Here is a 54110-nt window from a genome sequence, read left to right as displayed (position 1 = left end):
CAAGGGATTTGTTCATTTCATCTGGGTTATCAAATTTATGGGCATAAAATTGTTCATAGTATTTCTTTATTATCCTTTTGATGTATATGGGATCTGTAGTGATGTCCCTAGTCTGATAATTAAATTTCTGGTCTGCTAATGTCAACATTCCTGCCATATCTGACTCTGGGCCTGATGGCTTGATTAGTCTCTTCAAATTGTATGTTTTGCCTTTTAGCATGCTTTGAATTTTTTTAAAATGGCAGACATGATGTACTAGGTAAAAGAAACTTCAGTAAATAGGCCTTTAGTAATGTTGTAGTAAGGTGTTGGGGGGTGAGGAAGTGTGCCACAGTCTTATGATTGGGTCTCAGTTTTTGTTGAGCCCATGCCCCTGGACCGTGAATTTCACCAATGCTTCTCAGTTTTTTTCTCCTTAGATGGGAGAGAATGGCTAGAAGGGGCTGGAGCTGTGTATTTCCTTTCTCCTAGTGGAAGAGACTAGAGTTATGTATTTTCCTTACCACAGGTAGGTTAGGCTCTGGTCAAATAGTTTCTCCTGAGGACAGACCCTGTTAAGAAGAACAGAACTCTCTGGCATATATCAAAATGGTTCCTCTCCTCCCTTCCCCTGTTGGAAGTCTGAGGGGATTTTTCTCTGATATTCACTCTGAGGACATGGTAAGAGCTCCTGGAGGTAAAACTCATAAGTGAGGAACCCCACATGACTGAGCCCCCTTGGAGTTTTTATTTCTCAAGCTTGTCCACATTGAGCCTCCAGCAATTAATCAACTACATTTGAGGGTTTCCTAACCCAGTACTGGTTCCTGAGGAGATTTCTGCTCATGGATTTCTTTTCCACTAAGCTGTGATCCTCTGTAGCTGCCTGTCTGTCTCTCCAATTTTGGGGGCAGTGGCTTGCCCTGTGATGTCACTTCTCTTATGGATTAAGAAGAGTTGGTTTTTCAGTTTATTCAGCTTTATATTCTTGTTAGGAAGGAGTGATAATTTATTTCTAAACACCTATATACTGTCCTGCAATCCAGAAGTCTAGTTTTATTATTATTATTACATCCAAATTAATCATTATTATCACTGTTTTATGCACTCAATGTTTATTTATACTTATTCACATATTTGCCAGTATATTTACACATTCCTTCCTGTGTATTAAGACCTTCCTTCTGGTTCATTTTCCTTCTTTCTTCACTGACTTGAAAATTCTTTTATTGATGTTCTGTTTATGATAAATATTGCAATTTTTTCTTTCTATCTATTCTCTTCATGCTACCTCTAGTTATTGAATTTCAGATAAAAAAATGTCTGCAGACAACTGTAGTTCTGCTTTGGCTAATCTTTCTGGTCATTATTTTCTCTCATGCTTTTGAAGTTATTATGTCAATGTCTTCTGGTTTCTATTGTTACTGATGAAGAGTCTGCTGTTAGTCTCAATGTTCATGATTTCATAGGTTATTATCTATTATCATTGGCTAATTTAAATATTTTTTCATTGCTATTTTTTAGTTTTACTATGTGAGCATTTCTTTTTATTTTACTTGTCAGAAGTTGTGCTTGCTAAATATGAGAATTCATATTTTTCATCATTATCAAAAATGATTTTCAGTCATTGTCTATGTAAAAAACTACCTCTCTCTTATTCCTTCGAAGTTTTTCTTCTGGAACTTTCATTGAATGTAAAAATGAGCCCTCTCATTCTATCTTCTCAAGTAATTTCTCTTTTATTTATTCAATTTTATTTTTGGTCTCTCTGTTTCTCAACAAAACCTTAACATCTATTTCTAGGTTACATATCTTCTTTTAAGCTGTGTCTTATCTATTTAAACTATTTATTGAGTTTTAATTAAATGACAATATTTTTCATTTCTAGTAGTTCTTTTTTATTCTTTTATAAAATTTGCTTTCTCATATAGTACCTTGAATCTTTCTGATTTTTAATAATGTATTTTATTTCTTTAAACATTTAAGATAATTATTTTGTATTCTGTTTTAGATAATTCTATTATCTGAAATCTTAGGGTATAATTATTTATTTATTTGTGCTAACTCTTATTCATGGTGGCTTATTTCTTCTTGTGTGGGGTAATTTTGAATTATTCATTTATCTCTGGTGCAGCTTTATCAGTGTGGGATCCTTTGGGACTTTGATGAAGATATGCCTCTTCAGACAGTATTGGCATTTTGCTCTTTTAGGCAATGTTTAGTTATCCATTGCTGATAAACTACACCAAAATATGGTTTACAGGAACCATTTTATTTTTCCTCACAATTTTATGGGTCAGGAATTGGGAAGGGTTCATCTAGGTGGTTTAGCTATGATCCATGTGGCATCACTTGGGACAGCTGAGGCTACAAGATCCAATTCCCAGCTGGGGCCTTCATTCACATGCTTGGACTGGACTGGCTAGTTGTTGATGTTAGCCATCTGCTGGGAGGGCAGCTGTAACTGTCAACTGGAACAACTACACATTGTTACTCCAGGTGGGTGACTTAGGCTTCTCACAACATGGCAGCTGGGGTCCCAGAGGGATGGTTCCAAGGATGAACATTCCAAGAATCCTAAAAGGAAACTGCAAGGCTTCTTGTGACCTAGCTTCAGAAGTCCCAGAACTTCAGCCTGTCAAACAAGTTACTAACTCCTGATTAAATTTAATTGATAGAGAATTAGACTCCTTCCTCAGTGGGAGTAGTAGAACAAAATTTGCATTCATCTTTAATCTACCACAGATACACCTTTGATATAACACATCTTTTTTTTTTTTTTTTTTTTTTTTTTTGCGGTACGTGGGCCTCTCACTGTTGTGGCCTCTCCCGTTGCGGAGCACAGGCCCCGGATGCGCAGGCTCAGCGGCCATGGCTCACGGGCCCAGCTGCTCCGCGGCATATGGGATCCTCCCGGACCGGGGCACGAACCCGTATCCCCTGCATCGGCAGGCGGACTCTCAACCACTGCGCCACCAGGGAGGCCCAATATAACACATCTTTAATGAATTACAGTAATCTGTTGTACATTACTGCCCATGTATGACTACTTTATGATAATTCAGTTTGGGGTTTTACACTAAACAAAGAAAGTAAAGTCAAATCCCAAACCTGTATCAGGATAAACCAATTACAGTTACTTCTGAAGATACAAGATTATTGTTGTTGTTGTTTTATTTCTCCAAGGGACTAAGCAGAGATGGAAAATTCTCATCTCCCTTGACTAGTAAGAGGATATTTTAAAGACTATCATTACACTGAGGCTGAAGGAAAGGACTCTTGAATTATGAGTAGAAATGTGGGGAAGGGCATGAAGGTCTCAGTTTAAACTCTCCAACTTGCACAGTACCACCAAACCCTTATTTCCAATGCCTGCACAGCTATTAAAGCACCAGGTCATTACTCGTGGAGACTGGCAAATAAGTCTAGACAGTCGCACTTCGGGTTCAGCTTATTTTGCTGATTATCAATTCTCACATCATTTTTGGTTGGTGGAGATTTCCCTTATCACATGAAAGCTCACTTTTGTATTCTGAACATTTAAAAATTTTATTTAATAGTTTACCCAAGTATTCTGTTGAAAACATTTTCAGATATTTCATGTACACAGTATGGCTTAAAATGAAAATCTGATTTAATTTTAATTTTTGCTTTTTTTTTTTTTTTTTTTGCGGTACACGGGCCCCTCACTGTTGTGGCCTCTCTCATTGCAGAGCACAGGCTCCGGACGCGCAGGCTCAGCGGCCATGGCTCACGGGCCCAGCCGCTCCACGGCATGTGGGATCTTCCCGAACCAGGGCATGAACCCGTGTCCCATGCATCGGCAGGCGGACTCTCAACCACTGCGCCACCAGGCCCCAGTTTTTGCATTTTTATGATTAAACCTATTCATTAATATTTTGTTAGGTGAAAAGACTTCTTGATATTTTTAACATTTGTGTATTACTCTTTTGCTCTCGTGTGGCTGGTATAATATACACATGTAGGCATTTTGTCAACATATTCTAATATATACCTTACTCATGTATGACTATGAAATGTATTCTTTTGTTAGGTCTATACAGTACCTAAAGTATAATTAATAATACAATTGCTGTAAGTGTTCATTCAACAACCTGAATTGATCAAATGATACAAACGTGAGTGCTGTGTTCTGATCTGAGTCATTGGTCCCTTTGTATCTTTGGCCTTAAGGTAATGGACATTAATATTCTCAAATCATGCATAATGTAAATACATTTGGAAACATTTTGTAAAGTGAAAGCATTAGACAAAAGTGAGGTCGACGTTTTGATTTTCTGATAGGTTGGCTGGTAAATATATTAATTATGAGATCACTCAATTCATTTTAATATCCACTGGGTTTTATTTCAACAGGCATCATTCCAAATAAGATGGAGCTTGGAAACCACACAATGATGACAGAATTCATTATTTTGGGGTTAACAGAGAATCCTATACTTTGTTCCATCTTCTTTGTGGTTTTTCTAGGAATCTATGTTGCTACCATGTTGGGCAATACCAGCATAATCATGTTAATCCAAAGAAGCCCTCAGCTTCACACCTCAACGTACCTTTTCCTCACCCATTTGGTCTCTGTGGACCTTGGGTACTCCTCATCAGTCACACCTATTATGATTGTGAGTTTCCTAAAAGAAAGAACTACTATCCCTGTCACTGGCTGCATAGCTCAGCTTGGCTCTGATGTTATCTCTGGAACAGCTGAGTGCTTCCTGTTGGCTGCCATGGCCTATGATCGTTATGTGGCCATCTGCTTCCCACTTCCCTACTCTACACACACGTCTCCCAGGGTCTGTGTCATCTTACTGATTGCTTCCTATTTGGGAGGATGTGTGAATGCTTCATCATTTATCAGATGTTTATTGAGTCTGAGTTTCTGTGGACCAAATAAAATCAACCATTTCTTCTGTGACCTGCCACCACTAGTGAAGCTTTCTTGTACCCGTGTTTATGTTGCTGAAATATCTCCTGCCATCTCAGCTGGGTCAATCACTGTAATCACACTGTTTACCAAAATAGTTTCATATCTGTACATCCTCCACACAATCCTGAAGATACACTCTACAGAGGGAAGGCACAAGTCCTTCTCTACTTGCACTTCCCACCTCACTGCAGTTACTTTGTTTTATGGGACAGTCACATTTGTTTACATCATACGGAAGTCGAGCCACTCACCTGAACATATTAAAGTGGTGTCTGTCTTCTACACAGTGGTGATCCCTCATGTTGAACCCTCTGATCTACAGTCTGAGGAACAAAGAGGTGAAAGAGGCCATGAGAAAATTGATAGCTAGAATACATCAGTCATTTTGAAATGAATACAATGTGAATCCAGAAACTACAAAACAATAATTTCAGGAACATATGTGATGGGCGTTTATGTTGTCCATTAGTCTTATTTTATGTGAAGAACTATCTTAAATATAAAATACCTGAATGTCGATTAATGCCAACTTTAATTTATAATTTTCTAGAGTCACAAAGTATAGCATTTTCACAAAAATCTGCTGGGTTCAAATTAAGTGTGTATATTTCAGGATGAAGATACCTGAGGAAATATAGTTTCACTTTTTCCTCTCCTCTGTTCATTATTTCGGGAGTCTGATTAGAGGGTGTTTTCTTTTTCTTCTGTTAAATTATACATTTAAAAAAATATCACCTTGTAAATTAACATCTCAGAAGGTATCATGAACTCAACTGGAAATGCAATTGATGGTGGTATTGACAGGCCAGGTTACTTTCTATGGAAGACTTGGTGTCTCTTATACAGGGTTATCATTATCTTTGGAAATAGTGATGCTGGGATCTAGAAAAGCTTCATTCCCACCTAATGTAAGCCAGACCAAAATAATTCCACAGTATTGCCACCAGGAGACTAGGTCCAGATAACAAAGAAGGAACTCTGAAGGCTTAGCCTTTGAGAGTTCCCTTAAGTTTTTCCTACTACTCAAAGGTTTGTTTTCAAAGGTTGGTTTGCTAAGGTTTGTCTTTGAACTTTTGCAGACAAGCCTTTGAGTAGTAGGAAAAACTACTGGGGAGTGGTGGTGTGGAGGGGGCTGAGGCACAGTGGAGCTTTCTTTCAGCAAGCTAGTTGGTATTTCCAGGGCATAAAATTACAGATTAAGATGCTTAGGCTGATGCAGGCATGAAATATGCATGCCATCCTTCTTTGTAATATCTCTCAAGAAGGTGTTTATTGCTACCACTTCTGCCACTGCCTTATTCTAGGTGTGTAGCATAAGCCCTGACAGTTGGTTTTGTTTGTTTGTTTGTTTTGGTAAGGCAAGTGTCAGATTTAAGCTTTACTGACTGAGGCAGCCACTTCAGATATTTTGAATAAACACTGCCAGCCACACAACTAAAGAACCAGGCTGATCCCCACTCCCAAGCTCCTTAGATAACTGACGACTTGTATTTTCTCTTCACTTGCTTTAAATTCCTGCTCTTATGTTTCAAAGCCACCAATAAAGAGTGAGCCCATTAAACCCTAAGCTCCCATTCTCTACCCCAATAAAAGCAGAACCCTAAGATCTCTCTCTCTCTCAGTCTATCCCATGACCCTGTGCGACCCCAGGTGTGCTACATGATTTCCAGGACTTGTAACAAGCTTTGTCTCTTTCAAAGTTTCCTGATGGTTATTGCTGAGGGCATCTTGCAATAAGAACCACAAGGTCATCACAGAGCACCGAGCTGAGCTCCCTGTGCTATACAGCAGGTTCCCACTAGCTATACATTTTACACTTTAGTGTATTTATGTCAAACCTAATCTCCCAATTCGTGACGACCTAGATGGGTGGGGTGGGAAGGATGGGAGGGAAGTTCAAGAGGGAGGGGATATAGGTATACATATAGCTGATTCACTTCATTGTACAGCAGAAACTAACACAACATTGTAAAGCAATTTTACTCCACAAGGGTCGGGGATATGAAGACAATCTATGGAAAGAGCTGGCTTAAAGGAGTCCCGGTAACTCAGCACTTCAGTAGACAAAAAGTTATGTATCCACAGTTGTTAAAAAGGATAACATCGGGACTTCCCCTGTGGCACAGTGGTGAAGATTCCACGCTCCCAATGCAGGGGGCCCGGGTCCAATCCCTGGTCAGGGAACTAGATCCCACATGCATGCTGCAACTAGGAGCCCACCTGCCGCAACTAAGGAGTCAGCGAGCTGCGACTAAGGAGCCCTAGAGCCATGACTAAGGAGCCCACCTGCTGCAACAAAGACCCAGCACAACCAAGTAAATAAATAAATTTTTTTTTAAAAAAAGGATATCACCATAAAATCCAGGGATAGACACAATTTTTCACAAACAAGTAGGCAGTGTCCACTCTCATCTCCCTGGGCCTTTTATGTTAAGCATTTAAAAATATATATATTTATCAGTTATTTGTATGTCCTTTTTTGTATAATGTATCATCAGGCCTTTTACCAATTTTATTCTCAGATTGAACTTTTGTTATTTATTTGTTCTTATAATCTGTCTACAAATCCTTTTGTCAGATTTATACATAAAAGGTGTATACCCTTATTTTGAAGTATGCCTTGTCACTCTCTTAGCTGTATGTTTTGATGAACAAAATTTTTAATTTTAATGGTCTAATTTATCAATATTTTCTTTAATGTTTAATGTTTTAGTGACAAGTTCAAGAAATCTTTGCCTAATCCAAAGTCATAAAGATAGTCTCTCATGTTATCTTCTAGAGGCTTTATACTTCTGAAACTAAGCATTGAACAGCAATTTTAGATTTTTTTTTTCATCTATGAATGCAATAACATCTATTTGCTGTGAGGCTGTGTGGGACTATATGATTTCTCTCTTATTATCAGCTCCTCCTCTGTTGTTGCTTTCTAGGTAAAACCCTTGGAGCATAAGGGAAGGGAATTTTGGGGTGAAATGATTTGTCTTTGCATTTGGCTTTCTTCTAAATTTCTATCTGTCCAGACAGTTTACACTGTCACCCAAGAATTGGCTGATGCCTTCTCATCCCTTCAAATTGTCTCTGTATGGCAGACAAGACTATGCACCTGTCCTTAGGTGTGCAACCTGCTCACCTATATGGATGTCAGTTCATCAAGGCTTTCTTGAATCCTCTACTCCTGGTTCATCGAATATATGGGTATGATTTTCATTTCATTAAGGTTTATCTTGTTACCATATGATCAAATGTTTTTCACATCCTTGTACATCCTAATTCAGAGATGCAAGTACAACTTTGATTGATTTATGAATACTAAATCAATCTAGAATTCCTGGAATAAACCCAACTTTGTTTGCTTTTTTATCCATTTTATTATCATTGGATTTGATTGGCTAATACTTGGTTTAGGATGTTTGCATCTATGTTCATGAGAGAATTTGGCTTATCATTTTCCATTCTTGAAATGAAATTTTCAGGTGGGGATATCAAAATATAAAAATGATTTGGAAAGGGTTTCTTTGTTGTCTATTCTCAAAAGAACTTTTACAGGATCAGTGATATTTATTCCTGTAATATTTGTAAGACTTCAATGGTGAAGCCATCTGGGCTTTCCATTTTTGTGGAAAAGTTTTTCACTGTAAGGCTCATTTTCATTAATGAATAAAGAAATATTTAGTTTCTCAGTTTATTTCTTTGTCATTTTTGTTAACATATTCTTCAAATTAGTTTTCCAATTCCTTTATATTTTAAAATTATATCTTATTTTTATTTTCTGTAAGATTTGTAATGTTGTTCCCTTTTCTTCCCAATATTGTGTTTTCTATATATATTAATAAATCTTGTTAGTGGTTTATCAATTTTATTAGCATTTTCAAAGGATAAACTTTTAATTTGTGCCTTTCTGTATTGTACATTAATTTTATATTTCATAAATTTATATTCATCTTTATTATTTTCTTCTTTACTTCTTTGGGTTTAATTTAAAGTTCTTTATTTAAATTCTTGAGAAGGCTTGAGAAAGACATTTTGGTAATAGTTTTCAGTCTTTTTTTTTTGCAATATAGCATTGATGGTTATAAATTTCCTTATAGTTGTTGTTTTAGTGGTGTCCAGTAAGATTTAATGTGTTGTATTTTAGTTATCTAACTGAACACATCTAATTTTTACCATGATTTCTTTCTTAAATTTTGTATTATTTACAAATATATTGTTTATTTTCCAAAATTTTGGCAATATTCATCCAAGTTATATATATTATTGACAAAGGATGTATAATGAAAGATTTAAATACCTGAAAAAAAAATTGAGACTAGATTTGTGATCAACTTTTGTAGTAAAGTTGTTATCAGCTTAAAATAGATCATTATAACTGTAAGATATTTTATGTAAACTCCTTAGTTACCACAAAGAAAATATGTACAGAAGTTACACAAAAGAAAAAGGAATCAAAACATGTCAATTTAAAAACACACACACAATGAGATGAAGAAAGACAGCAAGAGAGAAAAAGTGGGACAAAATAACTATCAGATAAACTGAAAATAGTTAACAAATGGCAACAGTAAATCCTCCATCAATAATCACTTTAAATGTAAATGGACTAAACTCCCCAATAAAAAGACACAGAATAGCTGAATGAATAAAAAATCAAGATCCATATAGAAATTTAAAAATTCACTTTAGTGGCTCTGCTAATATCAAAGTAGACTTTAGGTCAAAAAGACTTTTGTCTCTAGAAACAAAGAGGATGATTACATAATGATAGAAGGATCACTTCAACAGGAAAATATAACAAGTATAAATATATATGAACTCAACATCAAAACACCTAATTATATGAAACAAATATTGATAAATCTGAAAGAAGAAATTAACAACAATACAATCATAGTATTTTTAAATACTTCAATTTCAATAATGGATAGAACATCTTGACAGAAAATCAATAAGAAACAGTGTATTTGAACAATACTATAGACCAAATGGGCCTAACAGACATATACAGGACTTTTCACCCAACAGCAGAAGAAAACACATTCTTCTCAAGCAGACATGGAATATGCTTCAGGAATGATCACGTATTAGGTCACAAAAAGTTTTAACAAATTTAAGAAAATCGAAATTATACTAAGTATATTTTCCAACCACAGTAGAAAGAAACTTGAAATCAATGACAGCAAGAAAAGGGGGAAAACTCACAAATACATGGAAACGAAATAACACACTGTTGAACAACCACTGAGTCCAAGAGGATATCAAAAGAAAATATAAAAATATCTTGAGTCAAGATGGTGGACTAGGAGGACACAGAATTCACGTCTCCACACAAACTAGGGCACCTACCAGGCACCAGTGAGGAACCATGGACACCTAAGGGGACAGGAGTTAATGCCAGCGATGGGGTAGGACGTGGGGTGTGTGGGGGAGGAGGGAGGAAAAGTGGAGGTGGGAGGAGACTGGTGCCCGAGGGGCAGTTGGAGGAGGGGAAGGGATCCCACACCTGAAGGGGGAAATTGGGGGACCACCTGGAGGGCAGAGGATCAAAAGGGAGTGTGGCCAAGTTTCCCCTGACCACTTGGGCCCCCAGGAGCCTGCTGAGATCCCAGGTCTGATCCTCTGCCCACCAAGGCCCACTCCAGCCATGTGGGTCCTGAGGGAGTGGGAGGGAGGGAAGTGGGAGCAAAAGTAAAGGCTAGACCTCTGGGACCAGCACCCCTGAGGGGCACTGGGGGAGGGGAGGAGTTCCTACACCCAGTGGGACACACCTATGGTTAGGGGTCCAGCAGGGATGGGGGAGACCCAGGGGTGGGGCACAGAGGAATGCGAGGGAAAGTGGCCAGCGCTTTCCCTGTCCACTTAGGCACCCGGGAGCCTGTTGGGCTCCCAGGCCTAATCCTCTGCCCTTGGAGCCTCCCTCCTACTGTGCAGAGCCCAAGCTCCACCCCTAAACCCCCACCGAGGGCCCTACATCTACACACAGAGACCCCATCTGGGACCCCCTCCAACCTTCCTGGGCCTAAACCCCACCCACACATCCTCACCCAGGACCTTACCTCCAAACACCACATTCCGGAGGCCACCCTTTGGACGTGCTGCCTCTCCCCTTCCACGCAGGTCCTAAGCAGAGGTCCCACCCCACCCTAAACCCCGCCTCTGCCTAAGTTCTACCTCCTGCCTAAACTCTGCCCCCATAGCCAAGGCTTTTTTTTTTTCTTTTTTCCTCTTAGATTGGGGTTCTGTCTTACCTTGCTGTTGATTCATTTATATTTTTATTTATTCTAATAAATCTTTTATTTTTCTAATTTTATTTTATTATTTACACTTTGTTACTGTTCTGCTCCTTTTGACTTGTTCCCTTTTTTTCCCTCTTTTTTCTGTTGAGGTTTTGTGTTACCTTGTTACAGTTGTTTCAATTATGTATTTTTTCCTAATATATTTTTTATCTTTCTAATTTTATTTTTATTTTTTATCCTTTATTATTGTACTGCTTTTTTTCTTTTTATCTTTTTTTTTTTTTGCCACAACACATGGCTTGCAGGATCTTGGTTCCCAGGTTGGAGGTCAGGCCCGAGCTCCTGTGGTGGGAGTGCTGAGTCCAAACCGCTGGACTAAAAGAGAACCTCAGACCCCAGGGAATATTAATCAGAGTGAAGCCTCCTGGAGGTCCTCATCTTGGTACCAAGACCTGGCTCTACGCAACTGCTTGCAAACTCCAGTGCTGCACACCTCAGGCCAAGTAAACAGTAAGACAGGAAAACAGCCACACCCATAAAAAAAAAAAAGAAACTACAAAAAAACATGTTACAGATGAAGGAGGAAGGTAAAAACCTACAAGACCAAATAAATGAAGATGAAATAGACAACTTACCTGAAAAAGAATTCAGATAATGATAGTAAAGATAATCCAAAATCACGGAAACAGAATGGAGAAAATACAAGAAACGTTTAACAAGGACCTAGAAGAACTAAAGAGCAAATAAACAATGATGAACAACACAATAATTGAAATTAAAAATACTCTAGAAGGAATCAATAGCACAATAATTTAGGCAGAAGAATGGATAAGTGAGCTGGAAGACAAAATGGTGGAAATAACTGCTAGGGAGCAGAATAAAGAAAAAAGAATGAAAAGAATTGAGGACAGTCTCAGAGACCTGTGGACAACATTAAAGGCACCAACATTTGAATTATAGGGGTCCCAGAAGAAGAACAGAAAAAGAAAGGGTCTGAGAAAATATTTGAAGAGATTATAGTCAAAAACTTCCCTAATATGGGAAAGGAAATAGCCACACAAGTCCAGGAAGCGCAGTGAGTCCCAGACAGGATAAACCCAAGGAGAAACATGCTGAAACACATATTAATCACACTATCAAAAATTAAATACAAAGAAAAAATATTAAAAGCAGCAAGGGAAAAGCAACAAACAACATACAAGAGAATCCCCATAAGGTTAACAGCTGATCTTTCAGCAGAAACGCTGCAAGACACAGGAAGCAGCAGAACATATTTAAAGTGATGAAAGGGAAAAACCTACAACTAAGACTACTCTACCTGGCAAGGATCTTATTCAGATTTGATGGAGAAATCAAAAGCTTTACAGACAAGCAAAAGCTAAGAGAATTCAGTGTCACCAAACCAGCTCTACAAAAAATGCTAGAGGGGGCCTCCCTGGTGGCGCAGTGGTTGAGAGTCCGCCTGCCGATGCAGGGGATACGGGTTCGTGCCCCGGTCTGGGAGGATCCCATATGCCGCGGAGCGGCTGGGCCCGTGAGCCATGGCCGCTGGGCCTGCGCATCTGGAGCCTGTGCTCCGCAACGGGAGAGGCCACAACAGTGAGAGGCCCGCGTACCACAAAAAAAAAAAAAAAAAATGCTAGAGGAACTTCTCTAAGCAGGAAACACAAGAGAAGAAAAGGACCTACAAAAACAAACCCAAAACAATTAAGAAAATGGTCACAGGAACATGCATATTGATAATCACCTTGAATGTAAATGTATTAAACCAAAAGAAAGAGACTGGCTGAATGGATACAAAAATAAGACCTATATATATGCTGTCTACATGAGACCCACTTCAGACTTAGGGACACATACAGACTGAAAGTGAGGGGATGGAAAAAGAAATTCCATGCAAATGGAAATCAAAAGAAAGCTGGAGTAGCAATACTCATATATCAGATAAAATAGACTTTAAAATAAAGACTGTTACAAGAGACAAGGAAGGACACTACATAATGATCAAGGGATCAATCCAAGAAGAAAACATAACAATTATAAATATTTATGCACCCAAAATAGGAGCATATCAATACATAAGGCAAATACTAACAGCTATAAAAAAGGAAATTGGGGGCTTCCCTGATGGCGCAGTGGTTGAGAGTCCGGCTGCTAATGTGGGGGACGCAGGTTCATGCCCCGGTCCGGGAGGATCCCACATGCCGCGGAGCAGCTGGGCCCGTGGGCCATGGCCGCTGGGCCTGCGCATCTGGAGCCAGTGCTCCACGATGGGAGAGGCCACGGCAGTGAGAGGCCCACGTACTGCAAAAAAAAAAAAAAAGAAAAGAAAAGAGGAAATCGACAGTAACACAATAATAGTGGGGGACTTTAACACCTCATTTACACCAATGGACAGATCATCCAAACAGAAAATTAATAAGGAAACACAAGTTTTAAATGACACAACAGACCAGATAGATTTAATTGATATTTATAGGAAATTCCATCCCAAAACAGCAGATTACACTTTCTTCTCAAGTGCGCACAGAACATTCTCCAGGAGAGATAACATCCTGGGTCACAAATCAAGCCTCAGTAAATTTAAGAAAATTGAAATCATATCAAGCATCTTTTCTGACCACAATGCTATGAGATTAGAAATGAATTACATGGGAAAAAATGTAAAAAACACAAACACATGGAGGCTACACAATACGTTACTAAATAACCAAGAGATCACTGAAGAAATCAAAGAGGAAATCAAAAAATACCAAGAGACAAATGACAATGAAAACATGATGATCCAAAACCTATGGAATGCAGCAAAAGCAGTTCTAAGAGGGAAGTTTATAGCAATACAAGCCTACCTCAAGAAACAAGAAAAATCTCAAATAAACAATCTAACCTTACACCTAAAGGAACTAGAGAAAGAACAACAAACAAAACTCAAAGTTAGCAGAAAGAAAGAAACCATAAAGATCAGAGCAGAAATAAATGAAATAGAAACACAGAAAACAATAGCAAAGATCAATAAAACTAAAAGTTCGTTCTTTGAGAAGAAAAACAAAATTGATAAACCATTAGCCAAACTCATCAAGAGAAAGAGAGAGAGGACTCAAATCAATAAAATTAGAAATGAAAAAGGAGAAGTTACAACAGACACTGCAGAGATACAAAGCATCCTAAGAGACTACTACAAGCAACTCTATGCCAATAAAATGGACAATGTGGAAGAAATGGACAAATTCTTAGAGAGGTATAACCTCCTAAGACTCAACCAGGAAGAAATAGAAAATATGAACAGACCAATCACAAGTAATGAAATGGAAAGTGTGATTTAAAATCTTTCAACAAACAAAAGTCCAGGACCAGATGGCTTCACAGGTGAATTCTATCAAACATTTAGAGAAGAGCTAACACCCATCCTTCTCAAACTCTTCCAAAAAACTGCAGAGGAAGGAACACTCCCAAACTCATTCTATGAGGCCACCATCACCCTGATACCAAAATCAGACAGAGATACTACAAAAAAAGAAAATTACAGACCAATATCACTCATGAATATAGATGCAAAAATCCTCAACAGAATACTAACAAAGAGAATCCAACAACACATTAAAAGGATCATACACCATGATCAAGTAGGATTTATCCCAGGGATGCAATGATTCTTCAATATATGTAAAACAATCAATGTGATACACCATATTAACAAATTAAAGAATAAAAACCATATGATCATCTCAACAGATGCAGAAAAAGCTTCTGTCAAAATTCAACACTCATTTATGATAAAAACTCTCCAGAAAGTGAGCATAGAGGGAAACTACTTCAACATAATAAAAGCAATATATGACAAACCCACAGCAAACATCATTCTCAATGGTGAAAAACTGAAAGCATTTCCTCTAAGACAAGGAAAAAGACAAGGATGTCCACTCTTGCCACTATTATTCAACATAGTATTGGAAGTCTTAGCCATGGCAATCAGAGAAGAAAAAGAAATAAAAGGAATACAAATAGGAAAACAAGTAAAACTGTCACTGTTTGACGATGACATTATACTATACATAGAAAATCCTAAAGATGCCACCAGAAAACTACTAGAACTAATCAATGAATTTAGTAAGGTTGCAGGATACAAAATTAATGCACAGAAATCTCTTGCATTCTTATACACTAACAATGAAAGATCAGAAAGAGAAATGAAGGAAAGAATCCCATTTACCCTCACAACAAAAAGAATAAATACTTAGGAATAAATCTACCTAAGGAGGGAAAAGACCTGTACTCAGAAAACTATAAAATACTGGTGAAAGAAATCAAAGATAACATGAACAGATGGAGAGATATACCATGCTCCTGGATTGGAAGAATCAGTATTGTGAGAATGACTATACTACCCAAAGCAATCAACAGGTTCAATGCAATCCCTGTCAAATTACCCATGGCATTTTTCACAGAACTAGAACAAGAAATTTTGCCATTTGTATGGAAACACAAAAGACCCCGAATAGCCAAAGCACTCTTAAAAAAGAAAAACAGAGATGGATGAATCAGGCTCCCTGACTTCAGACTAAACTACAAAGCTATAGTAATCAAGACAGTATGGTACTGGCACAAAAATATAGATCAATGGAACAGGATAGAAAGCCCTGAGATAAACCCAGGCACATATGGTCATCTTTGATAAAGGAGGCAAGAGTATACAATGGAGAAAAGACAGCCTCTTCAATAAGTGGTGCTGGGAAAACTGGACAGCTACATGTAAAAGAATGAAATTAGAACACACCCTAACACCATACACAAAAATAAACTCAAAATGGATTTAAGACCTAAATGTAAGGCCAGACACTATAAAACTCTTAGAGGAAAACATAGGCAGAACACTCTATGACATAAAACACAGCAAGATCCTTTTTGACCCACCTCCTAGAGTAAGGGAAACAGAAACAAAAATAAACAAATGGGACCTAATGTAATTTAAAAGCTTTTGCACAGCAAAGGAAACCATGAACAAGACGAAAAGACAACCCTCAGAATGGGAGAAAATATTTGCAAATGAAGCAACGTCAGTTGCTTCTGCTATGCAGAAGCTTCTGCATAGCACAGGATTAATCTCCAAAATACACAAGCAGTTCATGCAGCTCAATATCAAAAAAACAAACAATCCAATCCAAAAATGGTAGGAAGACCTAAATAGACATTTCTCCAAAGGAGACATACAGATGGCCAAGAGACACATGAAAAGATGCTCAACATCACTAATCATTAGAGAAATGCATATCAAATCCACAATGAGGTATCACCTCACACCAGTCAGAATGGCTATCATCAAAAAATCTACAAATAAGTGCTGAGGAGGGTGTGGAGAAAAGGGAACCCTCCTGCACTGTTGGTGGGAATGTAAATTGATATGGCCACTGTGGAGAACAGTATGGAGGTTCCTTAAAAAACTAAAAATAGAACTACCATACGACCCATCAATCCCACTACTGGGCATATACCCTGAGAAAACCATAACTCAAAAAAATACATGCACCCCAATGTTCATTGCAGCACTATTTATAATAGCCAGGACATAAAAGCAACCTAAATGTCCACTGACCGATGAATGGGTAAAGAAGATGTGGCACATATATGCAATGGAATATTACTCAACCATAAAAAGGCACGAAATTGAGTTATTTGTAGTGAGGTGGATGGACCTAGAATTTGTCATACAGAGTGAAGTAAGTCAGAAAGAGAAAAACAAATACTGTATGCTAACACATATATATGGAATTAAAAAAAAAACGGTACTGACAAACCTAGTGGCTGGGCAGGAATAAAGATGCAGACATAGAGAATGGACTTGAGGGCACAGCAGGGGAAGGGGAAGCTGGGATGAAGTGAGAGAGCAGCATTGACATATATACACTACCCAATGTAAAACAGATGGCTGGGGGAAGCTGCTGCATAGCACAAGGAGATCAACTTGATGCTTTCTGACAACCTAGAGGGATGGGATAGGGGGGGTGGGAGGACGCTCAAGAGGGAGGGGATATGGGGATATATATATAGCTGATTCACTTTGTTGTACAGCAGAAACTAACAGAACATTGTAAAGCATTTATACTCCAATAAAGATGTGAAAAAAAAACCTTGAGACAAATGAAAAGGGAAATGCAACTTAGGATATGCAGCTAAAGCAGTACCAAAAATGAAGTTTATAGTGATAAATATCACATTAAAAAAGAAGAAAAATTTAAAATAAACAACCTGACTTTACATCCCATGGAACTAGAAAAAGAAGAAAAAACTAAGCCCAAGCAGAAGGCAGGAAAAAATAAAGATCATAGCAGATGACTTTCAATACTCCCTGAAAGGAGTTCAGGGTGGAGAGGAGAAATGAGGCACTCTGTGCTCTGGAAAAGACTGGGTGAACAGGTCTTCAGATAGTTAGATATTTTCAGGAGTCGATTTTATGAGCCCAATTCTTATACCTCCTCATAACTAGAAAAGCACTAAAATCCTTCATGGTGACGTCTGCTCCTCATGACTAGCAGAAACCTGCTGCAAAAAAATGTGTGCTTGATTGCATGTACTCTCCCTTCACCAAATTCACATATATACTGACTTTTCCCCCCAGTCTCTTTGGAGCAGTTTCTCAGAGCTATCTGAAATGCTGTCTTCTGGGCTATAGTCCTCATTTTGCCCTAAATAAAACATAACTCATAACTCAAAAAAATAAATTAATTAAATAAAGATATAGCAGAAATAGAAAATCGAAAAATAATTTTAAAAATCTACAAATTAAGAGTTGTATTTTAAAAAATAAACAAAATAGAGAAATCTGTAGCTAGACTAGGGAAAAAAGAGGGCTCAATAAATAAAATCATAAATGAAAGAAGAAACTTCCCTGGTGGTGGTTAAGAATCTGCCTGCTGATGCAGGGGACATGGGTTTGATCCCTGGTCCAGGAAGATCCCACATGCAGCGGAGCAACTAAGCCCATGTGCCACAACTACTGAGCCTGTGCTCTAGAGCCCACAAGCCACAACTACTAAAGCCCACACACCTAGAGCCCCTGCTCCACAACAAGAGAAGCCACTGCAATGAGAAGCCCGCACACTGCAACGAAGAGTAGCCCTGCTCACCGAACTAGAGAAAGCCCATGCACAGCAACGAAGACCCAACGCAGCCAAAAATAAATAAATTTATTTAAAAAAAAGGACGCCTCAGAAATAAAAAGTATCATAAGGGATTACACAAACAATTATGTGTGAACAAATTGGATAACCTAGAAAAAATACATAAATGCTAGAAACATATAACTTATCAAGACTGAATCAAGAATAAAGTTAAAATAGAACTATCATATGATCTAGCAATCCCATTTCTGGATATATACCTGAAGGAAATGAAAACATCATCTCAAAGAGATACATGCACTCCCATGTTTATTGCAGCATTATTCATAATATCCAAGACATGGAAATAACCTAAGTGTCCATCAACAGATGAATGGATAAAGAAAATATGATATATATATATATACACACACACACATATATATCATAATGTACACACACACACACACACAAACACAATGGAATATTATTCAGCCATAAAAAAGCTATCCTGCCTTATGTGACAACATGGACGGACTTTGAGGGCATTAAGCTAACTGAAATAAGTCAGACAGAGAAAGGCAAGTACTGTATGTTCTCACTTATATGTGGAATCTTAAAAAACCAAAATCATAGAAATAGAGGGTACAATAGAGGCTGTCAGGCTCTGCAGGTGGGGAAACAGTGAGATGTTTGTCAAAGGTACGAACTTCCACCTATAAGATGAATAAGGTCTGGGGATCTAATGTGGAGCATAGTGACTTTAGTAAACAATACTGTATTATATACTTGAAAGTTGTCAAGAAAGCAGATCTTAAATGTTCTCATCACATACACACACAAAAAGATAATTATGTAAGGGGGGGAGGTGTTAATTAACCATACTGTGGTAATCATTTTGCAATATATATGTGCATCAAATCATCACGTTGTATTCCTTAAACTTAATTATGTTACAGGTCAATAATATCTCAATAAATTTGGGGAAAAAAAGAGAAAAAGAAAGCCTGAACAGATCAATGACATATAAAGAGATTAAATCAGTAATCAAGAACCTTCCAACAAAGAAAAGCCAAAGATAATTTGGCTTCATGGGTGAATTCTACAACACATTCAAAGAAAAATTATACTAATTCTTCTTAAAGTCTTCCAAAAATAGAAGCAGTGAGACCATCTTCAAACTCATTTTATGAGTTCAGCATCACCTCAATAGCAAAGCCATACAAAGACACTACAAGAGTCATCTTCTTCACGATCATCCTAATGACCATATCTGGAAATCTGAGTAAGGTTGTCCTTAGCCAGGGTAATTAGGCAAGAAAAAAAAAGTGTACAAATCAGGAAAAATTGTCCCTGTTTGCAGACAACATAATTTTATACAGAGAAAACTGGAAAGTCCATCAAAAAATTGTTTGAACTAATAAACAAATTCAATAAAGTTGCAAGATACAAAATCAACATACAAAAATCATTTTCATAACTCTACAATAACAGTGAACTATCTGAAAAGGAAATGAGGAAACAATCTCATTAACTATATAATACCAAAAAGAAGAAAATACCTAGGAATAAACTTAACTAAGGAAATGAAAGACTTGTATACTGAAAACTACAAAATATTGATAAAAGAAACTAAACAAGACTCAAACATTACAACATCCTGTGTTCTTGGGTTGGAAGACTTAATATTGCTAAAATATCTATTCTACCCAAAGCAGATTCAATACATCCATATCAAAGTCCCAATAGAATTTTTTACAGAAATAGAAAAAACAATTGTAAAATTCATATGGAACCACAAAGAACCCCAAATAGCCAAAATAATCTTGAGAAAAAAGGACAAAGCTGTAGGCCTCACACTTCCTGATTCCAAAATATATTACAAAGTTACAGTAATTAAAACAGTATGATACTGTCATAAAGACACAATACAGACCAATGAATAGAATAGTGAACCAAAAATAAACGCATGCGTATACAGTCAACTAATTTTTGACAAGGGCTTCAAGAATACACAGTGGGCAAAGGATAGTCTCTTCAATAAATAGTGCTCGGGGGCTTCCCTGGTGGCACGGTGGTTGAGAGTCCACCTGCCGATGTGGGGGACACGGGTTCGTGCCCCGGTCCGGGAGGATCCCACATGCCGCAGAGCGGCTGGGCCCGTGAGCCGTGGCCACTGAGCCTGCGCGTCCAGAGCCTGTGCTCCGCAGTGGGAGAGGCCACAGCGGTGAGAGGCCCGTGTACCACAAAATAAATAAGTAAATAAATAAGTAAGTAAGTAAATAAATAAATAAATAGTGCTGGGAATACTGGATATCCCTAGAGAATAAAATTAAAAATTATCTTACACTATACAAAAAAATCAAGTCAAAATGGTTAAAGACAAATGTAAGACCTAAAACTGTAAGAGTAAAACTCCTGGAAGAAAACATAGGGAAAAGGATTCATGTCATTGGTTTTGGCAATGATTTCTTTGATACCAAACCAAAAGCACAGGCAACAAAAACAAAAATAGACTCGTGAGACTGCATTGAACTAAAAAGCTTCTGCACAGCATGGAAATAATCAACAGAGTGAAAAGGCAACTACACACTAGGAGAGAATATTTGCAAACTGTATATCTGATAAGGGGTTAATTTCCAAAATATATAAGGAACTCATAAAACTCTACAGCATAAAAACTAATAACTTGATTAAAAAATTAGCTAAAGACTTAAATAGACTTTTCCCCAAAGAATACATAGAAATGGCCAACAGGGATATGAAAAGGTGCTCAACATCACTAATCATCAAGTAAATGCAAATCAAAACCACAATGAGGTATCACCTCACATGTGTCTGGATGGCTATTACCAAAAAAAAAAAAAAAAAAAAAAAAAAAAAAAAGACAAGTGTGGGCCAGGATGTAGAGAAAGAGGAAACTCTTGTACAGTTTTGCTGGGAAGGCAAAATGGTGCAGTTGTTATGGGAAACTGTAGGGAGGTCCTTCAAATAATTAAAAATAGAACTGCCATATAATCCACTAATCCCATCTCTAGATATTTACCTAAAAGAACTGAAATTAGTATCTCAAAGAGATATTAGGACTCCCTTGTTCATTGCAGCATTATTCATACTAGCCAAGATATGAAAGCAATGTAAATGTCCATCAACAAAGAAATGGATAAACAAATTTTGGTAAACACATACAATGTAATATTATAGTCTTAAAAAAAGAAAGAAATTCTGTAATATGTGATAATATAGATGAACCTGGAGAACACTATGCTAAGTGAAATAAGCTGGTCACAGAAGGACAGTACTGCATGATTCTACTTTATAAGATATCTAAAAGAGTCAAGTTCATAGAATCAAGAGTGGAATGATGGTTGCCAGGGGCTGAGGTTAGAGTGAAATGAGGAGGCTAATCAATACACATAAAGTTTGAGTTAAGCAAGATGAGTAAGTTCTAGAGATCTGCTGTAGAACATTGTACCTATAGTTAACAATACTGTATTGTACACTTAAAAACCTACTAAGAGGATAAGTCTCATGCTAAATTTTTTTTTAAAGCAAAGGCTTTTTTTTTTCCTTTAAACATTTTATTTATTTTATTTTTGCGCTGCGCTGTGTGTTAGTTGCAGCACGCGGGCTCTAGTTGAGGCATGTGAGCTCAGTAGTTTTGGCTCACGGGCTTAGTTGCCCCATGGCATGTGAGATCTTAGTTCCCCGACCAGGGATTAAACCTGCATCCCCTGCACTGGAAGGCAGATTCTTTACCACTGGACCACCAGCGAAGTCCCTTATGCTAAGTATTCTTACTACAACAGAATAAACATTAAAAAGATCATTCATTTATTCACTCACCCATTCATTCATTTAGTACTGCTATGTACCAGGCACTCTGAAATGTTCTAAGAATAAACTGTTGAACAAGGCAGACATGACCCCCTCCCTCATGGGAGTTGTAGGATAGTAGATAAAAAAGACAAATGCAATTATTTGCTCCAGTACCTACATAATTAAAAGTGTGTAAGTGCAAAACATATTTCAGGATTCTTTGAAATTGTTCGCCAGGAGAATATGACAGTCTAATATCAGAGGAGGTTTCAACACTGAAATTTAAACCTGAGACCATAAAGGTGACTAGAAGTTAGTCTTCCATTAGAAGGGGTTGTTGAGTGATGAATACAATTATAAAATGGTTTGTACTTGGGTAAAGATAGAGATGTGGGAGTATCTATTTATCTTTAGGTCATAACACAGTGTCTTATACATAGAAAGACTTTTCAAAAATTGTTTAACACTAATTTAACAAACATCTATTATTGCCATCTATATTCCCAATATTGCACCATTTAAAAAGGGATACAAAATAATTCGTCATGGACACTACATCTTCACTCCCGGGAAAGAGCAAGATCTTCAACTATAATGGGTAATAATTAAATGGTGTGAACAAAACGTTAGGAGGAGGGCAGGGGTGGGGTGAAGGGAATTTAATTCTCCCAGATGTCATCTGGAATGTTTGTTGTATCACTCATCAGCCACAGTTGGGTTTCCTTAAAGCCTAAAGGAGCTGTGTCTTTCCAGGAGAGATGGAACCTCGCAGCATATCCACTTCCTAACTTGTTGGAGTTGAGGTCTTTGAGCTATCAGAGTCTCATTATGTGGATTAGCAGGCTTAACTTTGTTCTGAAGGTTATTGATCTATAGGCTCCTTCAAGCCCAGAATCAAAGGAGCCTGACCTTCAACCTAGAGAGTGTTCTGCTATGAGGCCATGGTCTAAGAACACAGCCAGAATCAACTGTGGCCATGTATCTTGGACAACCTGCTAGCCAATGTGGCAGCTGTGTATGGCAGGGTGATAAGAAAAATGTTAGTGTGAGCTTCATGGTTTTATTAGAACGCATACATGTTGGTAGGTCACTGGGGAGAGGGAAGGCCATGTATGTGAGAAATGTCTACAGCCAACAAGCCCGGTGTGTATCTCAAGTGTCCTAGTACAATTCTATAATACATATGGAAATTTTATACAATTTTTAAAAATGTATGTCACTTAGAATGTTGATAATAACACTGCAATTCCATTAGATGCATATTTGTAAACTAAATTGTACTAGCGAACCCAAATCTAAACACACGTAATATGAAAACCTGGACCACTGACTACAGCCACATTTCAGAAATGCCACAAATTTTCACAACCATATTAGTCATGTTGATCTAATAATCAACTTCAAGGATAGTAAAATGTTATGTTTTACAATTTAATTAAACCAAAATTTTCACTTTTTTCTATTTAACTAAAAAAAGTAATGGAACCTGAGGGTATTTAGAAAATATTTTATTTATACACTTTTACATAATCATGTTTACATGTTATTTCTCTGTCCCAGTGGATGTATACATGTAATTTCTCTATCCCAATAGATTCTCAATGAAGTTTTCCAAAACAAGTGAAATAATTCATTTGTAATTACAAGTGAAATAGGTGACTTGGGCCTTATCCTAAATGACACCAACCTCACTTAAATATGCCTTTGCTGTACAGCAACAATTCCTTGGAGACTATCACTAGTGTTGCAGTGGATGTATCACTAGTTCATACTTGTTCATTTTTAAGGATACAGACATAGTTGATTCTCTTCTATGTACCAGAAATTACAAGTTGATTATTTCAAGCTAACTATTAGTAATTGAGCATTTATTTGTTGTGTTAACAGTGCTTGGAGTTATCACCCACATCATGCAATTTAACCCAAGAATCACATGAGGTATGTATTTTCTCCTTTTTACAGGTAAGGAAAAAGAAGAGCAAACATTTCTTGTAACTTGCCTATGATTTCATGGACAGCAAGAAGCAGAGCTAGAAACTGATCCTAGGTCTGCATGGCTCCAAAGTCCATGGTATTCTACATGTCACTTTGCCTTCCACGCTGGTACTCATATCCAACTTTGAAAACATTTGTGTGTTTCATACATCTATTTTCTTTAAAGATATAAAATTCGTTTCATGTTTGGGTCTTTGTCTAGTTAAAAAAGCCAGAACTTGATAATTCATATACATAATCCTAGTACCATTCATACTATAACACACCATTGTCATGATTCACATGTAACACCGAGTAGAATGTGTGTGGTCGCTGATAGTATGTATGTATGTTTTCTTAATTCTTCTTAAGATAGAGTTTCTTGAAAAAACAAATTATTCATAAGAATATGTTGATCTTTAAATTAGAGGAGTCATGGGAATGACTGAAGGTAATTAACACATTCTCACCTGCCCCTGATCGTGTGATCTCTTTTGAAGTAAGGCAACATTATTCTGAAATACTAATCTTTCTTTCAGTCTAATTTCCTAGCTTTCCTTGCTAGCTACCTCTATTCCTACCTCCACAACTACCCCTTCCTCCCATTCTCATCATATGCCCCTACTTCTTATTTCTATATAGTTGCTTAATAAAACTGAAGAAACCAAAACTTAACTAACCCAAGCCCCAAAATATTTCAGTTCACTTTGCATTTAATCCTCACCCATAAAAATATCCAGACTCTCCTTATTGTTTCATACAATCCCATAAATATGAAAAGGTATGGTATAGAAGATAAGTCCTGGAAGATTTTGCAAAATATCCAGGATGTTTATCTCATAAAAACAGTAAAAATTCTATTTCCCTTCCATCCTGAACATGGACACCTTCTTGCCCTCACTATCAAATATTATAACTAAGGATGTGATATTTTTTATTCCAGGAAAAAGATCAGGTAAGAAAGAGATGTCCAAGTCAACATCATATGTTTTGGCCCAATCAGTTGCATAAATGGAGATAGCATTTACTAAGGCAGAGATTACTGAATAGAGGCACAGTTGGGATGGGGCTGGAAAATCAAGAGCTGGTCTTTCTTTGAAAATGTAGGTTATTTACAGTTCATGTTATTACAATCGATACTGCTGTAAACATTCTTTTACATATCACCCATGCACAAGAGTAAGATTTACCCCACGGTATATAAATAGGAGTAAAATAGCTGAGTCCTAAGGTAATCAAGTCTTCAGTTTTAATATTTTCATGGAAATTGAAAAGAAAATTTATATGCACAAAGTATACTATAAGGGAGGCAAATTTACCATTTAAAATATTTGTAAGGTTATATTTAGGTTATGTTTAGGTATATAAAGGCGGGGTCATTTCAGTCAATTTAGTCTCCTCTGGTTCTGATTTCAGTAGGCACTGTTAAATGAATAGATGGAGACTGCAAACCATACAACAGTGACAGAGTTCATTATTTTGGGATTAACAGATAATCCCACACTATGTGCCATCTTCTTTGAGATTCTTCTAGGAGTTTATATAGTTACCGTAGTGGGAAATATCAGCATAATCATCTTAATCCAAAGTAGCCCACAGCTTCCCATGCCTATGTACCTTTTCCTCAGCCATTTGGCCTTTGTAGACATTGGGTATTCCACATCAGTCACACCAATCATGCTGATGAGTTTCTGAAGAGAGACAACTGCCATCCCAGTCACTGGCCGTATAGCTCAGCTTGGCTCTGATGTCACCTTTGGGACTACAGAGTGCTTCCTGCTGGCCACCACTGCCTACAATCACTATGGGTCCATTTGCTCTCCCCTGCTCTACTCTGCCCACATGTCCCCAGTGGTCTTCTTCTTCCTGTTGGAGGCCTCCTACTTGGGTGGATACATAAATGCTTCTTCATTTACAGGCTGTTTGATGAATCTCTCCTTCTAAGGACCAAATAAAACGAACCATTTTTTCTGTGACCTCTTCCCACTCTTGAAGCTTTCTTGCGGCCATGTTTCTATTGCTGAAATATCTCCTGCCATCTCTTCTGCATCAGTCCTCAGAAGCACACTATTTACCATAATCGTGTCCTACAGCTACATCCTCCACTCAATCCTGAAGATGCACTCTACTGAGGGAAGGAAGAAGGCCTTCTCTACCTGCATTTCCCACCACACTGCAGTCACTTTGTTTTACAGGACAGTTTTGTTTGTTTACGTAATGCCCAAATCGAGCTATTCAGCTGATCAGGTCAAAGTGGCATCTGTAATCTACATAGTGGTGGTCCCCATACTGAACCCCCTCATCTGCAGTCTGAGGAACAAGGAAGTGAAAGAGGCTATGAGAAAACTAATGGCTACAGCACATTGGTTTTCCTGAATTAAATCAGATATAAATCTATAAATAACAAACCATTAATTTGGGGAACATTTTTGATGGATATTTTAATGATATTTATCATTAACTTTATCACTTTTATAGTGATAAGCTCCCGAAAATATAAAAATCCAATGTTTACTTCTATTTTTAAAGTTAAGTGTATCATTAACATGGATGTCTGCTTGGTTCAAATTAAATATAGAATTTTCAAGTTAAGAATACCTTTGGAAAATAATTTCTACTTAAAATTCCATTTACCAATGATAGAGTCCTATTTAAATGGAGAGAGATCTCAACCAAAGATCAAATTTACTTGAATACCATCTTGTAAAGTAACATTCAGGAAAGAAACTTCTCCCCAACAATGTATAATAGGTGACGATATTGACAGGTCAGCAGTTAAGGGTACTTCCATTAAAGGTACTGCCCTCCCTTGGTCAATGGATATTTCAACTTTTGGAAACATAGATGTTAGTGTCTCAGAAAAGCTTTTATTTATTTTTACTTTATTTAAGCCAAAGCAAAGATTATGATTCCTCTGTTTGACAATTAAAAGATCCAACCCAGATAACACAGAAGAAGCTGTATAAATTTCAGCTGACTCCTCTCATAGGTGGTCTTACCAGATGAATACTACAGTAGGATTTTGGACGCTGACATTTCTTTGGAGTGGGAGGCTGGGACGCTGGGACTTTCTTTTAACAACAGTCGAAAGGTAGGACATTTGAAATTTTGTTTTAGGCAAAGAATATCCACCACACATTTTGTACCGTTTCTCATGGAGTTGTCCACTGTCACTACTTCTTCCACTGCCCTTTTTGGAGGTGCTTATGATCCAGTTTGGTTATAGCAATTGTCTCTAAATTGATTCCCTTCCTCCTGTACTCCTTTCATAATGCTTATGATTAATATTTTAGCTAGTATATTTTATTTCTAGCATATTAATAATGTCAGACAAATTTTGAGACAGTTTGGAGAGATCACTTTATAAGCTGACTTCCTATTCCTGGGCTCTTCACTGACCAGATCAAGGAAGCTTTCTGCCTGGAAGCCTCTTTGTGGGATTTCTCTGGCCCCGTTTCCCCATTCATACTTCTTACATCAATTACAGGCCTATAACCCCGCCAGTGCAATAATTCTGGGGACAGACGTTGTCCCCTGCAAAGAGACGGCACAGACATTGTCCCCTGCAAAGAGAAGGAGCTCAAAGGTATGGCTTCAGTCTTGGAAAGGGTCATCTTAGAGTTGTGGCGGGTGCTCTGCCCTCTGGTGGTGGACGTTGTTTAGTGACTGTTTCTGGCAGTCTTCCTCTTTACATTTCCCACTGTTTCTTGCTTTTCACGCGTTTATCCTTAGCCCTCTGCCTTTCTCTCCATCCCCCATGGTCTTCTTGGGTGAGCTCATCTTCTCCCATGAGCTCAGCTGCAACCTGTGTGGGGACAGTATCCCTATCTCCAAATACAACCTTCCTTGGAGGACAGATGAACTTCTTCACTGGGCTTTTCCTCAAGACTCTCAAACTCATTGTGCCCTCACTGAAATTTTTATATTTCTCCCCAAACTATTCCTTCCCTTCTGTTCCTTTCTCAATAAATGGCAACTCTTTTTTTAAAAAAAATAAATTTATTTTTGGCTGTGTTGGGTCTTTGTTGCTGTGCGTGGGCTTTCTCTAGTTGTGGTGAGCAGGGGCTACTCTTTGTTGTGGTGTGTGTGCTTCTCATTGCAGTGTCTTCTCTTGTTGTGGAGCACGGGCTCTGGAGCACAGGCTCAGTAGTTGTGGTGCATGGGCTTAGTTGCTCCATGGCATGTGGGATCTTCCCGGACCAGGGATCGAACCCATGTGCCCTGCATTGGCAGGCGGATTCTTAACCACTGCACCACCAGGGAAGTCCCAATAAATGGCAAATCTTTGTGAGGTTTAGTACTCCAATAAATTTGGGGTGACCCTCACTGCACACCCATCAAAATGGTCTACTCCCCTCCATCCCTTTCCTTCTCTCAGATGAAATACATGTCACATGTTGACCTCTTCCTTATCTATTTTGTGTAGGCACATAAATAGTCCCCGATTGATTGTGATAAATCCACTCATTTTTCCTTTTTATTTCCACTCTAAGGGAATTCAAATAATTCAATCACTCAGATGTAGGGAGTGAGGTGTGGCACTATTACGGTCTTTATTGGAGAGGATATACATTGCCATTCTTTATCTAGAACTTCCAAGATTGCCAGCAAACCACTAGAATCTAAGCAAGAAGCACTGAGCAGATCCCACAGCCCTCAGAGAGAACCAACCCTGCCGACAACTTCATCTTAACTTTTAGCCTCCAGAACTGCGAGACAATACGTTTCTGTTGTTTAAGCCACCTACTTTGTGGTACTTTTGTTACAGCTGCCCTCACAAACTAATACAATTGCATATCTAGTTTTCCCTTCAAAGTCTACCATCAGCTAATTTAATCCTAGAGGAAGAGGAAGTGAAAGCTTAGAAAGATGTCAGGAATGTTATGCTAATGGATGTCGCTCCAAAAGGGGAAAAAAAAAATATTAGGAGTGGTACAAAGCATCTTCCCTAAACAGTGTGTCAAAAACTAAGGATCAAGAACACCCCTGTGGGGACAATAAAAAACTCCTTTTGTAAGATTTTTTTTTGGAAGTTCCCTACTTACTATGGATTATAGATTGATACATAGAAGGTAGGGTTTGACTGGGGAAATTTTAAAAGATCCTGAACTGTTGTGATATTAAAAGATTCTTAGTCTATATAAATTTCAGGAAGATTTTCTTCTTCTGAAACGGACTGGGACTTATGAAGTCACTGACATTTCCCAGATTCTGTAAAATACTCACTCTGTAATGGAGAGCTGGAGAAGATTGAAAGCAAAGGGGCAAGAGGTAATTTCTTGGGGGTGAGGAAATCACTGTATATTGTGACTGGGTTGGTGGTTATACTTGTCAAAAGTCATCAACCTGTATATTTAAATTGTTCATATGTAAATTATACTCCAATAAAGTTGCTATTTTAGAAGGTATTACAAAAGAGGACTCTTTCTTTTTCCCATTTTAATCTGAGTCTATAGGAAGTGGTGACAGTTATCATCATCTACCTACCCATGTAAGCCAACTGAGTTTCTTAATTATTTCTCAAAGATCTTCCCTTACCTAGTGTACCTCCTCTAGTTTCCTATATATTTATTCTTTTTCGTGACCTTCATTCCTTCCTTTAAACCTTATACCTATATCAGCATTAACTTTACTTCTGCTTTAAAAAACACTTTATTATTTCTTCTTTTAATGCAGGTTTGCTTGTGATGCATTTTAACAGATTTTTTTAATCATAAAAAAGGTCTTGGGCTTCCCTGGTGGCGCAGTGGTTGAGAGTCCGCCTGCTGATGTAGGGGACATGGGTTCGTGCCCCAGTCCGGGAAGGTCCCACATGCCACGGAGTGGTGGGCCCGTGAGCCATGGTTGCTGAGCCTGCACGTCCGGAGCCTGTGCTCTGCAACGGGAGAGGCCACAACAGTGAGAAGCCCACATACCGCGAAAAAAAAAAAAAAAGTCTTTATTTATTTTTTAACATCTTTATTGGAGTATAATTGCTTTACAATGGTGTGTTAGTTTCTGCTTTATAACAAAGTGAATCAGTTATACATGTACAGATGTTCCCATATCTCTTCCCTCTTGCGTCTCCCTCCCTCCCACCCTCCCTACCCCATCCCTCTAGGGGGTCACAAAGCACAGAGCTGATCTCCCTGGGCTATGCAGCTGCTTCCCACTAGCTATCTATTCTACGTTTGGTAGTGTATATATGTCCATGTCACTCTCTCACTTTGTCACAGCCTACCCTTCCCCCTCCCCACATCCTCAAGTCCATTCTCTAGGTCTGGGTCTCCATCCCCATCTTACCTCTAGGTTCTTCAAAAAAGGTCTTTACTGCACCTTCATTTTTGAGAGATATTTCTATTTTAGGTAGAATTCTAGGTTACTAGTAAAAAATCTTTGAGCACTTTTAAGATTTAATTTTCTTGCTTCCATCAATACTTTCCAAAACTCAGCTATTAGTCATTTGATTTTTTTTTTGAAGGGAATATGTCTTTTACTTCTCCTCTGGAAGCTTTTAACATTTTTCTTTTGTTTTGGGCTTCCTGTAGTCTTTTTATGGTTTCCTTGAGTGTGGTTTTTCTTATAACTTATCATGTTTGGAATCTGCAAAGTTTCTTTTTTTTTTTTTTCTTTTTTGCAGTACGCGGGCCTCTCACTGCTGTGCCCTCTCCCGTTGCGGAGCGCAGGCTCCGGATGCGCAGGCCCAGCAGCCATGGCCCACGTGCCCAGCTGCTCCACGGCATGCGGGATCCTCCCAGACCAGGGCAGGAACCCGCGTCCCCTGCATTGGCAGGCAAACTCTCAACCACTGTGCCACCAGGGAAGCCCTGCAAAGTTTCTTGAATTTGTAGCTCACGTTCCTTCATCAGACTGGAAAATTATCATTGAATATTTCTTCAGAAATTTCTCTACTTTTTTCTAGAAGTTCATTACACATATCTTAGATCTTTTCATAATTTCTTATACAGCTCTCACACTCTTTTTGTATTTTTGATGATTTTTTCTTTGTCTTGTAATGTGTATGTTTTCTACTAACCTACCTTTCAGTTTACTAATCTTTTCTGCTGTGTCCAATCTACTATTAACCCAACAGCTGAATTCCTAATTTATTTTGTTTTTCATTTTTAAGATTTAAACTTGATTCCTTTTCTTTTTCTTTTTGTATTCATTTCTGTGGTGTGACTCTTCATATTATTCCCCTATTGTTCTTAGATGTATTATAAATATTTATTTAATATTTACATACCTGGTTTTTATGCATTTGGTCCTATCTTGTGGCATATCTTATCTTTTTTTTTTAATTGATGAACAATGTGGATAAAAAAATTTTAGAGGTTCTAGATGAGATTATCTTCTTCCGTACTGTTTTCAATTTTATTCTAGCAGAAAAATAAAGCACTGGCTTGATCCCTTTGAGGAAATGAAAATAGAGTGCCTAAAGGGGTCATTCACATAAAAAAAGAACTGATGTCTCCATGTACAGTATAACTCCTAAACTTGCATCCTAATAGAATGTGGTGGTTGTACTTTGTTGGGGATAATCTATTTCTGGTTTGACCTTATTTCTAAGATGCAGCAATTCCTCCTAAGGTGTAGTACTTCAGGACTCTCAAATAAAAGCATAAGGTGTTGTGGGGCCCTCTACCTTAAACAGCCTATCTATCAAACTCTATCAAACCAGCAATGCAAAATGCCAAAACCTCTGCTAAGATCATCAGGCTCTCATAGGCTGATTTCCACTTGGTGTTTGATATCTCACCAGCCCAAGTGCAACTTGGGAGTAGTCAAATTCCATAATAAGGAATTATATGTAGAATTTCAGGATCACTTCTCTATAGCTTTTTCCTCTACAGGATCTTGGCCTCACAAGTCTTAGGTATCTTTGACCTCAAAGTTCCATGTACTTACCCTACCTCACTGCCAAAAGCCCCAGGCTGTGTCTTTTTGCTCAGTCTCTATTCCTCATAATATCATTTGGCAAATGCATTTATTTGTGAGGCTCAAGAAAGGCTTTACCAGAGAAATGACATTTAAACTGAGGCATAAGGAAAAAAAGAGTTAACTGGTCATTGAGAGCTGGTAATGCAGTTGCAGAAACTTTGGTGGGTGGATAAAAGTAGTGATGTGGGAGGTTGAACTAATTATCCTTAGCTCAAAGTACAGTGTCTGGTACACAGCAAGCATTCAACAAATGTCTGTTGGTTAAACATTAACTCTAATTCAATGAATATTTATTTAATGTCTCTTATTTCTAGCACGAGGTTATGAACTGAGGAAACAAAGTTAAATAGATTATGTGCTTTTCTTTCAAGAAGTTCACAACAAAGAAATGTTTCTTAAAAATACAATGGTTTCCATTCAAGCGGTATGAATAAAGTGCTAGTTGACATGTTCTTTTAACCTTTAAAACAATTTTAAGATATTTTAATTTTTTTAATAAAATTTATGATTTAAAGTGTTCAGCATGATTTTTTTTTTTTTTTTTTTTTGGCGCTACGCGGGCCTCTCACTGTTGTGGCCTTTCGCGTTGCGGAGCACAGGCTCCGGACGCGCAGGCTCAGCGGCCATGCTTCACGGGCTCAGCCGCTCTGCGGCATGTGGGATTTTCCCAGACTGGGGCACGAACCCGTGGTCCCCTGCATTGGCAGGCGGACTCTCAACCACTGCGCCACCAGGGAAGCCCCAGCATGATGTTTTGACATACATATACATAGTGAAGTGATAAATATAACCAAGCTAACATATCCATCTACTCACATCTCTTTATCTTTTTTAGGTGTGATAAGAGTAACTTAAGTTTACTCTTAGAAAATATCCAGTATAAAATACAGTATTATTAACTACAGTTATAAGTCTCTACATTCGATCTCTAGAACTTATTCGTCCTATGTAACTGTAACTGTGTACCCTTTGACCAGCATCTCCCCATTCCCTCCATTTCCCCAACTCTGGTAACTACCATTCTATTCTCTGCTTCTATGAATTTGACTTTCTTAGATTTCACTTATAAGTGAGCTCATGCAGTATTTTTCCTTCTGTGTCTGGTTTATTGCATTAAGCACAATGTCTCCAGGTACACCTATGATGTCACAAATGGCAAGAGTTCCTTCTTTCTTAATGGCTGAATAATATTTCATTGTGTATATATTCTACATCTATTGACACAATCGTGTGGTTGTTATTTTTCATTCTATTAATATGGTGTATCACACTGATTGATTTTCGTATGTTAAACCAACCTTGCATCGCAGGGATAAATACCATTTGGTCAAAATTTTGAGTCTTAAAATAATGAATGAAATAAAAAGTTTAGATAATTACATGAAGAGGCAGATACTTTTACACTAAACAAGGACATTTGTGAAAATGGAATGGTGAAGTTTATGAAATGGTTGGTCACAGAACCTCTAGCCAAACTTTAATTCAATGCTGAGCAAAGAATGAGAACTGTAGACCCAATAGGCTCCGACACCACCTATAGTCAATGGAGCTATGATTTGAATCTCAGCTGCAAGCCTTTTGGGAACTCTCTCCGCCAGTATTCACTTATTCACAGCTCTCGGCTTCATCTCTTTGAAATTCTCTTTGTTTGCTGGGGTTTCTCCTATATGTTTTACTTTCATTCTGGAATCTCCTTTCTATTCCACCCATCAACTTTTCCCAGAGTACATGCTCCACCTCTCCATCTTAACCAAACCTAGTTGTCCGAGGAGGGCACATATGCTTCTCAGCAATATTGAAGAGAAGCTGCTCACTCCTATTCTACAGATACCTGCACACAATGTTGACATTCTCCTAGCTCCTTACCATATTTCGAAATCATTTATTGGCAATCTGCATGACAAAACATTTCACTCACTGACACAAATACTATCCAGATATGAAACAATATACTACTGTTTTCAGAGTCTTTTACTGACCACCCAGTTTCTTCTCATTTATTAAAGACTTTGCCACCAGCCCCTTGATTCTTTCTCCCATCTCGGTCCCTCAGTCCTGCCACAGCATTGGTAACATCGCTCACCATACGGATCTACCATTAGACAATGTGACCTCAAAATGCCAAGCGCTCCCTACAGCATCTCCCTAAGTATCCACGTGAGAACCTTACGACAATGGCCTCGATTAGATTCAGTTATTTATAGCACCTTCCACCTCTGTGGCTTTCAAAAATTCCAAGCTATTTATCTTTGTCTATGCTGTAACTCAAACAACATTTGAATTATTTGATTTTTGTGGAAGTTCATTATGAAACCATCTAGTCTACTCCTTTGTTGGGGGCTGGAAAGAATAGCTCTTTGACAGACGTCTATATTATTCCTGGAATTTGGTATGTTAAAAATGCATATTTCTTCTGCAGTAACTTTCATCATTTTATTTTTTTTTCAGAAATTCATCCATTCCCAGCTAGTTTCCATGTTTCTTTGAATAGAGTTAAACAGGTATTTTCTTAAAATGTTTTGAGGGTGGGATAGGGAGCGTGGGAGGGAGGGAGACGCAAGAGGGAAGAGATAAGGGAACATATGTATATGTATATTCATATATTCACTGTTATAAAGCAGAAACTAACACACCACTGTAAAGCAATTATACTCCAATAAAGATGTAAAAAAATAAATTAAAAAATAAAAAATGTTTTGAAATTTCTCTGCATTGTGGTCTTTCACTCATTTCAACACTAAATTTGTGTGTTTGTGCTTTCTCCTTTTTTGATTAAGTAAATCAGTGATCTTTCTCTTTCCCCTCCTTCTCTTTCTTTCGCTGTCTCTCTCTCCCTCTCTCTTTCCTTCTTTCTTCTTTTCCTTTTTAATATCATTTTCTTCCTTCTCCAAAGGAAACCAAAATTATGAAAATAGAGTATTCTAAAACATTTTTGATACATTTACTACATACATATGTGCATGTGTGTATGCATGGATGTGTATATCTGTATATGTACATATATATGTAATAATATTTTAGAATATTTTATCTCATTTTAAAATATTTTACAACTACATCTGGTTTCATAGTAAGAAAGAAGTGAGACCAGAGCATTTCAGGCAGTTAGAACACACTTTAATTGCTTTGTATACAACGTGATGATTTTTATTGGAAGTACTCCACTTTCTCCACTTTAATTATCAATGCTCTGTAAAAATTTTAAAAAGTGTTCAGAGCTCTTTTATTTACCATCTAGGGGAAAACCTACATATATTGCCTAGTACTTTCTTTAGGGATATTTTCATATGTTTGTTTCTTAGACTGTAAACAATGGGATTAAGCAGAGGTGTCAGTACTGTATATGTCACAGCCATCAGCATATCTTCACGGAATGAGTCACTGTCCTTGGGTCTCAGATAGACAAAGCCAGCAAATCCATAGTGTATGCACAACACAGTGAGGTGGAAGGAGCAAGTTGAGAAGGCCTTATACCTCCCCTGGGCAGATGGCATCCTCTTAACTATGGACCCAATGAAGACACAGGAAATCATAATGAAAATAAAGCTCCCCACAAAAACAAAGGCAGTGAAGGCAAGAAGAACCATTTTCTGAAAAAAGGTGTAATCACAGACAAGGGAGACTACAGATGTAATGTCACGAAAAAAGTGCTTGATGGTGGAGTCACAGAACGACAAGTTGAATACTACAAGGACAATGCACAGTGACACCACAATCCCAGTAACACAAGAAGCTGTCATGAGCTGAAAGCAGATCTTATGGGTCATCAGGATGGTGTAGTGCAGCGGGTTGTGAATAGCAGTGTAATGGTCATAGGACGTGGCAGCCAAGAGTAAGCAGTTGTTAGCTCCCAATCCAAAGAAGAAAAACATCTGTGTAGCACGCTCAGGAAGAGAAATGGTCTTGCTTTCTGATAGCAAGTCCACTAGCATGCGGGGGATGATTACCATAGTGGTACAGGTTTCTGAAAAGGACAAACCACAGAGGAAAATGTACATGGGGGTGTGAAGATTGTGATTGAGCTTGATGGCCACCATTATGGACACATTTGCAACTAGGATGGTCACATGGGAGAAGAAAATCATCACGAAGGAGAGATCTTGCAGGTCTGGAAAACTGGAAAATCCCCACAGAAGGAATGTGCTCACTGTGGTATGACTGTCCATCCTCCTGGTGCACATAACAACTCTCCTCCAAAGGTGCAGAGCTTCTTGGGGTCAAAACTCTGATAAGATTGTAGAAAGCACTGACGTCACCTGGCCTTTAATCGAGGACACTGACAGACAACTCTTAATGAGAAAGCCTGAGAAATGGAAGTTAAATGTACCTGGCTGAATTTCAGGTCAGGACTCAGTGATGAAAAAAAAGATTCTCATAGGAGAATGTATGTAAATGCCATACAGTAGCTCCAAATATATTCTGGGAACCCCCTAATTTATTACCCCTTTCTATCTTCTACAGTCAGAATCTGAATGAACGAGGGAAATATGAAATAAAAAAGTTCATTTTCTCACCTAGAGGAGTATGAGGAGTAAAGGGTATACAATGTTTACGTGTGGTCTAATCACAGCCTGGCATACATAAGTACTTAACAATGTTGACTGAATCAATACTACCTTAAAGAGAAGTAAGGAAAATTTTTCGAATGGCTTCCAAACATTCTTGGAAAATAATTATATCTTCAGAGGTGCTCTCCAGAAGGCAGTGGCTGCTTGGCTGACAATTATGCCAATGACTTAATAAGTGAATTTACCATTTTGAAATGTGTACTATTTTCTGTACATAACAATGAGTTGAAGTGGAGTTTTTCAATAATTGTCTGTCATTCAGTCAGATCTTGGAAGCAAAATGGTTATGGATAGGGGCTTCCCTGGTGGCGCAGTGGTTGAGAATCTGCCTGCTAATGCAGGGGCCACGGGTTCGAGCCCTGGTCTGGGAGGATCCCACATGCCACGGAGCAACTAAGCCTGTGCGCCACAACCACTGAGCCTGCGCTCCACAACAAGAGAGGCCGTGATAGTGAGAGGCCCGTGCACTGCGATGAAGAGTGGCCCCCACTTGCCACAACTAGAGAAAGCCCTCGCACAGAAACGAAGACCCAACACAGCCCAAAATTAATTAATTAATTAATTATTTTAAAATGGTTATGGATAGACTATTCCCATCCTGAATAGCTCATTTGGTTCATGATGTTCTGACCAATTCTTGAGCTTTCAGGAAAACTTCCAGGATAAATCTAGCTGATATACTGGTATCGAATAGGACTTCTTTGCAGCACAGCTCTTTTAAGAACTCAACTTCCTCAGGTCGTTTTCATCCATTGTTAAAATATCCACTCTGTGTTTGAGATGAGAGCATGAAAGTAACATACAGAGTTTCCCAACAAGACAGAGCTTGGTTTCAGGCACCAGGGAATGAAAGGAAAACAGTGAGAAGACATTGGTGTGGAGTTGTAGGTTGGGGAAAGACTGGTAGAGACAACACTGGAACGTATTTTGTAGGATCCACAAAGCTTGAAGAAAAGAGAAAATATACCTTTATCTGGAAAGTCTGTGTGTTCTTTATGTACTGAAATACTGGAAAAAATTTACAAGGCAGTGATGCAGGTAACCAGTATTTATTCAAAATCTGAAATATACTGGACAATACGCTGTGTGTTTGATAGAATTTTCTCACTAGTTTTCTCCCAACAATTCTGTGTGGTAGGTATTTCAATCCTGATGCTACAAAAATTGAAACCAAGGTACAGGTTGCTTAACTGACTATGCAAAGTCAATAAATTAATTCCAAAAATATTTAGTTAATGTCTATGATGTATTAGTCAATTCTCTGATGGGAAATATAACATGTGATAAGACACATATGACCTCTCCTATCTCAGACTGAGAAAAATGCCATGAAGAGAATGAAAGGAAAGTGATATGAGAGTGTGGGACTAGGTGGCTACTTCCAGTTGTAGAGTCAGGAAAGCCTTTTCTATGGAACTGATATTTACTTTGCGACTAGAATTGATAAGCATGCACCATATAAGATCTAGGGGTAAAACATGACACTCACAGGAAACACTACTGCAAAGACCCCATGGTGGGAATGAGCTTGACATATTTAAAGAATATCAAGATAGCCAATGTAATCAGACCATCTCTCTCATTTATTCTCTTAAATACCTTACGGGATAAATAGTAGTATTGTGTTCATGTTTGAAATAAGGAAACTATGGCTTAGGGAGTTACTTAATTTGTGAAGGTGATAAAGTTTGTTAAAGGAGGAGCTGGTATTTATACCCAGGCAGAGTCACTTGGGAGAACACCTTCTTAACTAGTAAAGTTAAAGAGTCCCTGCAAGTGCAAGTGCCCTAGCATGGCATTCAAGGTTTACCTGTCCATCTCATCTTCTGCCACCAACCTCCTCTACATGGAAAGCATCCCATCATCTCCCAAGCATGGAATGCCCCTTGGTGGCTCTCCTACTGTGCACACATTGTTTCTCTATTTGCAGTGTTCTTCCCCCCTGCTTCTTAAACCACAGTCTTTGTTTCAAACCCAGTTTAAAGGTCACCTCCCTAAATGTAAATTGGTGCAACCACTGGGGAAAACAGTATAGAAGTTTCTTTTTTTTTTTTTTTTTTTTTTTTTTTTTGCTGTATGCGGGCCTCTCACTGTTGTGGCCTCTCCCGTTGCGGAGCACAGGCTCCGGACGCGCAGGCCCAACGGCCATGGCTCACGGGCCCAACCGCTCCGCGGCATGCGGGATCCTCCCAGACCGGGGCACGAACCCGTGTCCCCTGCATCGGCAGGCGGACTCTCAACCACTGCGCCACCAGGGAAGCCCTAGAAGTTTCTTAAAAAACTAAAAAGAGAACAGCCATATGACCCAACAATTCCACTCCTGGGTATAAAACCCAAAAAACCCCAAAAACGCTAATTCAAAAAGACACATGCACTCCAGTGTTCATAGTATTATTTACTATTTCCAAGGTATGGAAGAAACCTAAGTATCCATCAACAGATGAATGGAAACACACATGTATACACACCATATATATATATATATATATGTACACACACACACACACACACACAAATGGAATACTACTCATCCACAAAAAAGAATGAAATTTTGCCATCTGCAGCAACATGGATGGATTTTGAGAACGTTATGTTAACTGAAATAAGTCAGACAGAGAAAGACAAATACTGTATGATATTACTTGTATGTGGAATCTGAAAATACAACAAAGTAGTGAATAAAACAAAAAAGCAGCTGACTTACAGATATAGAGAACAAACTAGTGGTTACCAGTGCAGAGAGGGAAGGGAGGCGGGGCAATAAAGGGGTAAGGGCAGGGAAAAGGCTTATTATGGGATTATACGAAATCACATGTGTGAAACTTTTAAAACTGAAAAGCACTACAGAATTTAAAGAATGTTTCATTCAATAAAATAATTTCATTACACATATATATGTTACAGAAAAAATACAGTTTCATCTTGATTGCTTTTGAATTTTATTAAAATGGAATTCTACAAAAAAAAGTCACCTTCCTAAAAAATCATCTTCAATCACTGATTGAGTTTATGAGTTCTGTGTGCATGTCTGATTGTATTAGGATGACATTTTAACATATATGACTTCTATACTAGTCAGAGCAGAGGACTATTTTACCATTTCGTATCCTACCTGGAGCAAAATATGGTAAATATAAAAGTTTATGTCATGAGAGTTCAGTGAGTAAATGGAGTGACATCTTCCCCCAGGAAGCTTCCCTTGTCTTCTTTCTAGATGCACTGACTAATTATTTCCAATTAAATTGTTTTCTCTGTCATTTACTTAAATGGGACATGTGCTAAATGTTGTTCACTGTCTCTTTCAATACATTTCAAGACCCATTAAGATATAGCCACATCACCTAGCATTGTGATAGTATCAATACATACCAATACCACTTACAACAAACCCACAGTTAATATAATACTCAAGGCTGAAAAGCTGAAAGCCTTCCCACTAAATTCTAGAACAAAACAACGATGCCCACTCTCATCTCTTCTATTCAACATAGTATTAGAAGCTCTAGCCACAGCAATTGGAAAAAGAAATAAAAGGTACCCCAATTGGAAGGGAAGAGGTAAAACTGTCATTGTATGCAGAGGACATGATACTCTATAGAAACCATAAAGACTCCACAGAAAAACTATTAGAACTAATAAATGAATTCAGCAAGGTAGCAGGATACAAGATTAATATGCAGAAAACTGTTGCATTTCTTTATACTAACAATGAAATATCAGAAAGTTAAAAAAAAAATCCCATTTAAAATTGCATCAAAAAAATACTTAGGAATAAACCTAACCAAGGATATGAAAGACCTATATGCAAAGAACTAAAACATTGATAAAGGAAATTGAAGATGATAGAAATGGAAAGATATCCCATGCTCTTGGATTGCAATAATTAATATTGATTAAATGGCCATACTACCAAGGCAATCTACAGATTTAATGTGATCCCTATCAAATTACCCATGACATTTTTCTCAGAGCTAGAACAAATAATCGTAAAATTTATATGGAACCACAAAAGACCCAGAATTGATATAGCAACTCTGAGGAAAAAGAACAAAACTGGAGGCACATCCCTCCCAGACTTTAGACAATACTACAAAGCTACAGTAATCAAAACCACATGGTTTGAGCACAAAAACAGCCATATGATCAATGGAACAAACATAGACAGCCCAAAAATAAACCCACACGTCTAGTCAATTAATCTTTGACAAAGGAGGAAAGATGGTACAATGGAGAAAAGACAGTCTCTTCAGCAAGTGGTATTGGGAAAGCTGGACAGCCCCATGTAAATCACTGAAGTTAGAACACTCTCTTACACCATACACACACACACAAACTCAAAATGGCTTAAAGATTTAAATATAAGACATGACACCATAAAAATCCTAGAAAGAACATAGGCAAAGCATTCTCAGACATAAATTGCAGTAACATTTTCTTAGTTCAGTCTCCCAAGGTAATAGAAATAAAAGCAAAAATAAACAAATGGCACGTAATCAAAATTATGCTTTTGTATTGCAAAGGAAACCAAACAAAATGAAAAGACAACCTATGGAATGGGAGAAAATATTTGCAAATGATGCCACCAACAAGAGCTTAATTTCCAAAATATACAGACAGCTTATGCAACTCAATATCAAAAAACCAAATAACCCAATCAAAAATGGGTAGAAAGGCTTCCCTGGTGGTGCAGTGGTTGGGAGACCGCCTGCCATTGTGCCCCGGTCCGGGAGGATCCCGCATGCCGCGGGGCAGCTGGGCCTGTGGGCCGTGGCCACTGGACCTGCACGTCCAGAGCCTGTGCTCCGCAACGGGAGAAGCCGCAGCGGTGGGAGGCCTGCGTACCACAAAAAGAAAAAAAAAAAATGGGTAGAAGACCCAAGTAGACATTTCTTCAAAGAAGACATACAGATGGCCAATAGGCACATGAAAAATAGCTCCACATTAGCTAATTATTAAAGAATTGCAAATCAAAACTACAATGAGATATCACCTCACGGCAATCAGAATGGCCGTCATTAAAAAGTCCACAAATAATAAACACTGGAGAGGTGGTGGAGAAAAGGGGACCCTCCTACACTGTTGATGGGAATGTAAATTGGTGCAGCCACTATGGAAAATAGCTGGAAAGTTCCTTAAAAAACTAAAAATTGAGTTACCATATGATCCAGAAATTCCAGTCCTGCACAATATTGGGAAAAGATGAAAACTCTAATTCGAAAAGATACATGCACCCTTATGTTCATAGCAGCACTATTCACAATAGCCAAGACATGGAAGCAACCTAAATGTCCACTGACAGATGAATGGATAAGGAAGATGTGATATATATATATATATATGTGTGTGTGTATATATATATAATATATACACACACACACACACACACACAATGGAATATTACTCAGACATAAAAAAGAAAGAAATAATGCCATTTGCAGCAACGTGGATGGACCTAGAGATTATCATACTAAGTGAAGTAAGTCAGAAAGAGAAAGACAAGTATTATATGATATCACATATTTAGAATCTAAAAAAAATACAAATCAACTTATTTATAAAACAGAAGCAGACTCACAGACACAGAAAACAAACTTATGGTTACCAAAGGGGGAAGGGAAGGGATAAATTAGGAGTATGGGGTTAAAAGATACATACTACTATATATAAAATAGAAAACAACAAGGATTTCCCTTATAGCACATGGAACTATATTCAATATCTTGTAATAACTTATAATGGAAAAGAATCTGAAGTTGTACAACTGAAACTAACACAACGTTGTAAATCAACTACAGTTTAACAATAAAAAAAGACAGGCAAAAGAGTAGGAAACCAGGGATGAAATTAGTTTAAATAAATAAATAAATGCATGACTCAGCAAAGAAAAAAAGTAAATACATACCAGTATTTAATACATGTTTGTTTAATGAATAAAGCGTATTTCCCCTCTCCCCCTCTAAACTTGGAACAAAGAAAAGAGGACTATTACTTTCTGGCCTGGACAATATGTTTCACTTTCTGTGGCATCAAATAAGACACAATTGCCATAACTGCTCCTATAATAGGGAGCATAGAGGAGGAACCAAGATGGCGGAGTAGAAGGATGAGCTCTCACTCCCTCTTGCAAGAACACCAGAATCACAACTAGCTGCTGGACAATCATTGACAGGAAGACACTGGAACTCACCAAAAAAGATATCCCACATCCAAAGACAAAGGAGAAGCCACAATGAGATGGTAGGAGGGGCACAATCACAGTAAAATCAAATCCCATAACTGCTGGGTGGGTGACTCACAAACTGGAGAACACGTATACCACAGAAGTCCACCCACTGCAGTGAAGGTTCTGAGCCCCACATCAGGCGTCCCAACCTGGGGGTCCGGCAACAGGAGGAGGAATTCCTAGAGAATCAGACTTTGAAGCCTAGTGGGAATTGATTGCAGGACTTTCACGGGACTGGGGGAAACAGACACTCCACTCTTGGAGGGCACACACAAAGTAGTGTGCACATAGGACCCAGGGGAAGGAGCAGTGACGCCAGGGGAGACTGAAACAGACCTACCTGCTAGTCTTGGAGGGTCTCCTGCAGAGGCAGGAGAGGGGGCGCTGTGGCTCACCGTGGGGACAAGGACACTGGCAGCAGAAGTTCTGGGAAGTACTCCTTGGCGTAAGCGCTCCCAGAGTCTGTCATTAGCCCCACCAAAGAGCCCAGGTAGGCTCCAGTGTTGGGTTGCCTCAGGCCAAACAACCAACAGGGAGGGAACCCAGCCCCACCCATCAACAGTCAAGTGGATTAAAGTTTTACTGAGCTCTGCCCACCAGAGCAACAGTCAGCTCTACCCACCACCAGTCCCTCCCATCAAGCCTCTTAGATAGCCTCATCCACCAGAGGGCAGAGAGCAGAAGCAAGAAGAGCTACAATCCTGCCGTCTGTGGAACAAAAACCACATTCACAGAAAGATAGACAAGATGAAAAAGCAGAGGGCTATGTACCAGATGAAGGAACAAGATAAAACCCCAGAAAAACAACTAAATGAAGTGGAGATAAGCAATCTTCCAGAAAAAGAATTCAGAATAATGATAGTGAAGATGATCCAAGACTTCAGAAAAAGAATGGAGGCAAAGATAGAGAAGATGCAAGAAATGTATAACAAAGACCTAGAAGAATTAAAGAACGAACAAACAGAGATGAACAATACAATAACTGAAATGAAAAGTACACTAGAAGGAATCAATAGCAGAATAACTGAGGTATAAGTGACCTGGAAGACAGAATGGTGGAATTCACTGCTGCAGAACACAATAAAGAAAAAAGAATGAAAAGAAATGAAGACAGCCTAAGAGACCTCTGGGACAACATTAAACTCAACAACATTCGCATTATAAGGGTCCTGGAAGGAGAAGAGACAAAGAAAGGACCTGAGAAAATATTTGAAGAGATTATAGTCGAAAACTTCCCTAACATGGGAAAGGAAATAGCCACACAAGTCCAGGAAGCCCAGTGAGTCCCATACAGGATAAACCCAAGGAGAAACATGCCGAGACACATAGTAATTGAATTGGCAAAAATTAAAGGCAAGGAAAAATTATTGAAAGCAGCAAGGGAAAAACGAAAAATAACATACAAGGGAGCTCCCATGAGGTTAACAGCTGATTTCTCAGCAGAAACTCTATAAGCCAGAAGGGAGTGGCATGATATAATTAAAGTGATGAAAAGGAAGAACCTACAACCAAGATTACTCTACCCGGCAAGGATCTCATTCAGATTCGATGGAGAATCTGAGATGGAGAAATCAAAAGCTTTACAAAAAAAAAAAAATCTTTACAGACAAGCAAAGGCTAAAAGAATTCAGCACCACCAAACCAGCTCTACAACAAATGCTAAAGGAACTTCTCTACCTGGGAAACACTAGAGAAGAAAAGGATCTACAAAAACAAACCCAAAACAATTAAGAAGGGGGCTTCCCTGGTGGCACAGTGGTTGAGAGTCCGCCTGCCGATGCAGGGGACACAGGTTCATGCCCCAGTTCAGGAAGATCCCACATGCCACGGAGCGGCTGGGCCCGTGAGCCATGGCCACTGAGCCTGCACGTCTGGAGCCTGGGCTCCGCAACGGGAGAGGCCACAAGAGTAAGAGGCCCACGTACGGCAAAAAAAAAAAAAAAAAAAAAAAAATTAAGAAAATGGTCATAGGAACATACATATCGATAATTACCTTAAAAGTGAATGGATTAAACACTCCAACCAAAGGCCACAGGTTTGCTGAATGGATACAAAAACAAGATCCATATATATGCTGTCTATGAGAGACCTAGGGACTTCAGACCTAGGGACACACACAGACTGAAAGTGAGGGGATGGAAAAAGATATTCCATGCAAATGGAAATCAAAAGAAAGCTGGAGTAGCAATACTCATATAAGATAAAATAGACTTTAAAGGAAAGAATGTTACAAGAGACAAGGAAGGACACTACATAATGATCAAAGGATCAATCCAAGAGTAAGATATAGCAATATAAATATATATGCACCCAACACAGGAGCACCTCAATACATAAGGCAACCGCTAACAGCTATAAAAGAGGAAATCGACAGTAACACAATAATAGTGGGGGACTTTAACACCTCAATTACACCAATGGACAGATCATCCAAAATGAAAATAAATAAGGAAACAGAAGCTTTAAATGACACAATAGACCACACAGATTTAATTGACATTTATAGGACATTCCATCCAAAAACAGCAGATTACACTTTCTTCTCAAGTGCGCACAGAACATTCTCCAGGATAGATCACATCTTGGGTCACAAATCAAGCCTCAGTAAATTTAAGAAAATTGAAATCATATCAAGCATCTTTTCTGACCACAACGCTATGAGATTAGAAATGAAATACAGGGAAAAAAACGTAAAAAACACAAACACATGGAGGCTAAACAATACATTACTAAATAACCAAGATAACACTGAAGAAATCAAAGAGGAAATCAAAAAATACTTAGAGACAAATGACAATGAAAACACGACAATCCAAAACCTATGGGATACAGCAAAACCAGTTCTAAGAAGGAAGTTTATAGCTATTCAAGCCTACCTCAAGAAACAAGACAAATCTCAAATAAATAATCTAACCTTACACCTAAAGGAACTAGAGAAAGAACAACAAACAAAACCCAAAGTTAGCAGAAGGAAAGAAATCATAAAGATCAGAGCAGAAATAACTGAAATGGAAACAAAGAAAACAATAGAAAAATCAATAAAACTAAAAGCTGGTTCATTCAGAAGATAAACAAAATTGATTAACTGTTAGCCAGACTCATGAAGAAAAAGAGGAAGAGGACTCAAATCAATAAAATTAAAAAAGAAAAAGGAGAAGTTACAACAGACACTGCAGAAATACAAAGCATCCTAAGAGACTATTACAAGCAACTCTATGACAATAAAATGGACAACCTGGAAGAAATGGACAAATTCTTAGAAAGGTATAACCTTCAAAGACTGAACCACGAAGAAACAGAAAATATGAACAGACCAATCACAAGTAATGAAATTGAAACTGTGATTAAAAAGCTTCCAACAGGGCTTCCCTGGTGGCACAGTGGTTGAGAGTCCGCCTGCCAATGCACGGGACACGGGTTTGTGCCCAGGTCCGGGAAGATCCCACATGCCGCAGAGCGGCTAGGCCCGTGAGCCATGGCCACTGAGCCTGCGTGTCCGGAGCCTGTGCTCCGCAACGGGAGAGGCCACAACAGTAAGAGGCCCACATACCGCAAAAAAAAAAAAAAAAAAAAAATCTTCCAACAAACAAAAGTCCAGGACCAGATGGCTTCACAGGTGAATTCTATCAAACATTTAGAGAAGAGCTAACACCTATCCTCCTCAAACTCTTCCAAAAAATTGCAGAGGAAGGAACACTCCCAAATTTATTCTATGAGGCCACCATCACCCTGATACCAAAACCAGAGAAAGATACTACAAAAAAAGAAAATTACAGACCACCATCACTCATGAATATAGATGCAAAAGTCCTCAACACAATACTAGCAAACAGAATCCAACAACACATTAAAAGGATCATACACCATGATCAAGTGGGATTTATCCCAGGGATGCAAGGATCCTTCAATATACGCAAATCAATCAATGTGATACACCATATTAACAAATTGAAGAAGAAAAACCATATGATCATCTCAATAGATGCAGAAAAAGCTTCTGAGAAAATTCAATACCCATTTATCATAGAAACTCTCCAGAAAGTGGACATAGAGGGAACCTACCTCAACATAATAAAGGCCATATATGACAAACCCACAGCAAACGTCATTCTCAATGGTGAAAAACTGAAAGCATTTCCTCTAAGATCAGGAAAAAGACAAGGATGTCCACTCTCACCGCTGTTATTCAACACAGTTTTGGAAGTCCTAGCCACGGCAATCAGAGAAGAATAAGAAATAAAAGGAATACAATTTGGAAAAGGAGAAGTAAAACTGTCACTGTTTGCAGATGACATGATACTATACATAGAGAATCCTAAAGATGCCACCAGAAAACTACTAGAGCTAATCAATGAATTTGGTAAAGTTGCAGGATACAAAACTAATGCACAGAAATCTCTTGCATTTCTATACACTAATGATGAAAAATCTGAAAATGAAATTAAGGAAACACTCCCATTTACCACTGCAACAAAAAGAATACAATACCTAGGAATAAACCTACCTAGGGAGACAAAAGACCTGTATGCAGAAAACTAGAAGACACTGGTGAAAGAGATTAAAGATGATACCAACAGATGGAGAGATATACCACGTTCTTGGATTGGAAGAATCAATATTGTGAAAATGATGATACTACCCAAAGCAATCTACAGATTCAATGCAATCCCTATCAAATTACCAATGGCATTTTTTACAGAACTAGAACAAAAAATCTTAAAAACTGTATGGAGACACAAAAGATCCCAAATGGCCAAAGCAGTCTTGAGGGAAAAAAACGGAGCTGGAGGAATCAGACTCCCTGACTTCAGACTATACCACAAAGCTACAGTAATCAAGACAATATGGTACTGGCACAAAAACAGAAACACAGATCAATGGATCAAGATAGAAAGCCCAGAGGTAAACCCACGCACCTATGGTCAACTAATCTATGACAAAGGAGACAAAGATATACAGTGGAGAAAAGACAGTCACTTCAATAAGTGGTGCTGGGAAAACTGGACAGCTACATGTAAAAGAATGAAATTAGAACACTCCCTAACACCATACACAAAAATAAACTCAAAATGGATTAGAGACCTAAATGTAAGTAAGACCAGACACTATAAAACTCTTAGAGGAAAACATAGGAAGAACACTCTTTGACATAAATCACAGCAAGATCTTTTTTGATCCACCTCCTAGAGTAATGGAAATAAAAACAAAAATAAACAAATGGGACCTAATGAAACTTCAAAGCTTTTGCACAGCAAAGGAAATCATAAACAAGAGGAAAAGACAACCCTCAGAATGGGAGAAAATATTTGCAAACGAATCAACAGACAAAGGATTAATTGCCAAAATATATAAACAGCTCATGCAGCTTGATATTAAAGAAACAAACAACCCAATCCAAAAATGGGCAGAAGACCTAAATAGACATTTCTCCAAAGAAGACATACAGATGGCCAAGAAGCACATGAAAAGCTACTCAACATCACTAATTATTAGAGAAATGCAAATCAGAACTACAATGAGGTATCACCTCATACCAGTTAGAATGGGTAGCATCAGAAAATCTACAAGCAACAAATGCTGGAGAGGGTGTGGAGAAAAGGGAACCCTCTTGCACTGTTAGTGGGAATGTAAACTGATACAGCCACTATGGAGAACAGTATGGAGGTTCCTTAAAAAACCAAAAATAGAATTACTATATGATCCAGCAATCCCATGACTGGGCATATACCCAGAGAAAACCATAATTCAAAAAGACACATGCACCCCGATATTCATTGCAGCACTATTTACAATAGTCAGGTCATGGAAGCAACCTAAATGCCCATCAACAGATGAATGGATAAAGAAGTTGTGGTACATATATACAATGGAATATTACTCAGCCATAAAAAGGAATGAAATTGGGTCATTTGTTGAGACATGGATGAATCTAGAGACTGTCATACAGAGTGAAGTAAGTCAGAAAGAGAAAAGCAAATATCATATATTAACACATATATGTGGAGCCTAGAAAAATGGTACAGATGAACCGGTTTGCAGGGAGAAATTGAGACACAGATGTAGAGAACAAACGTATGGACACCAATGGGGGAAAGCAGTGGGGGGTTGATGGTGGTGGTGTGATGAACTGGGAGCTTGGGATTGACATGTATACACTAATACGTATAAAATGGATAACTAATAAGAACCTGCTGTATAGAAAAATAAAATAAAATTCAAGAAAAATTTTAAAAAATTAAAAAGAAAGAATGTAGAAAGCATCTATACATGCGTTCACAATGCTACGTGACATTATTCTTAAAACTATTTAGAGAGAAACCAACTATGCTTTGTACACATCAAACAAAATAAATACTAAGGAGAACAAGTGGCGTATTGAAGAGGGGTTAAATGCACTGAAGTATAAGCATGGAGGCTTTCTGGAGAATATGGATTTTTTTCCCTATAGCTTCTCAACTAACCTTAGTAAAAATTCTACAATCACTAGGCTCAGGATGCAAGTTGGGGCATACAAAATTTTAAAACAAGTCTCTGCTCTGTGTAGTACAGGAGTCAAGCATACGCACACAAGCACACACACAAAACAACCCAAACAACAACAACAAAAACCCAACCTCCTGGGAATTCCCTGGCAGTCCAGTGGTTAGGACTCCATGCTTCCACTGTAGGGGGCACAGGTTCGCTCCGTGGTTTGGGAACTAACATCCCACATGCCACATGGCAGGCAAAAAAACAAAAACAAAAACAAAAAAAACCCAACCTCCTCACAATAAAATGATGTAAACCTAAAAGAAGAAATGACTAACACACATAGGGAGGTTCGAGGAGAATTCCGAGGGAGAAGATATTTGAATTGTCTTTCTAAGAATGCTGTTTTTAGCAGTCATAAAAGGGCAAGAAGAACACTACAACTTATAGAAAACAACATGTACAAAGTAGACGAGTCACAAAGGATAAACTGTTTTTTGGTAACAGTGGGATGGTCCCCATATAGGGGAGGTTTGAGGCAAGAAATGCGGTTAGTGAAGTTGCACTGAGGGAAGCCTTATAATCAACTAGCCAAGCAAGTGGCTCTCTAGACTTTGACTGCCTTGCTGTGTATATGTTATACATGTACACTTACCAGCTATATCACTTCTGGCAAATTAAGTAAATCCCTAGGCCACAGGTTCCTCACTACAAACATGGTCGTGATAATGGCACTTATCTCTTGGGATAGCCATAAGGACATACGAGATGGTGTAACTGAACCAGGCAATGAAGCCTAGAAGTTATTAGAATTATCTACTTTGTAAGCAAAAGGTACCTAAAAATCTAAAATGGAATGTACAGTGATTGTAGATTGGACGTAGAAAAGCTGGTAGCAGGTGAAGGAAAGGACTGGGAGAGGGGAAAAGTAGAGGCTGTGGCAAAAATCCACGAGTGAGGAAGTAGAATGCGGGAGACATTTCTTATTCAGGATCCTGGAATCTAGAAAATGTGGACAACAAGAGAGGATGAGGAATCAAAGTAATCCAAGCTGGGTCCTGAAAAATGAGTAAAAGTCTATAGGAAACAAAATGGAGGAGGAGAAGTTGTGGCAGAGGGAACCCCACAGGCAAGGGCACAGCAGCATGAAGGATCATGATGTGTTTGGAAAAGAGAGGGCACTACTGTCTGGTTTGAGTGTAGGGTTACTTAGAGGGATGTGGTGGAAACTGAGCCAGGAGCAGCGTCTAGGGATCCATTTGCGATGAGCATCAAATATTATGCTGGGGTATTTGGATTTCCTCCTATAAGCAGTGTATAGTCATTCACTGTTTTTGACACTATTAGTGACTTAATATATCCTCTGTTTAGGAATCCAATATCTGGTAACGATGTAGTGAATAAAAATGCAACAGATTTGTGACTAATAGAAAACTACAGAGGCATCACATTCACCCTACTGGATAGGTCAACGACAATGGTAGAGAGAAAAAAACAAAAAACAAACAACAAAAAAGATGATGGCAGGAGGACATCTGGAATTTTGGAAGTGAATTTATGTGTATAAAGGTGAGGAAGAAATCAAAATTGGGGTCTGACGGTAGCTCTCTAATGACTGTAACTAACTCAAATAGGAAGTACAGGAGAAAAGTCTGACGTGGGGGAAATACAACCAATTCTGTTCTGAAAATCTTACATTCAATACTAGGAGGACATTTTGGTCCGGAAATGTGCTAAAGAAAACTGGAGATTCCTTTATGGTAGAGGTTAGAATTGCAGAGTTATACAAGGTGAGTGATAGCTAAAGCAATAAGAATGGAAAAATGTTTCCTTTAGAGGAAACAGACTGGAAAACCTCCAGAGGAAAGAGAGTGGAGCGGTCTCAAAGACAAGCCATTTGGGTCTAGCCTGAAGACTGCTTAGGCAGATGAATGTCCCACCTTAGGGTCTTTGAGTTAGCTGTGAAACATGCCAGTAATGCTCTCTCCCTTAATCTTCACCTGTTGGTTGCTTTTGCCACTGTTTTCCATTTAAGCACATCGCCTCCTCAGAGAGGGCTTCCTTGACTCCACAAACCAAAATAGTCATTCACTCTTTCATCACAGAGATCCTATGTGTCTGGTTACCATTTGTGTTTCCCATGTATAAAATTGCCTGGCCCATCATATGCATTTAGTCAGTATGTGTTGAATAAATTCACGACTTCTATAGTCACTTAACCACTCTAAACTCACTTTGTTTTATAAAATCAAAATGAAATTCCAAGCACATAGACTTGTGAGCATGACATGAGACATCTGTCTAACCCCAGCATATTGTCTGGCACATTATAGGTATTAGGTGGGTGCTGGTTATCTGGCCTGAACCCTCTTGTATTCTTTGCCCATAACTACAGTGCAAAGAGAAAACAGCAACCCTTCAAATCACAATAGATTTGTTAGTCCTACAGAATAATTTCCAGCCTATGTTTCTTTCTCTTGCACACTCTTTCATTTTCCACTGCTGATTCCTTACTATTTTTCTTCCGCTTCACCTTTAACAATGACTGAAGTTAAAATCAAAATTCCATGGAGTGTCTTCATGTCATTTTTCTGCCCTTACCTCTTCAAGATTGGAATAATAAATAGTTGAAATAAAAATATGATTTACAAAATTGATCTGAGGAATTGGAGTTTATTCCATTCAGGTCTGCACTTCAAAGCAAACCTCATAACAAGTATACCTGCAAGAAAATGTCCTGGAGGTTTTGCTAAAAAATCCAAAATTTGATTAGAACATCATGACCAGAATATGCCACTCTAAATGAGACAGTGCCTTCAAAATCATTTTGACGCCAAGCTAATCCATTAACCATTATGTTAGGCATCTGAAAAGACCTTCAATGAGAAATTATTAAGAACTTAAAATTACTGACTTGTATTAAGAACTAATGATATTTTAAATCTCAAGCTTTAATTATTACCAAGGATAGGAACCCAGTAGAAGTTACAAGTTAAATTCATTTATGTGGTCAGGTCATTGTCACAATTATTACTTTTAGAGCCAGTACATGGTGAAACACTGATGGAGAGAGGATTTCATTGAAGGAAAGTTAAAGTTCTTTTGGAAAATTTCACTGATCTCCCTAATTTAAAAAAAAATGTTATTTTCATTTTAAGTGATTTAAATGATTTGATTATTTTATTCATTCAGTCAATAGTTTATAAAGCACTCCTGAGTACCAAGTTACCATTATATCTAAAAGAGCATTTGAAAAATGCAGCATCACAAAGTCCAAAGCAATTTTATTCATATTTCCCTCTTACATGCAGATCCAGGTTGGAAAAGAGAGAGGTAAGAATGCTTTTGTGAGTATAATCCAAGAAGATGCTTGGGCCCATTCCATGTCATTTATACAGATTTTCATACTAGAATTATTCTCATCACTCTGACTCCTGAACTTTACTTCAGTCAAATGCATTTAGCATCACTTTCTCAGGCTCTCCCATGAAGAGGTGCCTGGTAGCTCAGGTCCCCCTGATTAAAGTGACATTGATGCACAAGGATATTTTACAATCATCTCAGAGTCCTGACTTCAATAACCCTGCACCTTTGGAAGAGAGTTGCTACCAAGAAGTGCACCGAGAAGATGGGCAATCATACCACAGTGAGCACATTCCTTCTGTGGGGATTTTCCAGTTTCCCAGACCTACAGAGTCTCCTCTTTGTGAAGATTTTCTTCTCCCAAGCTACCATCCTAGCTGCAAATGTGTCCATAGTGGTGGCCATCAACCTCTGTCACAACCTTTACATCCCCATGTAGCTTTTCCTCTGTGGTCTCTCCTTTTCAGAAACCTGTACCACTACGGTAATCATCCCCCACGTGTTGGTGGACTTGCTATCAGACAGTAAGACCATTTCTCTTCTTGAGTGTGCCACACAGATGTTATTTTTCTTTGGCTTGGCAGGCAATAACTGCTTCATCATGGCTGCCATGTCCTATGACCATTACACTGCTATTCACAACCCACTGCACTACTCCATCCTGATGACCCATAAGATCTGCTTTCAGCGGATGATGGCTGCTTGGGTGGCTGGGCTCCTGGTTTCTGTGTGCATTGTCCTCATAGTATTCAACTTGTCTTTCTGTGACTCTAACACCTTCCAACACTTCTTTTGCGACATCTCATCTGTGGTCTGCCTTGCTTGTGACTATACTCCCTATCATGAAATGGCTACTTTTCTGTTCTCTGCCATTGTGTTGGTGGGCAGCTTTATTTTCATTGTGATTTCCTGTGTCTTCAATGGGTCCATAGTTATGAGGATGCCCTCTGCCCAGGGGAGGTATAAGGCCTTCTCAACTTGCTCCTCCCACCTCACTGTAGTGTGCCTACACTATTGGATTTGCTCGCTTTGTCTATTTGAGGCCCAAGCACAGTGACTCATTCCCTGAAGATATGCTGATGGCTGTGACACATACGGTGCCAACACCTCTGCTTAATCCCACTGTTTCTTTTTAACTTCAGTGATATTTTTCAGATCTAGAAACTTCCCTTGGTTATATTTCATAATTCTATTTCTTTGCTGAAACTTTTCTATTTCAAAGAAATAGAATTTCAATGATTGCTTATTGAAGCATTTGTTTGATGGCTGCCTTAAAATCCTTACCAGATAATTTTAACATCCTTTTCATCTTGAAGTACACATATATTGTCTTTTCTTATTGAATTGTGATTCTTCTGGTTCTCGGTATGACTGATTTTTACTGCAGCAGAGCCATTTAGGATACTATGAGACTCTGGATCAGATTCAATCCTTTTTTAGGAGGATGTCCCCTGTCACTGCAACTACTAGGTATATGTGTATCTCTTCAGCTTCCTGCTGAGCACTACTGACACAGCTCTGGGAAAA

At 38.3% G+C, this 54110-nt stretch overlaps 3 protein-coding genes and 1 pseudogene across 4 annotated transcripts; 3 read left to right on the top strand and 1 right to left on the bottom strand.

Annotated features, from left to right (window-relative positions):
* Positions 1–4373: 4373 nt before the first annotated feature.
* Positions 4374–5396, top strand: LOC308620448 (olfactory receptor 5P4-like; the record flags this gene model as incomplete). Its single annotated transcript, XM_081240017.1, is given in 2 exon segments — positions 4374–5222; positions 5224–5396. Coding segments are annotated over 2 exon segments (939 nt in total). The 3' UTR covers positions 5314–5396.
* Positions 5397–25478: 20082 nt separating this feature from the next.
* On the top strand, positions 25479–26417 carry LOC308620449 (olfactory receptor 5P4-like; the record flags this gene model as incomplete). The annotated part of the gene is given in 3 exon segments (XM_081240018.1): positions 25479–25733; positions 25737–25982; positions 25986–26417. Coding segments are annotated over 3 exon segments (933 nt in total).
* An 8771-nt stretch (positions 26418–35188) lies between these two features.
* LOC308620450 (olfactory receptor 10T2-like) lies at positions 35189–36127 on the bottom strand (the record flags this gene model as incomplete). The annotated part of the gene is made up of 1 exon (XM_081240019.1): positions 35189–36127. One exon carries the CDS (start codon positions 36125–36127, stop codon positions 35189–35191), a length of 939 nt encoding a protein of 312 aa, XP_081096145.1.
* A 16721-nt stretch (positions 36128–52848) lies between these two features.
* On the top strand, positions 52849–53719 carry LOC308620779 (olfactory receptor 10Z1-like; annotated as a pseudogene). Its single transcript has one exon. The product of its transcript is annotated as an olfactory receptor 10Z1-like (transcript).
* The last annotated feature ends 391 nt before the right edge of the window (positions 53720–54110 follow it).

The sequence above is a fragment of the Mesoplodon bidens genome, assembly GCF_964165515.1.
Source record: "Mesoplodon bidens genome assembly, chromosome: 7".
Taxonomy (NCBI): domain Eukaryota; kingdom Metazoa; phylum Chordata; class Mammalia; order Artiodactyla; family Ziphiidae; genus Mesoplodon; species Mesoplodon bidens.
The sequence above is the reverse complement of the archived record's forward strand: the minus strand, read 5'-3'. Positions and strand labels throughout refer to the sequence as shown.